A 72,089-nucleotide genomic window follows, 5' to 3' on the forward strand; every position below is an offset into this window, starting at 1 on the left:
TTTGGTTAATTTGAATGCTCGATGGCGTGAAATTTATTGTTGGAAAATGATGGACATGCGGTTAGTTTATTTCATGCATGGACTTTGAGTGTGACACGTATCCTAATACTTGTCGAGTGCTAGTTCTGTATGTTTTTGCCATATTTGAATATATTTAACTAGTTTCCGTTAATTACAATGCTCGGCTCTGTGAAATTTATTGTTGAAAAATGATGGACACGTGGTTAGTATATTTCATACATGGATTTTGAGTGTGACACGTACCCTAATATGTGTCGAGTGCTGGTTCTGCATGTTTATGCCATATTTGAATATATTTAACTATTTTATGTAAATTCAATGCTCGGTGATCATGTATTTATCAACTGAGGATGATGGACACATGTTTAGTCTATTTCATGCATGAAATTTGAACACGACACGTATCTTAATACGTGTCGAGTTTTTGTTCTGTATATTTCTAAAACATTTTGAATATATATAATTAGCTTTAGTTAATTTCAATGCTCAATGTCATGTATTTATCAACAGAGGATGATGGGCACATGTTTTGTCTATTTCATGCATGAAATTTAAACGTGACACGTATCTTAATATGAGTTGAGTGTTGGTTCCATATATTTTTACAATATTTGAATATATCTAATTAGCTTTTGTGAATTTCAATGCTCAATGTCATGTATTTCTCAAAAAAGGATGATAGACATGTGTTCAATCTATTTCATGCATGAAATTTAAGTGCGACACATAACCTAGTGCACATGAGGTGTTGGTTATACATTATTTGAATATATTTAATCACCATTCATTAATTTCAATGCCGGGTGGCATGAATTCATCAACAGAGGATGATGGATACGTGTTTAATCTATTTCATGTATAAAATTTGAGTGCAACACATACCACAATACTTCTCGAGTGTTGGTTCTACATAGTACATATTGTTCCAAATTTGAATGTATTTAACCAAATTTCGTCAATTAGAATGCTCGTGTGGTATTTATCGAAATAGGATGATGGACATATGGTTAATCTATATCATGCATGAATATTGAGTGCGACATGTATTTTAATACATGTCAAGTATTAGATCTGGATGTTTATGCCATATTTGAATATATTTAATTAGCTTTCGTATTACAATATAATGTCAAATTCTCCATGATTCACCCATAATCCCCACCCTGCGCTCCTAGGAGTCTTCTTAAGTCACCAGCATTGTTCAATTGCAAGTTTTCGAAAATCTTAAAAACACAAAGAACTAAGAAGTGTTCAAGATTTTTAGACTAACTATAGAACAATTTAAACTTGTATTGCTTCACTTATTTGAAAAAATAAATTTAATGTGTTCAAATTTTCTAATGTATCCATTTGAGGATGAGCAAAAAATATTGCCAAACTATTGAAGACTGTTAACATATGAAGCCTGATTATATCCTAAAGTCTAGGAATATGATTTAGATATTATATTCTAGATTTTAGAGATATGATTTAGATATTATTGGCGTAGATATAGCCTATAAATATCCATGTATTCTCACTTTAACATGTGTCTGCGTACTTTATAGTAAAATTCCTGGCTTGGCAGCGCTCCCAGACGTGGATCATTATGATCGAACTGGGTTACCAAATTCTTGTGTTCTTGTGTCCTTGTTTGCCTCATCTTGATTTCCTGAAATTTCTGTAACAAGTGGTATCAGAGCCTGGTTCGTTGGTAAGGTGGATTGGGAGGTATCGGATATTGATTGTGGCTGTGGGAATCCCTTGTGACCTGCGGGAGGTGCCTTGTGTCGAAAGTCTCCTGACAGTGTTGGGTCGGTCCCGACTGGTAGGTCAGACAGCGGGTCCCTTTTTGATAGGCGGTGCAAGGTTGGCAGGGAAGGATAAGGTAGGTTTCGGCAAAGGCAGCGGAGGAGATATCCGATGTGCTCTCATATCAAGTGAACTTTAGGTTTGTATGTGGGAGTCAAGATGGATGAAGTCGAGTAAAAGAAGATCGACAAGAAGATGATGAACGCGGTTCGACTAACCCTTTGGGATAATGTCTCGACTGAATTTAGATCTGAGACAAAAGTAAAGGGTGAAGATCAAGAATGGTCAAAGTTGAAGCTGAAGAATAAGGATAAGGAAGATGCAAGTCAGGTGATATGTAGAACTGCAAGGGGTACTTAAAATGAGAGTGCCGGGCGCCGGGGAAGGATCAGGGTTCGGCAAACACAGCGGAGGAGATATCCGATGTGCTGATTCTGAGCGTCAGCAATCCAATGGAGTCATGGATCTTGGTCTCAGGAGCGTCATTCCACTCATGCTGTGATTCGAGAATCATGAAATCCTATATCACAGGTAATTTTGGTGTTGTCTATTTTGCATATGATGAGACATTGAAAATTGTAGGTAAAGGAATGATTCGAATTAGAACACTGAATGGTGGGGGTGGAGATTGAATGACGTGAGCCATGTTTTGGGTCTGAAACGAAATCTGATTTCCGTTGAACAATTGGATGAGGCAGGTTACTCGACAGTTTTTTGAACCTAAGTCGTGGAAGGTAACCTAAAGATCCATTGTGGTGACCCAAAAGAGAAGAGATGGAACTCTCTACATGACAAAAACCATGCAAGAAGGAATCAGTTCCGTGGCAATAAATAATGACACAAATTTATGGCATTCTCGTCTCGGACACATGAGCGAGAAGGGGATAGGGAAGAAACGAAATGTGGCGTTCTCAAAGGGTAGGAGAGACCTGGAAAAGGAAAAGTTGGAGTTGGTTTATACGGACCTGCGGGAACCAACTTTTGTATCGACCATTGGAGGCTCACAGTACTACCCCATGGTCATTGACGACGTTACAAGAGAGGTATGAGTATATTTCCTTAAGTGTAATTATGATGCTTTTGATACCTTTAGGAGGTGGAAAGCACGTGTAGTAGGAGTAGTGAGCCGATTTATGAGCAATCCTGAAAGACAAGGTAAGGTGGTGACCTTAGATGAATTGAGGTTGTGTTCAACCTCAATGGGCCTCGATGAGTGAAGAAGGAGGCTTGGCGTTGTCATTGCGGATGAAATAAAATATTGAAGTGGAAGATGAAATCAGTCTTCAAGTGGGAGATTATTGTGAGATGAAGTCTGATTATATCCTAAACTCCAGGGATATGATTTAGATATTATATTCTAGATTTTAGAGATATGATTTAGATATTATTGGCATAGGTTTAGCCTATAAATATCCATGTATTCTCAATTTAACAGGTGCCTGCGTACTTTATAGTAAAATTCTTGGCTTGACAGCGCCCCCAGATGTAGATCATTGTGATCGAACTGGGTTACCAAATTCTTGTGTTCTTGTGTTGATCGTTTCATTTTGATTTCCTGGAATTTTCGCAACAAAGACATTAAAATGATTAGTGTGTTATATCAAACGCCTGTAGCCTACAAAGTTTTACAACTGGTAAACCACACTATTTTGGCGTGTTATTTTGAAAAACATCACTAAAAACTAAAATAAACTCTAAAAGAATATACAATTCTTTTAATTACAAAAAGTACAATGCTAGTCCTCATTTTTACACCATCTTAATAGATAAAATCTTCATGACAGAATTGGATTTCTAGAAGACGCTACCTTGAGGCATCGGTAAGGGGACGGAGCTAGAAGGTTGCATTTTGGCGCCGGCATACTTTTCTATGCCACATTAAAAAGTTGGATAGTCTCCACCACCACCTTGTCGTAATGGTTCGATAGCCTCCATCTACACTACCAGAAACTTACATTTGTTGCGTGGATCTGTGCATTTGTTATGCTTTCATCATCGCCTATTGAAATTCTTTCCGTGCTTGCAGTTATAAGCCTTTGCTATTTTGGATTCGAAATATTTATCAAAAGGAACTTCATCTTGAACTGTTGATGTCTTGAATCTAGTTTGCCATCTGAGTTTTCACTGGGTCTCGTTGAGTGGCCCCCGGCCGACGGTATGCAGTATTGGGCTTTGGAGTTGGTATTGAGTTGAGCCCATCTGGTGTATTCTCTTGGTTTATTTAAAGAGACTTATGGATACAAAAACTTTAATCTATAACCTAGCCGTCGTGAATGAAATCTATTATCCGTTCCTACCCGTGGATGTGGCCAACACATTGTTGGTGAACCGCGCAAATTTGTGTCTTCTTTACGTTTCTATTTGTTATTCGATCATCAATCCTAATCCGTCACAACATGAACATATGGTTGAAACATTGTTTGATTGTCCTATTAAATGAAAGATATTGGTGAAAACAATAATATACAATTGTTAGATTTATTGGGATAATTAATTTTATTTTGATAACAATGAAATAATCCCTGTCTCAATCGGAAGGAGTCATTTGGAGTTTTTAGTAGATTATAAAATAATACTCTCCTTATCATCCAAATTTATTTTCACTTTTTTTTTTTGTTATCTAAATTTATTTGTATTTTCTTTTTAGTAAAAAAATACCACTATTTTTATTTTTTCTTTACCATGAAAAGAAAATATATCTATTTTTACCTACTTTTTAAAATGTGTGCCGAGTCAAATGGACATGCATTTTGATGATGGAGGGAGTAGCATTATTGGTTAATGAAAAATATAAAATAATCAACGGGTTACTACTACCTACTCTACATAAAAAGACCACTCCATCAAATTCGTAGAGCTAGGGTTTGGAAAAAAAAAAAAAAAAAAACGCACACCATTCTGCATAGAACTGAAAAACTCTTTCTCATTCAGATTATATGATTTATGCTTCCATTACATTTATATGTTTTAATGAATATATTCTAACAGCATTACACCAAATATACCCAAAAGATCCATATGTAATTAAGATCAGTGTCAAGAACACCAAATATCAATTCTCCACACTATATAGTCTCCTCAAACCACTTAACCACCATTCTCCTATACTTTTCATGTTCATCTTTATATCCTTCCAATTAATCCGCCAATGCCCTACTAAAAAAACAAAAAAAATAAATTGAATATCATCATCAATAACAACAGTGATGCACAAATTAAATTAATTCATTGCTTAAAACAACAGACAAATAGAGAAACCTGAAATGGCAATTCTCGTCGGCAGTAACTTGGATTATCGATCTTCAATCCCAAAAGATCGAGCTGGCTCCGTAATTCGCATACATAACTTTTCTTCCCTCCACGCAGTGTGAATCCATCGAAGAATATAGGGCAAACATAGTTGATCAGAGCTCTGAGTGTGAGTAAGTGTGTGGAGTGTCAGTGTGATTGTGTGTATGTGGAACAACAAAATCACACCGAAGTTTCTAGAGGAATTAAGCTTCAAGAAAGCAATATCCTCGATAGTCATCGCACTTCCACAACCACCATATCGTAATGATTCGATAGCATCCATGACGCATAAAATCTACTGTGATAAGGTTACTAGGAAAAAAGAGAGAGATCAAATAACTTACTAGAACGAAAAATATAGAAAATTAATAATAACTAGTGAAATTAATTACTAGAATGAAACATAAAACAATAAAGAAAATTGCTAATAACTCACTTGCAGAAGTTGTCGACAAATATCATCAAAGGCTCTGCAAAACTTTCTTTTCGTTATCTAGAAGAAAGCAAGACCAACGTGGTATTTATTTACTAACGATGTTGAACATATGGTTACATGTATTGAGATACGACGTGTCGGGTCCTTATTTTATATAATTTTATTATTATTATTATTATTAGTAAGAGTTTTCAAATTTGACTCTTAATTGAATATACATTTATTTTGTTAGAGAATCTTCAAATTTAATTTAGTGAATAAATTCAGTATCTACTAAAATAAGATTTTTTCTTGGTAGTTCGTACTTGCTTATGTCTTTTATTTTGGATTTTAAATTTTAATAATATTTTCACGAGATAGATAATTATGTTTTTTTTATTTTTTATTTTTTATGAAGCATTGTAAGAACTACTAACAAAAAAATTGACATAAAATACCAAGTGACAAAACCTCAACTATTTAAAATTAATAAATATATATTTTGGATGTTATAAGAATAATACTTAGATAATATCACTACACATTATTCATTAACACAGAGCACGAGAAAATAAGTATACTAACTACAGAACAAGCTTATTTTTTGCATAATATATATCTTTTAAATCTAAAAAAAATTATATTTTATTCCAAAGTCGTTCTTTTTCTTTTTCTTCTTGTTTTGCTTTTAGCAAGACTTTTTAAATGCAATTAGTATGTTTATGTAAAAGTAAATATATTTTGCATGTAAAAATAAAATAATTAGATAATATTGCCCGATACTATTTATCAACACAATGTACAAGAATATGAATGTACCAACTACAAACATACCTATTTTATGCCTAAGGTGTATATATATATATACAAACCTATAAGGTAAATACATTTTACGTGTAAAAACAAAATTGCTTGGATAATATTGCCACAATCTATTTATCAACATAGGACAGATACGATATATGGGTGTGTTTGGTTTTATTTTCAAATCGAAACTACAATCATTCAACTCATACAATTTTTCATAAAAATATATTTTTCTCACAAAATATTACATTAAACTATTATTTAAACTAAATTAAACAAACCATATATATGTATATATATATATTTAACCTAGAAAGACATTTTATTCTAGCTCTATAAATTTTCTTTTATTTTTTCTTAACCTGACACAGACCAACCCGGGATGTAACCCGGGACTTAGCTTCCAAGCAGAGGATGCCTCGGCACTTGATCTTTTACTTTTTCTTTTAGCACCTTTGTTTAAGTGATATAATCTTAATATATATTTTTTGTTTTACTATTTTAACCCTGGTTTTATTCAAATTAGACATTGTATTAAGAAAAACGGTAAAATCTCTATGTATATAATTCAAGAAGAAAATTGAAACTTTGAGGGCTTCCAAATTTAAAATAATAAGCAAATATCAAAATATTTGGGATGAAGGGTGTGGTACGTATTATATATAACTCATTATTTAATGATCCATGTTGAATTTGATGGTCATATATATTTAAAAGACCATCATTTTTGTTTTGATGATACCTATAAAAGCTTGCATTGATATCATAATACATAGGGTTGTAATGTTGAAGTCGAGTGTTTAATTTGTTCATAATTCACAAAAGTATTTTATGGATAGACAAAGATATAGTTGGGAGTTCTGTTTCTATATCATCATATCCCATTGTGCTCTACCAATATACATCGATATCTTTGTGTCAAGGTGAGATGATATTATCTCATTCATACATTTCAATTATACATCCAAGATATATATGATCATTTAAAGTTAAAAAATCTATGGATAAAAACAATCCAAGAATGCGATTAGAAATGTTCCAAGCTATAAATTAACATAAACAAAATAAGAGAGAACTTGCTGTAATTCAAATTTATTTTCACATAATTCAGTGTACAAGTTGTATCCAAATTTTATATTTTATTCAAAACATCACATCGAATACATATTTTCGATTCAAAATTTTCGAAAAATTTATCGCCTCGGCCACCAAAAACCTTCATACCGGATGGAGTTAAGGCAATTTTCGAGATAAGTTCAATTAAACAGTCTGGTTCGGGAGTGAACTGATGGAGTAACGCATTAATCCTAGCTCGTGCCTCCTCTTTAAGCCCTTCAGACTATTTCACATCATACTAGTTCAATGGAAGCAAACTTTCGTCTACAAACATCGACAATATAGTTATAGCATTCGATGGCATCCACCTACAGTGTGGTTAAAGCAATAATGGTGAGTAATGGTGCGAAGGAAAACAACAAAGTTGTCAAAAAATGCATTCATTTTTTTTTTTTTCAAATTTGTTATATTCCCTCCGTCAACCAACCTTATTCCCATATCCTTTGTAGTTCATTTCCTTTGTAACTACAAAGGAAACGGGAATAAAATTGGCCAGACGGAGGGAGTATTCAATTTCCAGAGGTTATGCAAACTTAGGGGGGCAGGGTAAAGAGAAATTAATTTACAATAACTCACAGGCTGCCATCAAATGCAGGAATCTTCATTAGAAAAGCTTGCCAAAGACAGACGGATCGAAGCTGTGGTTCTTGCTCAACTTCCATTTATGTAACTCAATATTCTGTTCATAATACGATTCACTATGCTGAATCCACGCACTCTCGCCCGCCAATTTTCTGGAAACAGGAAGATCTAATGGCTTAGTATCGGAAAGGATCACACAAATTATAAATAAACAAAAAGGAAAGTTGTAAATAACTTAGATACCAAACCTGAAAAAGCTGTTGCCAAACATCATCAATAACCGAGAAAGTTGCTCATGCAAAAAAAGAAAAACATAAATCTTCGCACTGCTGCCGAATACAATTTTTTTTTGTGACACAAGAAAGGCAGGATGAGGGTCTATTTATTGAGAGCAAATGCTGGACAAATGGTCGATCCATTTCATGCACGAAACCAAAGCACGAAAGGTACCCCAATCATGTGTCAAGCGCTGCTTCGGCGTGAATTTGATTAACGGTAAACCTAACAACCAGTCTTTCTGTTTAATCCAGAATTCAATTATTAGTCTACATTTAATTTTTAAACTGATCCAAGCAATGCAACAATTATATTGTCACGTAGAGGTTTTAGCCCAAAATCGCAGCTAAAACTGAACACACTATGTATTATATCAGTCAAAAAAAGACAACATATATAGTCATTATTAAGTGAAATTTTGTGTGTGCGCTACCAATAATGGCCATGGATTTTAACTTAGACAACCACATCTCTAACCTGACTCTTAATTTGAATCACATCAATTTAATATGAAGGTAGTTAAACCCAGCAGCGGATCTAGAAAACGTTTTCACAGATGTCCAAAATATATTATCAAACTTATTATATTTTTATAATAATATAAAATAATAATGTTAACATTATTTTTGTATATTTATATTATTAAAATATAAAATATTCATTTTAATTGAATTTAAATTTAATTATTTGGGTATTGGTGACATTTTAAATTTTAAGTAATCTACCTAAATTTTTGTAATAACAATGCAATTTCAAATTTTAAGTGGGGACACCACAGTTTTCTAGAGATAACGCAATTATGAAATCATAAAGATATTCTTTTGGTGAAATAAAATTACTGGTGTCATATGCCACAAGTCATTATAAGGTGAATCAGCCATTGGTTAAACCTCAAATGTACCAACTTGTAATTTTTTTGGAGAGTTCTACCAATCTTATCAGGGCGTAAACTCTCTTAATTTTTATTTTTTATTTTTATTATAAATTGCTTCATTTCTTTTTTCTTTTACCTTTCTTTTTTTTAAAAAAAAAAAAAATCGGAACTCGCTTCATTTCTAGATATCATGCTAGGGGTGCATAGAAATGTAAAAGAACAGAGCAATTAATTGGTTCTCAATATTAGACAAAAGTTGTTCTAATGAATAAGCTAGCCCCTGGCTCACATTCTACCATTTCTTGAATCCCAAACTAGAATGAAACACAATTTTGACGGACTTCAAAATGATTTGCAAGTTACATCTATTTATAGGGCTTAGAACCTAGCTACCAATGCCAAAAATATAAATTCTACATAGAAATTGTTCAATGCATCAATATTTAATATATGGTAGACCATGCACCAATTCTTGGGAACAAGAAAGTAGTAGGTGATCATAAATCAAGTTTATTTTTCAACGCTCCCACTTAAATTTGATTTATTACTTTTTATTAATTTTTAATTAAAGAAATATTCAATTATTGGGGCCCTAATTAATTTTGCCCCGGATTCTGTAAATATAAGGACCAGCCCTCGTTATTGCCAAATCATCAATAGCAAAGAACATCGCCGATTAAACAAGAGAATGCCATAATTTATAACTGAAGCTCTAAGCTACAATTTTATTTTGGTGTGAGAAAAAGAGGTGTGATGGTGTGGTATTTATCAATGAAGGATGGTAGACAGATGATTAATCTATTTCATGCATGGAATTTGAGTGTGGGACATACCCTAATACGTGTTGAGTGCTGGTTATGTATGTTTCTGTCACATTGGAATTAATATATTTAACTAGCTTTCGTTAATTACTATGTTTGATGCCATGGAGTTTAGTCAAGGGATGATGGACATGTGGTTAGTCTATTTCATCCATGAAATTTGAGTGTAACATTTACCTTAATACGTGTTGAGTGTTCTTCTGCACGTTTCTGCCATACTTGAATACATTTAACTAGCTTTTATTAATTACAATGCTTGTTGGCATGGAATTTATCGCCGGAGGATGATGGACATGTGTTAAGTCTATTTCATACATGAAATTTGAACACGACACGTATCTTAATATGTGTCGAGTGTTGGTTCTATATGTTTCTATAACATTTGTATTTAATTAGCTGTCGTTAATTTCAATTCTTGATGGCGTGAAATTTATTGTTGGAAAATGATGGACACATGGTTAGTCTATTTCATGCATGGACTTTGAGTGTGACATGTACCCTAATACGTGTCGAGTACTGCTTCAGCTTGTTTTCGCCATATTTGAATATATTCAACTAGTTTCTATTAATTAAAATGCTCGATGGCATGAAATTTATTGTTGGAAAATTATGGACATGTGGTTAGTATATTTCATGCATGGACTTTGAATGTGACACTTACCCCAATACGTGTCGAGTGTTGGTTCGGCATGTTTCTGCCATACTTGAATATATTTAACTAGTTTCTGGTAATTACTATGCTCAATGTCATGTATTTATCAATAGAGGATGATGTACACGTGTTTACTCTATTTTATGCATGAAATTTGAACTAGCCACGTATCTTAATTCGTGTCAAGTGTTGGTTCGGTATATTTCTACAATATTTTAATATATTTAATTAGCTTTCTATAATTTTGAATGCTCGATGGCGTGAAATTTATTGATGGAAAATGATGGTGACGTGGTTAGTCTCTTTCATGCATGGACTTTGAGTGTGACATGTACCCTAATACGTGTCGAGTGCTGGTTCTGCATGTTTCTGCCATATTTGAATATATTTAACTAGTTACCGTTAATTACAATGCTCGATGGCATGAAATTTATTGTTGGAAAATGATGGACACATGGTTAGTATATTTCATGCATGGGCTTTGAGTTTGACACGTACGCTACTACGTGTCGAGTGCTGGTTCTAAATGTTTCTTCCATATTTGAATATATTTAACTAGTTTATGTTAATTACAATGCTCAGTGTAATGTATTTATCAACAGAGGATGATCGAAAAGTGTTTAGTTTATTTCATGCATGAATTTTGAACAAGACACGTATCTTAATGTGTCAAGTGTTGGTTCTGTATATTTCTACAATATATCAATATATATAATTAGCTTTCCTTCATATTGAATACTCGATGGCTTGAAATTTATTGTTAGAAAAATGATGGACACGTGGTTAGTCTTTTTCATGCATGGACTTTGAGTGTGACACGTACCCTAGTACGTGTCGAGTGTTGGTTCTGCATGTTTATGCCATATTTGAATATATTTAACTAGTTACCGTTGATTACAATGCTCGATGGCGTGAAATTTATTGTTAGAAAATGAAGGACACATGGTTAGTATATTTCATGCATGGGCTTTGAGTGTGGCACGTACGCTAATACGTGTCGAGTGCTGGATCTTCATGTTTCTACCATATTTGAATATATTTAACTAGTTTACGTTAATTACAATGCTCAATGTCATGTATTTATCAACAGAGGATGATCGACAAGTGTTTAGTCTATTTCATGCATGAAATTTGAACTAGACACATATCTTAATATGTGTCAAGTGTTGGTTCTGTATATTTCTACAATATATCAATATATATAATTAGCTTTCTTTAATATTGAATACTCGATGGCGTGAAATTTATTGTTAGAAAATGATGGACACATGGTTAGTATATTTAATGCATGGGCTTTAAGTGTGACACGTACGCTAATAGGTATCGAGTGCTGGTTCTTCATGTTTATACCATATATGAATATATTTAACTAGTTTCTGTTAATTACAATGCTCAATATCATGTATTTATCAACAGAGGATGATGGAAAAGTATTTAGTCTATTTCATGCATGAAATTTGAACTAGACACGTATCTTAATACGCGTCAAGTGTTGGTTCTGTATATTTCTACAATATATCAATATATTTAATTAGCTTTCTTTAATTTCAATGCTCGATGGCGTGAAATTTATTGTTGAAAAATGGCAGACACATGGTTAGTCTATTTCATGTATGGACTTTGAGTGTGATAGGTACTCTAATACGTGTCAGAGTGCTTATTCTGTATGTTTCTACCATATTTGAATATATTTAACTAGTTTCTGTTAATTACTGTGCTCCATAGCGTGAAACTTATTGTTGGAAAATGATGGACACATGGTTACTATATTTTGTGCATGGGCTTTGAGTGTGAAACATACCCTAATACGCGTTTAGTGCGTGTTCTGCATGTTTCTGCCATATTTGAATATATTTAACAAGTTTATGTAAATTACAATGCTCAATGACTCAATGTCATGTATTTATCAACAGATGATGGACAAGTGTTTAGTCTATTTCATGTATGAAATTTTAACTAGACACGTATCTTTATATGTGTGGAGTGTTAGTTCTGTATATTTATATAATATTTGAATATATTTAATTAGCTTTCCTAAATTTCAATGCTCGATGTTATGTATTTATCAACAGAGGATGATAGACATGTGTTATGATTTATTTCATGCATGAAATTTTAGTGCGATACATACCCTGGTACGCGGCCAGTGTTGGTTCTACATTATCTGAATATATTTAATCACCATTCATTAATTTGAATGCCAGGTGGCATGACATTCATCAATTGATGATGATGGACATGTAGTTAATCTATTTCATGCATTAAATTTGAGTTCAACACATACCATAGTACGTGTTGAGTGCTGGTTCTACAAAATACATATTTTTCCAAATTTGAATATATTTAACCAAATTTCGTTAATTACAATGCTCATATGGTATTTATCGACAGAGGATAACACATGGTTAGTCCATATCCATGCATGACTGCGGTATGTATTTTAATACTTGTCTAGTGTTGGTTCTGGATGTTTCTGTCACATTTGAATATATTTAATTAGGTTTCATTAATTACCATGTCAGATTCTCCATGACTCACCCATAAACCCCACGGGCTGCGCTCCTAGGAATCCGCAAAAATCACCAGCGTTTTTCATTTGCAAGTTTTTGACACTCTAAGCACAAAGAACTAAGAAATGTTCAAGTAATTTTTAGAATAACTCTAAAAACAATTTAAATTTGTATAGCTTCACCTATTTGACATTTTAAATTTAATGTCTTCAATTTTCTAATGTATCCATTTGAGGATGTGCATGAGCACATCATATTGCCAAACTATTGAAGAAATCATTTTAAGTGTTATAGGGTGTGTTGGGATATTAGTTTCGGGCCAAGCTTTCACTATGTAATCATTTTTTTTATATATATAATAATTATCGAGTTAAATATTTATTTTTATATTATATATTCATTAAAATATTATATCAACGCTAAGTAGCCTACAAATTTGAAACTTGATTTCCATTTTTTTTACCATACAGAAAATACAATATTTAGTCTTACAAAACATCACTAAAAACTACAATAAACTCTAAAAGAATATAAAATTATTTTAAGTACAAAAAGTACAATGCTTGTCCTCAATTTTACATCATCTTAATAGCTAAAATCTTCATGACATAATTGGACTTCTAGAAGGCGGCCGGGGTTAGACAGCGCGCCTTACATATATATATTGTACTATGCCATGAGGCATCTGTAAGGGGACAAAGCTAAATGGTTGCATTCCGGCGCCAGCATACTTTTCCATGCCACATTAAAAAGGCAGATAGTCTCCACCACCACCTTGTCGTAATGGTTTGATAGCATCCATTGACACTACCAGAAACTTACATTTGTTGCGTGGATCAGTGCATTTGTTGTGCTTTCATCATCGCCCATAGCAATTCTTTCAGTGCTCACAGTATAAGCCGTTGCCGTTTTGGATTCGCTATATTTATCTAAAGGAACTTAGCTTATCTTCAACAAAGGGTTTAAAAATTTGTTTGATTGTCTTATAAAACTGAACATGTTGGTCAAAACAATAATCTACCATTGTTAGATTTATTGGGATAATTAATTTTATTTTGATAACAAGCAAATATAATATAAATATTTTGATTAACAATCTAAATTATTATTAAATATTATTTCTTGATCTGTTGCTAAATCTAAATTATTAAATAGTATTACTTTTTTCATCTGTTTAAGCTAAATGTGTGATTGACAGATTTATTTAATTATAAAAATCCACGAGTTACTATGACCTACTCTACATTAACAAAAATAGAAAAAAACTGCGCCATCAAGTTCGTAGAGCTAGAGTTTTGAAAAAAAAAACAAAAAACAAAAACTTACACCGATCTACATTTTGCGCACAACCGAAAAACTCTTTCTCATTGTCTATTCAGGATTATATGATTTTTATTTCCATTGCATATATATATATTTTTAATGTATATCTGCTAACAACAACATTATACCAAATGTGCCCAAAAATCCATATGTAAGATCAGTGTCAAGAACACAAAATATTAATTTTCCATACTAAATATTCACCTTAAGACACTTAACCACCATTCTCCTATTCTCGTATACTTTTCATGTTCATGTTCATCTCCATGTACTTCGAATTGATCTGCCAATGACCTACCAAAAATAAAAAATAAAAATAAAAATAAAAACTGAATAACACAAACAACAGTGATGCACAAATTAAATTAATTTTTTGCTTAAAACAACAGGCAGAGGAACCTGAAAAGGCAATTCCTGTCGGCGGTAACTTGGATTATCGATCATCAATCCAAAAGATTGAGCTGGCCCGCAATCCGCATACATCACTTTGCTTCCCTCCACACAGGCTGAATCCATCGAAGCATATAGGGCAAACATAGTCGATATTAGTGCGTGACGCGTGGACACGTGGTTGATTTGCTTCATGCACAATATTAGTGCGTGATACGTATGACATGTGTCAGACACTATTATGGTGGACACGTCATGCACAAAATTAGTGTGTGACGCTTATTGAAAAATGTGTCGCACACTGTTATGGTGGACAGATGGTTGATCCGCTTCATGCATGACATTAGTGTATGACGCATATTGAGATACATATCAAATATTATTTTGGTGAACATGTGGTCGATGCGCTTCATGCACAAAATTATGTGTTTGATGCCTATTGAGATACTTGTCGGACACTATTTTGGTGAACATGTGGTTGATCCACTTCATGCACGGAATTGGTGTGACACGCGTATTGAGACATGTGTCAGCCATTATTTTGGTGAACACGTGATTGATCCGCTTCATACACAAAATTAGTGTGTGATGCGTATGAGATATCTGTCAGAGACTATTTTGGTGAACACGTGATTGATTCACGCACGACATTATTTTGGTGAACATGTGATTAATCAGTTTCATGCACGAAATTAATGTGTGACGTGCATTAAGGTGTCAAACATTATTTCAATGTTATCTTTCTTATTTTGATTATTATTATTATTATTATTATTAAGAGTTTCCAAATTTAACTCCACAATTAATATACAAATATTTTGACAATACAAAATTTTCCAAGTTTAATTTAGTGAATAAATTAGTATCTACACATAAAATAAATACCTTTTTAAAAATAAATAACTTTTTAAAAATAAATAAATAAATTTAATGGGTAATAGCAACAATACTTAGATAATACCACCACATACCATTTATCAACATATGGCACAATAAAATGAACCAACTTTAAAAACGACTATTTTTATGCCTACAATATATTTTTTAACTAGAAAAGACTCATTGTATTTAAATGTATTTGAACATATTTAGAGTTATAAATTAGTTTGAAAATAATAAAAAATAGGTATTTTATGTAATTTGTATTGAGTGTAATATTTTTAATCGGAAAACATGGGTTTGCTTGGTTTTTGCTTGAGTTTTAGTTTTTATTTCAATTTGAATTTAAATATTATTTTGATGTCATATTTTGTTAAAAAAAAAATTGTACTCTCTCCGTCACATTTACCTTTTGCCTCATTGTACTTAATATTAAAAAAATCCTTATATTTGTATAAATTTTTTGTACAAACTAATGGAAATATTTTTGCGAAGGATTGGAATTTCAATCCACTATTCATCCAATTCCCCCAATAAATATCAAATCAAACACCTATTTTTTATTTTTTATATTATACTAAAAATCAATTTTGCATTCAAAATATCACATCAACACCTATTTATATCACATCATATAACTATTCAAATTCAAAATTTTTACTATTCAAATCCCAATTAAAAATCCAAACCCCCAAACAAACACACCCTAATTTGTACTATTTTTGATTTAATAATTAATGTTCAAAGATCAACACGCAAAAAGGTAAATGAAACCTTTACAATCGGACGGAGGTAGTGTAATTTATTGAAAGTTATCCGAAACAAATACTGATAATTTTACTTTGAAAGAAAATACAAACAAAACCCATGTCCTCGGTGAACCATCTCTCTGAAAGATATTTTTTTAGTATAATATGCCTTCATTTAATTAGAGTACAGTTTCACTCTCTATTTAACATAAAAATATTTTGTCAATATAGGATTTTCTTATTCAATATAGTGAATAAATTAATATCAATGCAATGGCGTAAACAAAAGTGCCAGTTTCATTTTCTTTCTTTCTTTTTCTTTTTCTTTTTTATTTTAGGGTTGAATTGTAATTTTAATAATATTTTGATGTAATTTTTTTGTAATAAATAATAATGTATTTTTATGAAAAATTGTGAGAGCTAAATAGTGAAATTAAAATAAAATGAAATGAAATGCAAAGTAAACAAACCTCAAATTTTAAAAAATTAAACTAAATGAATTTTAAGTGCAAAAACAAAAATACTTCGATAATATCACCACAAACTACTGTATATCAACATTGGGCAAAGAATTAATATGAGTATGTCAACTACAAAAAATGCCTATTTTATGTGTAATATATATTTTTTTTGTTTTTGTTTTTATTGTTCTGCTTGTTCAGATTTTAGCATGACTTCTAAAATGCATTTTCCGTATAAAAGTATATGTATTTGTGTGTATAAAAACAAAATTGCTTTAGATTATATCACCACACACTATATATCAACATAGGGCATGATAAAATATACTGTACCAACTACAAAAAAGACCTATTAATTTTATGCCCATCGTATTTTTTCAACCTAAAAAGACTTATATCTTTTTCAAACTCTATACTTTTTCTTTTTCTTGTTTTTCTTTTAGCATGAATATTTCAATATATTTTGCGTGTAATTTTTTTTTATTCTTTTTTGCGTCTAAAAGTAAATGTATTTTGCATGTAACAATATATATATATATATCTTAGATAGTCTCACCACACACTACTTATTATGGCGCTGGAACAATAAAAGAGTATATCAGCTTAAAAAGAAAAATACCTATTTTACAACAAATATATATTTAACCTAAAAGGATATTTTATTCCAACTTTGTCCTTTTCTTTTGCCTTTGTTTTTAGCATGATTTAGTGTTCACTTTGTGGTTTTAGATGGATGTGTTTTTAATGTTAGGTATGAGAAATTAAGTCGGTAATATAAAAAATATTATTTTGTATTGAATTGTTTACCCTTATGAGTTGATAAAATGTATATATCATACATATTGTATTAATGTGTATATATATTATATTTTTTATACTATTTATGAGAAATTGTGCCACTAAAAATTATAAAATGAACAAACCCATAGAATGGAAAAACAATATCTGATTTTATAAAGAAAAAAATGCTGAAATTTTGAGATATTCTAAATTATAAAAAATAAGCTAATATCAAAATCATTGGATGGAATAAGTAATAGATATTATAAGAAAAAGCTCATTATTTAATGATTTATGGTTAATATGATAGTAATGTATATTTAAAAGACATTCATTTTTTTGAAGAATTATGAGACTCAAATAACAAAAAAATGAAATGAATAGAAATGCAAACGGAAAATGAGTCTACGGAAAATGAGTCTACCAATTACAAAAAAGACCTATTTATGCCTAATGTATATCTTTTTAACCTAAAAGAATCATATTTTAATATAATTCCATTTTTTTTTGTTTTGCTTGTTTTGCTCTCAATGCGTCTTTTAAAATATTATATTTTGCGTGTAAAAAAAAATGCTTAGATAATATCGTCACACGACTTATTAACACAAGGCACGAGAAAATAAATGTGCCAACTACAAAAAAACGACCTATTTTATGCATAGCATATATCTTGTTACAACTTTTGGGAGAAAATAATGAAATTGAGTTATCACTACAAAAAAATAATCTATTTGTAACAGAATTCCGTCCCTAAAGTTCACGTAGCTAACGTAATTTCATTCATAATTTCGTCTCTAATGTCATTAGTAACGGAAAAAGTAGATTTAGAGACAAAAAAATTTTGTTACAAAAATGATTTTTTCTTGTAGTGTATTCATCTTCAAAATAAGGGTCTATATATATATAGGCAATATAAAACAAACTCGATACACTCAGTCGGACTTTCTACTGGAGCCGACTCACTACCGGAGCCGGACTCTCTACTGGAGTCGAAAATGATATGACTCGTTGTTGGAGCCGAAAAGGACAGGAGTACTTTCCACAAAGTAGGAAATAACGGGACTCTCGTTGCAATAAGAAACATGGTTCTGGAGAAACGCAACAGACGGATCCCAGAATCGGACATATGCACAGACATGACAGATATTTTACAGAAAAATTATAGATACGCAGACATATAAGATAGTAAACAGATCATCGATACGCATATAGATCACTGATAGCAGACATATCACCTATATACAGACAAATAGATCACTGATAAGCATATAAGCTCAAACAGATTTCAGATGGCAAACAGGCAACAGATAAACATCGGACAGATGGAAGATAGCAGATAGATTTCAAATAGAACGCAGGCAACTGACATAGATAGCAGACATATTTCAGAGACAAATTTGTAGAAAGACAGACATGATCTCAAAATCACAAGACCTCTGGGTACAATCCAGGTTGAATATACCCAGAGAAATGAGGGTTGGTAAGCAAGCTATATCTAGCCCAAGATAAAAAATAGACTCTGATACCATGTTAGAATTTTTGAAAAAAAATAATGAAATTGTCTTATTGATCGTCAAAATGCCACAATACAAAACAGGCTGAATAAACTCAAATCTAAGTACAAATTTATTTTCACATTATTCATATTATACATGCCGCACCCAAAATTCAAAATTACATTCAAAATATCACATCAACATACATATTCTAAATTCAAAATATTCCAAAAATTAATACATTGATCTTGAACCACCAAAACAATCCTAGTGGATGGAGTTTAGGTAATCTTCAAGATACATTCGATTAGAAAGTCTGGTTTGGGTTTATACTGATGGAGTAACATCTTTAAGCCTCATGCCTCCTCGTTTTGCCCTTCAGACTATTCCACATTGTAATAGTTCGATAGCATCCACCTACAACGTGATTATAACGTAGATTGCGAGTAACAGTGCAAATGAAAACAACAAAGCTGTCAAAAAATGCATTCAATTCTTTTTTAAGTTTGTAATATTCTATTTTCAGAGGTTATGCAAATTAGGGGCAGACTAAAGAGAAATATATTTACAAAAACTCACAGGCTGCCATCGAGCACTAGAATCTCAATTAGAAAAGCTCGCCAAAGATAGATAGATCAAATCCATAGTGCTCAACATCCATTTATGTAACTCCATGTTCGGTTCATAATAGGATTCACTATGTTGAATCCACACTCTCCCGCCCTCCAATGTTCTGCGAACACGAAGATCTAATGGCTTAGTATCCAAAAAGATCGAACAAATAAATAATGTTTTCAATGGCCATAATAACTAGAGGGAAGCATAGACAAAAAGAAAAGTTGTAAATAACTTAGATGCCGAACCAGAAAAGGCTGTTGTGAAACATCATCAATAACCGAGAAAGTTGCTCGTGAAAAAAGAAAACATAAATCTTCTCGCTGCTCCCGAATACAATTTTTTTTTTTTGTTGTTGTTGTGTGTGTGTGTGTGTGTGTGAGCAAGAAAGGCAGGATGGGGGTGTTTTTATTGAGAGCCAACGTAACATTGGACACATGGTCGATCTGTTTCATGCAAGAAACCAGAGCGATGCGTGCTCCAACTACGTGTTGAGTATTGGTTGATCTGTTTCATGCATAACATGAGAGGACGACACGTACCCATTTTAAGTTTCGAGCACTGTTTTAGCACAAATTTGATCAACTTTAAACCTAACGACAGGTCTTCCTTTTTAATCTAGTATGATTCCTAAAAATAAATTGGCCATGGGAGAAGAGAATGAAGTCCCGTAAATTAACCCTACAGGTCAATACAAATTCTTCTAACCACCTTTGCCCATGAGCACTCAGGGTCACCCATCATAAAATTACCCTAAAGCGCACGCATTGTGCACCATCAATTGAATAAAACTATGTAACATAAATATTCATGGCATCAACCAGACCTTTCTTACTTGATTTAGTAGTAAATTACAAGAAATTATGTCAACACACATATATAATCTTTATTAGGTTAAATTTTGTGGGTGCACATCTTAACAATAATGAGCATGGATTTTCAACTTAGACAACCAAATGTCTAACTCATCATAAGTTGAATAACATCAAACATGAATATAGTTAAACCTCAACTGTACCAACCAAAAATTTTTGGGGAGGGTTTAACCAACCATACGAGGTCGCAAACACACTTCATTGATCAATATCACGCTACGGAAGCATAGAAATGCAAAAGAACAGAGCAATTGATTGGTTTTCAATTTTTTACTAGAGTTGTTCTAATGAATAAGCCCCTGGCTCACATTCTACCATTTCTATTGATTGACTTCGAAATGATATGCAAATTAATTACATCTATTTATAGGACTTAGAATATACCTACCAACACCACACACATAAATTCTACATACCAACATAGAAAGTATAAACTACAAATTGTTCAATGTGAATATAAGAACCGGCCTTGGCCATTTCCAGACATCATAAATAAGGAAGAACATTACTGATGAAACAAGAGAATGACATAATTTCTAACCGAAGCTCTAAGCTACAATTTCATTTTGGTGTGAAAAAGAGAGGTGTGATGGCGTGGTATTTATCCACGAAGGATGGTGGACACATGGTTAATCTATTTCATGCTTGGAATTTGACTGTGAGATGTACCTAATACGTGTTGAGTGCTGGTTATGTATGTTTCTACCACATTTGAATATATTTAACTAGCTTTCGTTAATTACAGGGTCTGTGCGGGGAGATGATGGACATGTGGTTAGTCTATTTCATCCATGAAATTTGACTGCAACACATACCACAATATGTGTCGGAGTGCTAGTTCTATATATTTGTCCAATTTTGAATATATTTAATCAGTGCTCAGGTGGTATTTATCCATACAGGATTATGGACACATGGTTAATCTATATCATGCATAAAACTTGAGTGGCGACACAAAGTGTTGGTTCTGGATATTTCTGCCATATTTGAATATAATTAATTAATTAGCTTTTGTTAATTACAATGTTAGATTCTCCATGATTCACCTAAAAATCACTAGGGTTGATCAGTTACAAGTTTTCGACAATCCTATAAACACAAAAACTAAGAAGTGTTCAAGTAATTTTCAGAATAACTGTAGAAACAATTTTCACTATTTAATCGTTTTTTTTTTATATATAAAAATTATCGGGTTAAATATTTATTATTATACTATATTTTCATTATAATATTATATCAAACTGAGTAGCCTATAAATTTAAAACTTGATTTCTATTTTTTTTTTTTTACTATAAAAAATATAATATTTATTCTTATAAAACTTCAGTGAAAACAAAAATAAACTCTAAAAGAATGTTAAAATTCATTTAATTACAAAAAAGTACAATAATCGTTCCTCATTTTCACATCATGTCAAGAGCTAAAACCTTAATGAAAATTTTTTATTTTTGTAAGGCGGGGCCGTGTTAGATGGCGCGCCTGACATAACTATACTCTGCCATGATCCATCGGACCTAGAAGGTTGCATTCGGGCGCTGGTATACTTTTCCATGCCACATTAAAAAGGTGGAAGTCGATCTCCACCACCACCTTGTCGTAATGGGTCGATAGCATCAATCTACGCTACGAAAAACTTACATTTGCTGCATGGATCTATGCATTTGTTTTGCTTTTCATCATTGCCATAGCAATTCCTTCAATTCTTCCAGTTATAAGTTGTTGCTGTTTTGGATTTGCAATATTTGTCAAAAACGAACTTCATCTTGAACAAAGGGTTCAAACATTGTTTTATTGTCCTATCAATCGAAACATGTTGGTCAAACATAAAAGCTCAACCTAAAACAACCGAAATGATTAGCAATGACTGGATGTTTGAGATCTATGATTCTATTGCATTTATATGTTTTAATGGATATATTCTAACAACAACATTATACCAAATATGCCCGAAAATCATAATGTGTAAAATCAGTGTCAAGAACACCATATATTAATTTCTTCATACTATATATTCACCTTAAGACACTTAACCACCATGCTCGGATACTTCTCATGTTCGTCTTCATCTCCTTCTATTTGATCTGCGAGTACCCTACCAAAAACACAAAACAAATAAATTATCACCAACAGCAGTGATGCGCAGGTTAAATTAATTCATTGCTTAAAATAGCAGACAGAGGAACCTGAAAAGGCAATTCGCATCAGCAGTAACTTGCATTTCTTTGTTTTCCTCCACGCAGACTGTATCCATCGAAGCATATAGGGCAAACATAGTCAATCAGAGCTCTGAGTGTGCGTGTGAGTGTGTGGAGTGTTGCCGTTGCTGTTAGTGTGATTGTGTGTACGTGGAACAACAAAACCACACGGAACTTTTTAGAGGAATTAAGCTTCAAGAAAGCCATATCCTCAATAGTCATCGCGTCTCCACAACCACCATATCGTAATTGTTCGATAGAATCCATGACGCATGAAAGCTACTCTGATAATGTTAAAAAACAGTGCTATTGATTTACAAAGAGATCAAATGACTTACTAGAGCGAAAAATAAAGAACATTAATATTAACTTGCTTGTGAAATTAATTACTCCCGAGTACAATTTTTTTCTGTGTGTGAGCAAGAAAGGCAGAATGAGGGTCTACTTATTGAGAGCCAACACTGGACATGGACACATGGTGGATCTGTTTCATGCAAGAAACCAGTGCATGACGCGTGCCCCAACTACGTGTTGAGTATTGATGATCTGTTTCATGCATAAAACCAGAGGACGACACATACCCCAATTAAATGTCGAGCGCTACTTCGGCATGAATTTGACTAACTTAAAACTTGAACAACCGGTCTTTCTTTTTAATCTAGTATGATTCTGAAAAAGTGGTTATTATGTATGTTTCGGGTATATTTGAATATATTCTTATCTGACTTTTTTTAATATTTATAAGAAATCATACCACCCAAAAATACAAAACGAATAAACTCATTAATTTTAAAAACTATATATAATACTATTGTAAAAAAATGCTGAACTTTTGAGATATTAAAAATTATAAGCTAATATCAAATTTTTTGGGATGGAGTAAGTTATACATATTGTAAGAAAATACTCATTATTTAATGATTTGTGTTTAATCTTGTATATCTAAAACACATTCATTTTTTAAGAATTATGAGAGTCGAATAACAAAAATTGAAATGAAATGGAAAGGGACCGGCAAATCTCAACCTTTTAAAAATAAAAGAAAAATATATTTTGTATGTAAAGACAAAAAATGTTTTGATAATAAATACGGCCACATACTAATTCCCAAAATAGAGCACAAGAAAATGAGTGTAGGACTACAAAGAAAGACATATTCTATGCTTAATTTATATCTTTTTAACCAAACAACAATCATATTTTAGTCTAATACATATTTTTTCTTTTGCTTGTTTTTGCTCTTAATGCAACTTTATAAATGCATTTTACGTGTGAAAGTAAATATATTTTCCATGTAAACAAAAATGCTTAGATAATATCGCCACACGCTATTTATCACAATAAGGCACGGGAAAGTACATACCAGCTACAAAAAGGGCCTATATTATGCAAAATATGTATCTTTTTAACCTACAAAGACCTATATTTTACTACTTTTTTGTTTTCTTTTCCGCTTTTAGCAAAACTTTTTAAAATATATACATATCGTTTTTTTTAATTAAAAAAAATATTGAAATTTCTAGACATTCCAAATTAAAAATGATAAACTAATCAAAATATTTGGATGGAGGGAGCAATACATATTAGAAGTGAAAAAAAATAAAAATAAAAAAATCACTATTTAAGATCTCTCTTTAATTTTATGCTAATATAAAGTTAAAAGACATATTATTCTTTCGGTACCTATAATTTATAAATTCTACCTACTAACACCAAAAACACAAATTCTACATACTAACATAGAAAATATAAACTAGAAATTGTTCAATGCATTAATATCTAATATATGATAGACCACTAATTCTCCTTGGGAATAACAAAGTAGTAGGTGATCAAAAATCAAGTTTCTTTTTCAACACTCCTACTTAAACTTGACATAGTACTTTTTATTTACTTTTAATACAAGAAATATTTAATTATTGGGACCCTAATTTATTTTTGCCCTGGGTTCTGTCAATATAAGGACCGGCCCTAGCCCTAGCTAATGCCAAACATCATCAATAGCAAAGAACATTCCTGATGAAACGAGAGAACGACATAATTTCTAACTGAAGTTCTAAGCTACAATTTCATTTTTGTGTGAAAAAGAGAGGTGTGATGGCGTGGTATTTATCGACAAAGGATGGCGTACACGTGGTTAATCTATTTCATCATGGAATTTGAGTGTGAGATGTACCCTAATACATGTTGAGTGCCGATTATGTATGTCTCTATCACATCTGAATATATTTAACCAGTTTTCGTAAATTACAATGTTTGATCCAAGGGATGATTTACATGTAATTAGTATATTTCATCCATGAAATTTGAGTGCAACATGTACCATAATACATGTCGAGTGTTGGTTCTTCAAGTTTTTGGCATATTCAAATATATTTAACTAGATTTTGTAAGTGTTAATGCTTGTTGGCGTGGAATTTATCGCCGGAGGATGATGGACACATGTTTAGTCTGTTTCATGCATGAAATTTGAACGCGTAATGTATCTTAATATATGCATAGTGTTGGTTCTGTATATTTCTTTAACATTTGAATATATATCTAATTAACTTTCTTTAATTTCAATGCTTGAGATCATGTATTTATCTACAGAGGATTATGGAAATGTGTTCAATCTATTTCAGTATGAAATTTCAGTATGAGACATTCCCTAGTAGGTGTCAAGTGTTGGTTCTGCATGATTTGAATATATTTAATCCCCATTCATTAAGTTCAATATTAATTTACAAAGAGTTCAAATGCCTTACTAGAACGAAAAATAAAGAACATTAATATTAAGTTGCTTGTGAAATTAATTACTCTTGAATACAATTTGTTTTGTGTGTGTGTGCAAGAAAGGCAGGATGGGGGTCTATTTTTTGAGAGCCAACACTAGACACGTGGTTGATCTGTTTCATGCAAGAAATTAGAGAATGTCGAGTGCCCCAACTACTTGTTGAGTATTAATTGATTTGTTTCATGCATAAAACAAGAGGATGACACGTACCCCAATTGAGTGTCAAGTGTTGCTTCCACTATTTTGGTGAACACGTGGTTGATACGCTTTATGCACAAAATTAATGTATAATGTGTATTGAGATACATGTCAGACACTATTTTGGTGGAAACATGGCTGATCCGTTTCATGTACGAAATTAGTGTGTGACGCGTATTAAGATTCGTACGCGTCAGACACTATTTTGTTGGAGACTAGGTTGATCCGCTTCATGCACAAAATTAGTGTGTGATGCGTATTGAGATATATATGTGTCAGACATTATTTTGGTGAACACGTGGTCGATCCGTGATGTGTATTGAGATACGTGTTCGCCGATATTTTGGTGAATATGTGGTGGATTCACTTCATGCACGAAATTAGTGTGTGATGCGTATTAAGATGCGTGTCAGACATTAGTTTGGTAAACACGTGGTAGATCCCCTTCATGCACGAAATTAGAATGCGATGTGCATTGAGATACGTGTTAGACACTATTTTGGTGAACAAGTGGTCGATTTGTTTCGTTCATGAAATAAGTGTGTAATTCATATTGAGATGAGTGTCAGACATTATTTTAGTGAACATGTGATTAACATGTTTCATACACGAAATTAGTGTGTGACGCGTATTAAGTTGTTAGACATTATTTCGATATTATCTTTCTTATTTTTCTTCTTCTTCTTATTATTATTATTATTTAACTCCACAGTTCAAATGCAAATATGTCAGTACATAAATTTTCTATTTTAATTTAGTGAATAAATTAGTATCCATACATAAAGTAGATAACTTTTTAAAAATAAATTTAATGGGTAACTCAAATTTAGTTCGAAACTATAAATTGACATAAACGAAATAACTTGACGATTGCGATTGCCATTCGACAAATGTTGGCGAGAAAATAAGAATGTGTCTGTAACTCAAATTTATTTTCATATTATTCATATTATACAGAAGCATAAAAAATTCATAGTTATATTCAAAATGTCACATCAACATAAATATTCTAAATTGAAAATATTCCAAAAATTAATACAACGATCTTGAACCACCAAAACAATCCTAGTGGATGGAGGTTAGGCAATCTTCGAGATACATTCGATTAGAAAGTCTGGTTCGGGTTTATACTGATGGAGTAACATCTTTAAGCCTCGTGCCTCCTCATTAAACCCTTCAGACTATTCCACATCGTAATAATTCAATAGCATCCACCTGCAACGTGATTATAGCATCGATTGTGAGTAACAGCGCAAATGAAAAAAAAAAAGTTGGTCACAAATTGCATTCAATTTTTTTCAAGTTTTTAATATTCTATCTCCAGAGGTTATGCAAATTAGGGGCAAAGTAAAGAGAAATAGATTTACAAAAACTCACAGGCTGCCATCGAATACTAGAATCTTAATTAGAAAAGCTTGCCAAAGACCGATAGATGAAATCTATAGTTCTTGCTCAACTTCCACTTATGTAACTCCATGTTCGGTTCATAATAGGATTCACTACGTTGAATCCACGCTCTCTCGCCCTGCAATGTTCTGCGAACAGGAAGATCTAATGGCTTAGTATCCAAAAAAGATCGAACAAATGAATAATGTTTTCAATGGCGATAATAACTACAGGGGAGCATAGACAAAAAGGAAAGTCGTAAATAACTTAGATGCCAAAACTGAAAAGGCTGTTTCAAAACATCATCAATAACCGAGAAACTTGCTCATGAAAAAAGAGAACATAAATCTTCTTTCTGCTTCCGAATACAATTTTTTTTTTGTGTGTTTATGAGCAAGAAAGGCAGGATGGGCGTCTATTTATTGAGAGCCAACATTGGACACGTGGTCGTTCTCTTTCATGCAAGAAACCAGAGCACGACGTGTGCCCCAACTATGTGTCAAGTATTGGTTAATCTGTTTTATGCATAAAACGAGAGAACAACACGTACCCCATTTAAGTGTCATGCTGCTTTGGCATGAATTTCATTAACTTTAAACTTAACAACAGATCTTCCTATTTAATCTAGTATGATTCCTAAAAACAAATTGGCCATGGGAGAAGAGAATGAAGTTCCGTAGATTGACCCTACAGGTCAATACAAATCCTTCTAATTAACTACCTTTTTGCGAGCACTCTAGAAACATTACAGGGTCACCCATCATAAAATTACCCTAAAGCGCACACTTTGTGCACCCTCAATTGAATGAAACTATGTAACATAAATATTCATGGCATCAAATGGACCTTTCTTACTTACTAAGTCGTAGTAAATAACAAGTAATTATATTAAAAGACATATATAATTTGTATTAGGGGAAATTCTGTGGGTGCACATCTTATCAATAATGAGAATGGATTTTGACTTAGACAACCAAATGACTAACTTGACTCATCATAAGTTGAATAACATCAAACATGAATGTAGTTAAACCTCACTGTACCATCCCATAATTTTTTTGGAGACTTTTACCAACCATATGAGGGCGGGGCGCAAACTCGCTTCATTGATCAATATCACGCTAGGGGAGCAAACTTTGGATTTGATGTCTTCTTTGGACGATCCGAGGCTTTGATCTTTGTTTTGGCTTGGACATACGACGAAGAACGTTAACTCCATCGATTCGCCAACCAATATTAGATCATTTGTCCAAATCGGTGACTTTTCGACGAAGAACGCTTCGAAGGACACGAAAAACAATGAAGAACATTGCAGAGAGTCTAGAGAGACTTACCCCTTTGCTTGAATCCTCGATGCAACTTCGGTGTATCAAATGAACTAACCATGGCTCCTATTTATAGGGGATGGGTGGTCTTGGCTTCCTTTTCGGATGGTGCCACGTGTATGGAAAGATTTTATAATCTTTCCTTTTCCATCAGATGCTGTTTTCCATTCTTGACAGATTTGATTGTGCACCTTCCTTTCTCGCCAAAATCTTTATATCATTGCCTTTTTTGGAAGATACTAATTTATATACTTCCTTTATTGACAAGATCTTTATATCATTGCCTTGTTTGGAAGATATTAATTTATATACTTCCTTTATTGACAAGATTAATTTATTTTGCTGCCAAATGTATTATGGCTCTATTTATGCACGTAATATTTGTACGATATCTTCCATTTTAAGCATATTTTGCATTAATGGTTGATATTTATTGTACAAAAATTAACATATGTGCATAATTAAATACCATATATTTATTTTATTGGAATTTTATTTTCTTCCAAAATATATGATATCTAATTGATTTTAGACATATATTTTTAGTGTCTACAAAATGTCCCCTCGAGACTTGTTTAAGCCGACGCAAAGCGTTTATGGCGTGAACGAGTCTCGAAACAGAAGTCAATTTATTTTTTGACTGATTTTTTTTTATGGCTATCATTTTTTTATTTTTTTTAGCCAATATTTTTTTTCAAAGGGTTTTTTCTTTTTTCCCTTTTTTTTGAACGAGATTTTTTTTTTCCAATTGGTTTTTTTTTAAGCCCGATTATTTGGACTTTTTTTTTGCCCAATTTATTATTTTTTTTGACTGAACTCGGAGTTATATTCCAAGTTGCCTACGTATCCGGTTAAGGAATCAAGTCATAACATAGTTCAAAACAAATTGAATTTGTTTGTTTTTGTTAAACAGTTTATTCTCGTGTTAAGGAGTCTTGCTAGAAAGTTTATCCTCATTTCCAGGAGATTGAAGAAAGTTTATCCTCGTTTCCAGGAGATTGCAGAAAGTTTATTCTCGTTTCCAAGAGATTGCAGAAAGTTTATCCTCATTTCCAGGAGATTGCAGAAAGTTTATCCTCATTTCCAGGAGTGTTGTAGGTATGATTGCCCTCACTGTTTGAAGTGTTGTATTTCTCGTCATCTGAGAAATCTTCAATAGGCGGTCCATACATTCCACTAGACATCATGCTCAATTCCATATCATGAGTGCGAGTGGCGAGTTCTTCAAAAGTATGGGATCGGATCCCTTGCAGGATGTATTTCAAGCCCCATTGCATCCCTTGAATGCACATTTCTATGCCGGAAGCCTCGGACAAACGGTCTTTGCAGTTGAGGCTTAGACTTCTCCAGCGGTTGATGTAGTCAATTACTGGTTCATCTTTCCATTGGTGGTTGTTGGTGAGTTCAGTCATGCTGACGGTTCTCTTTATGCTGTAGAACCGATTCAAGAACTCGTACTTTAGTTGTTCCCAATTGTCGATGGAACCAGCCTCTAAGTCGATCTACCAGTCGAAGGCGTTGCCGTTTAGTGACCGCACAAATTGTTTGACTAGGAGGTATCCATATGTTCCAGCATCGTTGCATGTCTCGACAAAGTGCGCTATATGTTGCTTTGGGTTGCCTTTGCCGTCAAATTGTTGAAACTTTGGTGGTTGATAGCTCGTAGGCATTTTGAGGGCATCAATCCTTGCCGTGTAAGGCTTGGTGTAAGTGTGCGTTGGCCTTGAACTCCCTTTGAATTCTCTTTTGATTGCCCCCTTGATGTATTTGTCAAGTTGGGATACATGGATGAATGAGTTGGATGATCCTTGAAATGGATTTGGTTCCGCCACCTTTTCTTTGTCATGACGTTGCTCCACATATGTTGCCGTTTTATTTCGGGCTGCTGGGGAAGATGGTTGTTTTTCAATGGCATGACTGGATTCTTCAGGCTTGTCCAACTTTGTGATAAGTTTTTTTATGAGGGCGTCTTGTTGTTGCATGTGCTGAGACATCCCTTCAACGACTTTGGCCAATGCTGCAAGTTGTTCTTTATATTTGAAGCATTGATAGTCATCACCAGAGCAGAGCTTGATGCGGTCGAATGACTTGCAGTTGTTGAGGAGTGAACAATACGGCAATACTCTTGAAGTTGTCGTCTTCTTCATAGAGTGGACTTTGCTTTGTGATTTTTGGAGAAGTGTCTTCAGATAACGACAATGCTCTTTTGGTCATGCTTCATGTTGTCATTCCAGTATTTGTCGAAGCGCTTAAGGTTTTGGAGGCGATGGGTGCGCCAACTTCTTTGGCGGCGACGGCGGCTTGAGCAGCAACTTTTGACACAACGTTGGAAGTCTTGATCTTGTAGGAAGCCATTGGTTGTTGAAAGTTCGTCGGAAAGAGAGATGAAAGGTGGAGAGGTCCCACTGGGCGTGCCAAGAATCTGTGGACAAAACATTGTGTTAGTTTTTAATAAACACAAAATTTGTACAAATTATATTTGATTTGAATTTAAAGCGGGTCCTATTCTCTAAATGGGTCTTTGATTTTCCTTCCGGGTCGATTTATTTTCCAACTTGGTTTTCGATGGCTTCTTTGATCCGAAGAGGTTTGATCTTCAGTTTGACTTTGCCGGCTTTTGGAGAGCTTTGATCTCCGTGCGGGTGATTTGATCGTCGGCTTTGGATTTGATGTCTTTTTTAGACGATCCGAGGCTTTGATCTTTGATTTCGCTTTGCCGCCTTTTGGAGAACTTTGGTCTCCGCGTTGGCGATTTGATCATCGCCTTTGGATTTGATGTCTTTTTTAGACGATCCGAGGCTTTGATCTTTGATTTGGCTTTACCGCCTTCTAGAGGACTTTGGTCTCCGCATTGGCGATTTGATCATCGTCTTTGGATTTGTTGTTTTCTTTGGATGATCTGCGACTTTGACATTTGTTTTGGCTTTGCCGCTTTTGGAGGACTTCGGTCTCCGTGCGAGCGATTTGATCGTCGGCTTTGGATTTGATGTCTTTTTTAGAGGATCCGAGGCTTTGATCTTTGCTTTAGCTTTGCCGCCTTTTGGAGGACTTTGGTCTCCGTATGGGTGATTTTATCCTCAACTTTGGATTTGATGTCCTCTTTGGACGATCCGAGGCTTTGATCTTTGTTTTGGCTTGGACATACGACGAAGAACGTTAACTCCATCGATTCGCCAACCAATATTGGATCATTTGTCCAAATCGGTGACTTTTCGACGAAGAACGCTTCGAAGGACACGAAGAACAATGAAGAACATTGCAGAGAGTCTAGAGAGACTTACCCCTTTGCTTGAATCCTCGATGCAACTTCGGTGTGTCAAATGAACTGACCATGGCTCCTATTTATAGGGGATGGGTGGTCTTGGCTTCCTTTTCGGATGGTGCCACGTTTATGGAAAGATTTTATAATCTTTCCTTTTCCATCAGATGTTGTTTTCCATTCTTGACGGATTTGATTGTGCACCTTCCTTTCTCGCCAAAATCTTTATATCATTGCCTTTTTTGGAAGATATTAATTTATATGGCTCTATTTATGCACGTAATATTTGTACGATATCTTCCATTTTAAGCATATTTTGCATTAATGGTTGATATTTATTGTACAAAAATTAACATATGTGCATAATTAAATACCATATATTTATTTTATTGAAATTTTATTTTCTTCCAAAATATATGATATCTAATTGATTTTAGACATATATTTTTAGTGTCTACAAATGTATTTTACGTGTAAAAGCAAATATATTTTCCGTGTAAAAAAGAAATGCTTAGATATATAGTCACACACTATTTATCAACACAAGGCACGAGAAAGTAAATACCATCTACTAAAAAAGTCTATTTTATGCATAATATATATCTTTTTAACCTACAAACACCCATATTTTATTACTTTTTTGTTTTCTTTTTCGCTTTTAGAAAAACTTTTTAAATATACTTTACATGTAATTGTATTAAGAAAGATACATTTTTTTTTTTTTTAAATTTCTAAACATTCCAAAGTAAAAATGATAAATTAATCAAAATGTTTTGGATGGAGGGCGCAATACATACTATAACTGAAAAAAAATATTCATTATTTAATGATCTCTGTTTAATTTCACGGTAATATAAATTTATAAGACTATTTTTTCTTTCGATACCTATAAAATATAAATTCTACCTACCAACACCAAAAACACAAATTCTACATACTAACATAGAAAATATATACTAGAAATTGTTCAATGCTTTAATATTTAATATATGATAGACCACCAGTAATTATCCAATGTGTTAATATTTATTATATGATAGACCACCAGTTCTCCTTGGCAATAACAAAGTAGTAAGTGATCGAAAATCAAGTTTATTTTTCAACAGTCCTACTTTAACTTCATTTAGTACTTTTTATTTACTTTTAATACAAGAAATATTTAATTATTGGGGCCGTACTTTATTTTTGCCCCGGGTTCTGTAAATATAAGGACCGGCCCTAGCTATTGCCAAACATCATCAATAGCGAAGAACATTGCTGATGAAACGAGAGAACCACATAATTTCTAACTGAAGCTCTAAGATACAATTTCATTGTGTGAAAAAAAGAGGAGTGATGGCGTGGTATTTATAGCCAAAGGATGGTGTACACGTGGTTAATCTAATTCATGCATGGAATTTGAGTGTGAGATGTACCCTAATACATGTTGAGTGCCGATTATGTATGTTTATATCATATTTGAATATATTTAACTAGTTTTTGTAAATTACAATGTTTGATCCAGGGGATGATGGACATGTGATTCGTCTATTTCATCCATGAAATTTGAGTGCAACATGTACCTTAATACGTGTCGAGTGTTGGTTCTTCAAGTTTTTGGCAAACTAGATTTTGTAAGTGTTAATGCTTGTTGGCGTGGAATTTATGGGCGGGGGATGATGGGCACATGTTTAGTTTGATTCATGCATGAAATTTGAACGCATAATGTATCTTAATACATGCTGAGTGTTTGTTCTGTATATTTCTATACAATTTGAATATATCTAGTTAACTTTCGTTAATTTTAATGTTCGAGGTCATGTATTTATCTACAGAGGATTATGGAAATTTCAGTACGACACATTCCCTAGTACGTGTCAAGTGTTGGTTATGCATGATTAGAATATATTTAATCCCCATTCATTAAGTTCATTAATAATTTACAAAAGATCAAATGACTTACTAGAACGAAAAATAAAGAACATTAATATTAACTTGCTTGTGAAATTAATTACTCTTGAATACAATTTTTTTTTGTGTGTGTGAGCAAGAAAAGCAGGATGGGGGTCTATTTATGAGAGCCAACACTGGACACGTGGTTGATTTGTTTCATGCAAGAAATTAGAGAATGACGAGTGCCCCAACTACTTGTTGAGTATTAATTGATTTGTTTCATGCATAAAACAAGACGATGACATGTAGCCAAATTGAGTGTCAAGTGTTGCTTCCACTGTTTTGGTGAACACGTGGTTGATCCGCTTCATGCACAAAGTTAGTGTAAGATGCGTATTGAGATACATGTGAGACACTATTTTGGTTAAAACGTGGCTGATCCCTTTCATGTACGAAATTAGTGTGTGACGCGTATTGAGATACGTGTCAGGCACTATTTTGGTGGAGACATGGTTGATCCGCTTTTTGCACGAAATTAGTGTGTGATGCGTATTGAGATATGTGTCAGACATGATTTTGGTGAACACGCAGTGGATCCGCTTTATGCACGAAATTAGTGTGTGGCGGCGTGTATTGAGATTCGTGTTCGTCAATATTTTGGTGAATATGTGGTGGATAAACTTCATGCACGAAATTAGTGTGCGATGCGTATTGAGATGCGTGTTAGACATTGGTTTGGTAAACATGAGGTAGATCCCCTTCATGCACGAAATTAGTGTGTGACGCGCATTGAGTTATGTGTTAGACACTGTTTTTGTAAACAAGTGGTCGATCTGTTTCATGCACGAAATAAGTGTGTAATGCATATTGAGATGCATGTCAAGACATTATTTTCGTGAACATGTCATTAATACATTTCATGCACGAAATTAGTGTGTGACGCGTATTAAGGTATTAGACATTATTTCGATGTTATCTTTCTTATTCTTCTTCTTCTTCTTCTTATTATTATTATTATTATTATTATTATTATTATTATTATTATTATTATTATTATTATTATCAAGAGTTTTCAAATTTAACTCCAACGTTCATATGCAAAAGTTTTGTTACTACAGAATTTTCAAGTTTAATTTAGTGAATAATTAGTATCTATACATAAAATATATAACTTTTAAAATAAATAAATAAATAAATCTAATGGGTAATCACAAAAATACATAGATAATACCATCAGATACCATTTATCAACATATCGCACAACAAAATGAGCACACCAACTACAAAAATGCCTATTTTATGCCTACAATATATATTTTTTAACTAGAAAAGAATCATATTGTATTTAAATATATTTGAACATATTTTGAGTTAATTAGTTTGAAAATAAGAAAAAAAATAAATAGGTATTTGATGTAATTTGTATTTGATATAATTGTACTTAAATAGCCTCAAAATTTCTGAAACAAAATCCGAAACTGCGGTTTGATATTCCTACTTGTTTAGAAATGTTTTAGACCAATTATTTTATTTTATTTTTTTTCGGATTTTCTGAAGCAAGTATCTCACTCATACATTTCAATTATATATCAGGAAATATTCATTTAATGTTAAATCTATGGATAAATTTGATTATTCAAGAAAGCACTTAAAAATTATCCGAAACTATAAATTAACATAAACAAAATAACTTGACGATTGTGATTGCCATTCGACAAATGTTGGCGAGAAAATAAGAATGTGTTTGTAGCTCAAATTTATTTTCATATTATTCATATTATACAGCAGCATCCAAAAATCATAGTTATATTCAAAATGTCACATCAACTTACATATTCTAAATTGAAAATATTTCAAAAATTAATACAACAATCTTGAACCACCAAAACAATCCTAGTGGATGGAGGTTAGGCAATCTTCGAGATACATTCTATTAGAAAGTCTGGTTCGGGTTTAAACTGATGGAGTAACATCTTTAAGCCTCATGCCTCCTCCTTAAGCCCTTCAGACTATTCCACATCGTAACAGTTCAATAGCATCCACCTGCAACGTGATTATAGCGTCTCGATTGTGAGTAACAGCGCAAATTAAAACAAAATGTTGTCCCAAAATGCATTCAATTTTGTTCAAGTTTTTAATATTCTATTTCCAGAGGTTATGCAAATTAGGGGCAGAGTAAAGAGAAACAGATTTACAAAAACTCACAGGCTGCCATCGAACCCTAGAATCTCAATTAGAAAAGCTTGCCCAAGACCGATAGATCAAATCCGTTGTTCTTGCTCAACTTCCACTTATGTAACTCCATGTTCGGTTCATAATAGGATTCACTACGTTGAATCCACGCTCTCTCGCCCTGCAATGTTCTGCGAACAGGAAGATCTAATGGCTTGGTATCCAAAAAGATCAAACAAATGAATAATGTTTTTAATGGCGATAATAACTAGAGGGAAGCATAGACAAAAAGGAAAGTCATAAATTACTTAGATGCCAAACCTGAAAAGGCTGTTTCGAAACATCATCAATAACCGAGAAACTTGCTCACGAAAAAAAGAGAACATAAATCTTCTCACTGCTCCCGAATACAATATTTTTTGTGCGTGTGAGCAAGAAAGGCAGGATGGGCGTCTATTTATTGAGAGCCAACATTGGACACGTAGTCGATCTATTTCATGCAAGAAACCAGAGCACGACGCGTGCCCCAACTACGTGTCAAGTATTGGTTGATCTGTTTTATGCATAAAACGAGAGAACGACACGTTCCGCATTTAAGCGTCGAGCGCTGCTTTGGTATAAATTTGATTAACTGTAAACTTAACAACAGGTCTTCCTATTTAATCTAGTATGATTCCTAAAAACAAATTGGCCATGGGAGAAGAGAATGAAGTTCCGTAGATTGACCCTACAGGTCAATACAAATCCTTCTAACCAACTTTGCCCTCTCTAGCACTCAGAGAAACTGTACAGGGTCACCCATCATAAAATTACCCTAAGGCGCACGATTTGTGCACCCTCAATTGAATAAGACTATGTAACATAAATATTCATGTCATCAACTAGACCTTTCTTACTTTTTAAGTCGTTGTAAATAACAAGTAATTATATTAACACACATATATAGTTTTTATTAGGTGAACTTCTGTGGGTGCACATCTTATCCATAATGAGCATGCATTTTGACTTAGATGACCAAATGACTAACTTGACTCATCACAAGTTGAATAACATCAAACACGAATGTAGTTAAACCTCACTGTACAATCCCATAATTTTTTGGGAGACTTTTACCAACCATATGAGGGCGGGGCGCAAACTCGCTTCATTGATCAATATCACGCTAGGGGAGCATATAAATGTAAAAGAACGGAGCAATTAGTTGGTTTTCAATTTTTTACTCGAGTTGTTCTAATGAATAAGCCCCTGGCTCACATTCTACCATTTCTATTGATTGACTTCGAAATGATATGCAAATTAATTACATCTATTTATAGGACTTTGAATCTACCTACCAACACCAAAAACATAAATTCTACATGCCAACATGGAAAATATAAACTAGAAATATTCAATGTGCATAAAAGAACCGGCCTTCGCCATTTCCAAATATCATCAATAGGGAAGAACATGGCTGATTAAACAAGAGAACAACATAATTTCTAACCAAAACTCTAAGCTACAATTTCATTTTGGAGTGAGAAAGAGAGGTGTGATGGCATGGTATTTATCCACGACGGATGTTGAACACGTGATTAATCTATTTCATGCATGGAATTTAAGTGTGAGATGTACCCTTATATGTGTTGAGTGCTGGTTATGTATGTTTCTACCACATTTCAATATATTTAACTAGATTTTTTTAATTACAATGCTTGTTGGCGTGGAATTTATCGCCGGAGGTTGATGGAGATATCTTTAGTATATTTCATGAATGAAATTTGAACGCGACATATATGTACGTGCCGAGTGTTAGTTCTGTATATTTCTATAACATTTGAATATATACAATTAGCTTTCCTTAATTTCAATGCTCGATGTCATGTGTTTATCAACAGAGGATGATGGACATGTGTTCAATCTATTTCATGTATGAAAGTTTAGGGCGACACATACCACAATACGTGTCGAGTGCTAGTTCTACGTATTTTTCCAATTTTGAATCTATTTAATGTACTTTCGTTAATTAAAATGCTCTTGTGGTATTTATCGACAAAGGATTCTGGACACCTGGTTAATCTATTTCACGCATGAAATTTGAGTGCAACACATACCAAAATACGCGTCGACTGCTAGTTCTACATCTTTTTCCAATTTTGAATCTATTTAACCTACTTTCGTTAATTACAATGCTCGTGTGGTATTTATCAACAGAGGAATATGGAAACCAGAGCACGACGTGTGCCCCAACTACGTGTTGAGTATTGGTGATCTGTTTCATGCATAAAACCAGAGGACGACACATACCCCAATTAAGTGTCGAGCACTACTTCGGCATGAATTTGACTAACTTAAAACTTGAACAACCGGTCTTGCTTTTTAATCTACTAGTATGATTCCGAAAAATTGATTATTATGCATGTTTATGGCATATTTGAATATATTTTTAGCCAACTTTTTGTAATATTTATAGGAAATCATACCACCCAAAAATACAAAATGAATAAACTCATTAATTTAAGAAACTATATATAATATTTTTTTTAAAAAAATGCTGAAATTTTGAGACATAAAAAATGATAAGCTAATATCAAAATATTTCGGATGGAGTAAGTCATACATATTTTAAGAAAATACTCATTATTTAATGATTTGTGTTTAATTTGATAGTAATGTATATCTAAAACACATTCATTTTCTAAGAATTATGAGAGTCGAATAACAAAAATTGAAATGAAATGGAAAGGGACTTGCAAATCTCAACCTTTTAAAAATAAAAATAAAATGTATTTTGTATGTAAAGATATTTCTCAACATAGAGCACAAGAAACTGAGTGTACGACTACCCAGAAAGACATTTTCTATGCTTAATCTATATCTTTTTAACCAAAAAAATCATATTTTAGTCTAATACATATTTTTTCTTTTGCTTGTTTTGCCCTCAGTGCTACTTTTTAAATGCATTTTACTTGTAAAAGTAAATATATTTTTCGTGTAAAAAAAAATGCTTAGATAATATCGCCACACAGTTTTTATCAACACAAGCCACGGAAAAGTAACTACCAGCTACAGAAAAGGCATATTTGATGCATAATATATATCTTTTATTACTTTTTTGTTTTCTTTTTCCCTTTCAGCAAAACTTTTTAAATATACTTTACATGTAATTGTATTAAGAAAGATACATATAGTTTTTAAAAAAATATGTTGAAATTTCTAGACATTCCAAATTAAAAATGATAAACTAATCAAAAGATTTTTGATGGAGAGAGCCGTACATATTATAAGTGAAAAAATAAAAATAAAAAAAATAAAAAAATAAAAAATATTAATAAATGATATCTGTTTAATTTTATGGTAGTATAAATTTAAAAGATTTTTTTTTTTTTCTTTTGATACCTATAAAATAAAAATTCTACCTACCAACACCAAAAACACAAATTCTTCGTACTAACATAGAAAATAAAAACTAGAAATTGTTCAATGCATTAATATTTAATATATGATAGACCACTCCTTGGGAATAACAAAGTAGTAAGTGATCGAAAATCAAGTTTATTTTTCAACACTCCTATTGAAACTTGATTTATTACTTCTTATTTACTTCTAATACAAGAAATATTTAATTGTTGGGGCCCTAATTTATTTTTGCCCCGAGTTCTGTAAATATAAGGACGGGCCCTAGATTGCCAAACATCATCAATAGCGAAGAACATTGATGATGAAACGAGAGAACTACATAATTTCTAACTGAAGCTCTAAGCTACAATTTCATTTTTGTGTGAAAAAAGAGAGGTGTGATGGCGTGGTATTTATCGACAAAGGATGGCGTACACGTGGTTAATATATTTCATGCATAGAATTTGAGTGTGAGAAGTACCCTAATACATGTTGAGCGCCGATTATGTATGTTTCTATCACATTTGAATATATTTAACTAGTTTTTGTAAATTACAATGTTAGATCCAGGGGATGATGGAGATGTGATTAGTCTATTTCGTCCATGAAATTTGAGTGCAATATGTACCTTAATACGATTCGAGTGTTGGTTCTTCAAGTTTTTCGTATATTTGAATATATTTAACTAGATTTTGTAAGTGTTAATGCTTCTTGGCGTGGAATTTATCACCGGGCGATGATGGTCACGTGTTTAGTCTGTTTCATGCATGAAATTTGAACGCGTAATGTATCTTAATACATGCCGAGTGTTGGTACTGTATATTTCTATAACATTTGAATATATCTAATTAATTTTCGTTAATTTCAATGCTCGAGTTCAAGTATTTATCTACAGAGGATTATGGATATGTGTTCAATCTATTTCATACATGAAATTTCAGTACGACACATTCCCTAGTAAGTGTCAAGTGTTGGTTCTGCATGATTTGAATATATTTAATCCCCATTCATCAAGTTCATTATTAATTTACAAAGAGATCAGATTGCTTACTAGAACGAAAAAGTAAGAACATTATATTAACTTGCTTGTGAAATTAATTACTCTTTAATACAATTTTTTTTTTTGTGTGAGCAAGAAAGGCAGGATGTGGTCTATTTATTGAGAGCCAACGCTAGACACGTGGTTGATCTGTTTCATGCAAGAAATTAGAGAATGTCGAGTGCCCCAACTACGTGTTGAGTATTTATTGATTTGTTTCATGCATAAAACAAGAGGATGACACGAACCCCAATTGAGTGTCAAGTGCCGCTTCCACTGTTTTGGTGAACACGTGGTTGATCCGCTTCATGCACAAAATTAGTGTATGATGCATATTGAGATATATGTCAGACACTATTTTGGTTGAAACGTGGCTGATCCCTTTCATGTATGAAATTAGTGTGTGACGCATATTGAGATACGTGTCAGGCACTATTTTGGCGGAGACATGGTTGATCCGCTTCTTGCACGAAATTAGTGTGTGATGCGTATTGAGATATGTGTCAGATATTATTTTGGTGAACACGCAGTGGATCCGCTTTATGCACGAAATTAGTGTGTGGCGTATATTGAGATATGTGTTCGCCAATATTTTGCTGAATATGTGGTGGATCAACTTAATGCACGAAATTAGGGTGCGATGCATATTACGATGCGAGTTAGACATTAGTTTGGTAAACAAGTGGTAGATCCCCTTCATGCACGAAATTAGTGTGTGACGCGCATTAAGTTACACGTGTTAGACACTATTTTGGTGAACAAGTGGTCGATCTATTTCATGCACGAAATAAGTGTGTAATGCATATTGAGATGCTTGTGAGGCATTATTTTCGTGAACATGTGATTAATATGTTTCATGGAAATTAGTGTGTGAAGCATATTAAGTTGTTAGACATTATTTCGATATTATCTTTCTTATTTTTCTTTTTCTTATTTTTATAATTATTATTATTAGTAGTAGTAGTAGTATTATTATTAAAAGTTTTCAAATTTAACTCCAACGTTCATATGCAAATATTTTGTTAGTACAGAATTTTCAAGTTTAATTTAGTGAATAAATTAGTATCTATACATAAAATATATAACTTTTAAAATAAATAAATCTAATGGGTAATCGCAAAAATACTTAGATAATACCGTGAGATACCATTTATGGCACAACAAAATGAGCACACCAACTAAAAAACGCCTATTTTATGCCTACAATATATATTTTTTAACTAGAAAAGAATCATATTGTATTTAAATATATTTGAACATATTTTAGAGTTAATTAGTTTGAAAATAAGAAAAAATTAAGTAGGTATTTGATGTAATTTGTATTTGATATAATTGTACTTAAATAGCCTCAGAATTTCTGAAACCAAATCCGAAACTGCACGCATCACGGTTTAATATTCCTACTTGTTTAGAAATTTTTTAGAACAATTATTTTTTTTTTTCGGATTTTCCGAAGCTAGTATCTCACTCATACATTTCAATTATATATCAGAAAATATTCATTTAATGTTAAATCTATGGATAAATTTGATTATTCAAGGAAGCTCTTAAAAATTATTCGAAACTATAAATTAACATAAACGAAATAACTTGACGATTGCGATTGCCATTCAACAAATGTTGGCGAGAAAATAAGAATGTATCTGTAACTCAAATTTATTTTCAGATTATTCATATTATACAACAGCATGCAAAAATCATAGTTATTTACAAAACGTCACATCAACATACATATTCTAAATTGAAAATATTCCAAAAATTAATACAACGATCTTGAACCACCAAAACAATCCTAGTGGATGGAGGTTAGGCAATCTTCGAGATACATTCAATTAGAAAGTCTGGTTCGGGTTAATACTGATGGAGTAACATCTTTAAGCCTCATGCCTCCTCGTTAAGCCCTTCAGACTATTCCACATCGTAATAGTTCGATAGCATCCACCTGCAATGTGTTTATAGAATCGATTATGAGTAACAGCGCAAATGAAAACAAAATGTTGTCCCAAAATGCATTCAATTTTGTTCAAGTTTTTAATATTCTATTTCCAGAGGTTATGCAAATTAGGGGCAGAGTAAAGAGAAACAGATTTACAAAAACTCACAGGCTGCCATCGAACTCTAGAATCTCAATTAGAAAAGCTTGCCAAAGACCGATAGATCAAATCCGTTGTTCTTGCTCAACTTCCACTTATGTAACTCCATGTTCGGTTCATAATAGGATTCACTACGTTGAATCCACGCTCTCTCGCCCTGCAATGTTCTGCGAACAGGAAGATCTAATGGCTTAGTATCCAAAAAGATCGAACAAATGAATAATGTTTTCAATGGCGATAATAACTAGAAGGAAGCATAGACAAAAAGGAAAGTCATAAATAACTTAGATGCCAAACCTGAAAAGGCTGTTTCGAAAAATCATCAATAACCGAATAAACTTGCTCATGAAAAAAGAGAACATAAATCTTCTCACCGCTCCCGAATACAATATTTCTTTTGTGTGTGTGTGAGCAAGAAAGGCAGGATGGGCGTCTATTTATTGAGAGCCAACATTGGACACGTGGACGATCTATTTCATGCAAGAAACCAGAGCACGACGCGTGCCCCAACTACGTGTCAAGTATTGGTTGATCTGTTTTATGCATAAAACGAGAGAACGACACGTTCCCCATTTAAGCGTCGAGCGCTGCTTTGGCATGAATTTGATTAACTTTAAACTTAACAACAGGTCTTCCTATTTAATCTAGTATGATTCCTGAAAACAAATTGGCCATGGGAGAAGAGAATGAAGTTCCGTAGATTTACCCTACAGGTCAATACAAATCCTTCTAACCAACTTTGCCCTCACGAGCACTCCTTGAAACTTTACAGGGTCACCCATCATAAAATTACCCTAAAGCGCACGATCTGTGCACCCTCAATTGAATAAAACTATGTAACATAAATATTCATGGCATCAACTAGACCTTTCTTACTTTTTAAGTCGTAGTAAATAACAAGTAATTATATTAACACACATATATAGTTTTTATTAGGTGAACTTCTGTGGGTGCACATCTTATCAATAATGAGCATGGATTTTGACTTAGACGACCAAATGACTAACTTGACTCATCATAAGTTGAATAACATCAAACATGAATGTAGTTAAACCTCACTGTACCAAGCCATAATTTTTTTGGTGACTTTTACCAACCATACGAGGTCGCAAACTCACTTCATTGATCAATATTAATTGGATTTCAATTTTTTACTCGAGTTGTTTTAATGAATAAGCCCCTGCCTCACATTCTACCATTTCTTGAATCCCAAAGTAGAATGAAACACACTTATTAATGTGGTATGTATGACATGGTAATATCATGAATTCGTTACACTGTGCATACCTCCTATTAATTTTTATAATTTATGAAATTTTATGTGATCAGACATGCATATATTTTGTTATATGTATATATATCTGTTCAACTATCTGTGCTGGATGATTATATCATGTGTGTTGTTTGCACCGATTTAATATATATTTAGATTAATTAATTGTTTAATTTAATAATTTATTGGTATATAATTGAAAGTTCTGTCTTCCATCTTGAAATTGGATATTAAAACCACCTTTTATGCCCTGATTAGACTGATTAATTGTTTAATTGAAACCCTCCAGTAAATTATTTCAATTAGTAAACTACAGTTTTATAATTTCATGCATTCAGCATCTGCATGCAATCATGAGTATATATCTACAATTGGAGGATAATTGCATATGTGCAAATCTGTTTGTTTATATATTTATTTTATTTATTTTATATCTCAATTATTTCAACACGATAAATCATGAGTTTAGGGTTTAATGTTGGATTTGGGATCAAATATGTGTATCGAATATATTGTTAAAGTCATTATTTTATTCAGTCTTATTAGTTAAGTGATCTAATTAATATAATTAATTATTAACTGATAGGTTTGATTGTTATGGAATGAAAGTGCAGCTACCCGTATAATATTATTATTTTGGTGACGTGACAAATTAATAATATTAATTAAGGGCATAATTGTAATTGCAATTATGTTTGCCCTATTATAAATAGGCTAGGGTTAGGTCCCCATGATCAGCACGCCGTAAAAGAGATCTGATTCTCCCTGCAGTTTCTGCTCCTCACCCGTCAAGGACAGAATAGAAGCCGGCTCTCTGATCTTGGAAGACCAAACCTTTAATCACCCAAAGATTTGTATATGGCTTCATCAGGTACGCTTCCGCTTTAAGGATCGGGCATCTAATATTCAACAATTGGTATCAGAGCCATGTTGCCCGTATTTGGTATTGATTCTGTATGGATTTTCGAGATTACTATCTCGAGGGGGGTGTCAAGTATTCCACGTTGGATGTAATGTTAGGATTCCCCTACTTTATAAGGGGTGAAGGGCTACTCCACTTACAACAAATTGGTTTTAATTGTTGGAAGTACATAAAAGGCATGCTGTGTGTGCAGACGTGTTTATGTCTATATATTTACATGGTTATGAGTCTTGAAAGTACACATATTTATTTAATTATTAATTTTCATATTTAGCATGTTATAAAGACTTGCAATTTGGCAACATGTGTATATATAATATGATGTATGTGTGCATACGTGTTCAAACACAATTAATCATGCAATCTTGATTAGACATCTCGGTTATTTATTTAATTTTATTTTGTGGAATAGAATATATTGAAAGCATGTATGTATATATATATTGTAATGTTTCCTCAGAATATGCCTCTGTACATGCATGTCTGGAAATTCATTAATTCATTTATTTATTGATTTATTTATGCATTGAATACATGTCTTGAATTCATGTTTATTTGTTTATAAATATATCATCAATATTTTGGAATATATTGATTATGAAATTGATGTATGCATCTTCAGAAATTAATTTTGCCTATATTGCAAATATTTCAACCTTCATAATTGGAAACTCATTAATAATGTTTGCTGCGTTTTGACGGTGAAAATCTAGTATTTGAAGTTGCCAAAGTAACCTCTCTTATATGAAATTTTTTCTTGATAACGTAAGTGTTTATATGTTTATTTTAATTCATGTGATTATTCTTCGGCCCAAAGGCAGTCGATAATTGACAGAATGAAATATACATCTGCGATAATATGTATGGGACAATTATATAGATTTAACTTATGTGAATAGTAAATCAGTCCAAAGATTGGTTACTGTTTGACATTACCTTATTGTCCGTATATGATTATTGCAACAAGATGACTGCTTGCAGTTAATGGCATTGATCCAAAGATTAAACATTAATGTTGCGTTTAGTGTCTTGAGATGGGATTGCATTATTTTATTTTGAGTTTCATTATGCTACTTGAGTACTTATGTGTATATTAATTCCTTGTTATCTTCAGGATCGAATCTTTTGGTATCTTCTAACTATTCAGTCCCAATACTGTCTGGGGACAACTATCAGCACTGGAAAGAATCAATATTGATTCATTTGGGCTGTATGGATCTAGACTTGGCATTAAGGATAGACCAACCCCCTTCTCCTACGGAAGAAAGCACTGCAGATGAAAAGCAGTTGTTTGAGAAGTGGGATAGGTCTAATCGCCTTAGTCTAATGATCATAAAGAAAAGCATTCCAGAAATCTTTAGGGGCACGATATCTGATGATATCATTACTGCCAATGATTTCCTTGTCGAAATTGAGAAACGCTTTACCAAAAGCGATAAGGCGGAAATGAGTACTCTTCTCAAGAGTCTCATTACCATGAAGTATAACGGCAAAGGAAATATAAGGGAATACATCCTGAACATGTCTAATACTGCTTCTAAGTTGAGAGCACTTAAGTTAGACCTTTCAGAGGACATGTTAGTCCTATTGGTTTTGCTCTCACTTCCTACTCAATACGATCAGTTTAAAGTCAGTTACAACTGTCAAAAGGAGAAGTGGACTCTTAATGAGCTCATCTCTCACTGTGTTGAGGAAGAAGAAAGGATGAAGCGTAATAAGACTGAAGAGGTACATGTGGTGGATACCTCAAAGGATGCAGGCGGCAAGAAGAGAAAATATAAGGCCGTTAAGATTGAGACTGCTAAGGCTCATGTTCCAGCTCCAGCTCCTCGGGCTCGTCCTGAAAAGACTTGCTTCTTTTGCAAGAAACCTGGACATGAGAAGAAGAATTGTACTAAGTTTCACGATTGGCGCGTGAAGAAGGGTACGTTTCTTACTTTGGTTTGTTCTGAGGTTAATTTAGCTTCAGTACCTCGAAATACTTGGTGGTTAGACTCTGGATCAACTACTAACATCAGTGTTTCAATGCAGGGTTGCCTGAGCTACCGAAACCCAACTGATGCTGAAAGACGCATTTACTTTGGAAATGGGGACTCAGTAGAGGTGGAAGCCGTGGGCATTTTCAAGCTGTTATTGAGTACTGGACATTTTCTTGAATTGCAAGACACTTTTATTATACCGTCATTTAGACGGAATTTGGTTTCTGTTTCTTATTTGGACAAATTCGGTTATCATTGTTCTTTTGGAAACAATAAAGTTGAGTTGTCTTTTAATTCATGTTTGGTTGGTTTTGGTACTTTTATGGTGAATGACAGTTTATATATGCTCGATATTTTGGTTTCCTATAATAAGGCACTTAATATGGAATCAAAAGGTACTAAGCGAAAATTTCATGACTCTAGTTTATTGTGGCACAAACGTTTAGGTCATATTTCAAGAAATAGAGTTGAAAGACTCATTAAGGATGGAATCCTTAATTCCATAAATTTTTCAGACTTTGACGTTTGTGTCGATTGCATTAAGGGTAAACAAACCAAGGTTAAAAGGATAGGTGCTTATCGAGCTACGGATGTCTTAGAATTGATACATACAGACATTTGTGGGCCTTTTCCCACTCCTTCGTGGAACGGTCAACAATATTTTGTGTCATTCATAGACGATTATTCTCGATATGGTCATCTGTACCTTATTAAGGAAAAATCTGAGGCACTGGACATGTTCAAAGCATTTAAGGCTGAAGTTGAAAATCAACTAAGCAAACGCATTAAGACTGTCAGATCTGACCGTGGAGGAGAATATTACGGCAGAAATGATGGCTCGGGTGAACAACGTCCAGGTCCTTTTGCTGACTTCCTCAAGGAGTGTGGAATCGTCCCTCAATACACCATGCCCGGTTCACCTAGCATGAACGGTGTTGCTGAGAGACGAAACCGCACATTAAAGGATATGGTTCGAAGTATGATTAGTCAATCTACTTTGCCACCATCATTATGGGGAGAAGCATTAAAGACAGCAGTCTACATCCTTAATCGAGTGCCAAGGCGACTGCCAAAACACCCTATGAACTCTGGATTGGGCGCAAGCCTAGCTTAAATCATCTTAGGGTGTGGGGTTGTCCAGCTGAGGCGAAGGCCTATAGGCCAAATGAACCAAAGCTAGCACCTCGTACAGTAAGCAGTTATTTTATTGGCTACTCGGAACGGTGACGGCTACTGCCAAGTTCTTTGAGGATGTTGAGTTTAGGGGGAGAAATACAGTTTTAGACTTTACTTTTGAGGATCAAGAAATCACTGATGTGATTGATAAAACACCTCATGAGTTAGCAGTCATTCCAGCTCCCATAGAGTTTCAAAGTGCGACTGAGGAACCCGTTCGTATAGAACAGGAACCTATGCCTATGGAACAAACTCAACAAACTCAAGAACATACAGTTCAAGAGCCAACGCAATTGCGTAGATCCACTAGAGAACGGAGAAATGCCATTCCGGATGATTATGTGACATTTCTTCAAGAAAGTGAGGATAATGATGGCATGACTGAGGATGATCCAATTAATATTTATCATGCCATGAAGGGTCCTTATTCAGATAAATGGATTGATGCGATGCGTGATGAGTACAAGTCAATGCAAGACAATAAAGTTTGGGAACTTGTCCCATTGCCAGAAGGTGCAAAACCCGTAGGCTGCAAATGGATTTTTAAAACCAAACGGGATGCAAATGGTAATGTGGAGAGGTATAAGGCACGTCTTGTAGCTAAAGGCTATACTCAAAAAAAGGGGATTGATTATAAAGAGACTTTCTCTCCGGTTTCTTCGAAGGACTCTTTTAGGACAATCATGGCTCTTGTGGCATACTTTGATTTAGAGCTCCATCAAATGGATGTTAAGACGGCGTTTCTGAATGGTGACATTAATGAAACGATCTATATGGTACAACCAGAAACTTTTGAGGTCGGTGACCCAAAGCAAATGGTTTGTAAATTAAGAAAATCCATCTATGGGCTCAAACAAGCGTCTCGACAGTGGTATCACAAGTTTCATCAAGTAATTCTCTCATATGGTTTTGAGATGAATGTGGTTGATGATTTTGTTTATCATAAGTTCAGTGGGAGCAAGTTTATTTTCTTGGTTTTGTATGTGGATGACATTTTGCTTGCCACAAATAATGTGAGCATGTTGCACGAAACTAAGAAATTTCTCTCGAGTAACTTTGAAATGAAAGATCTTGGTGAAGCATCTTTTGTATTAGGGATCCAAATATATCGTGATAGATCTCGGTGTATTCTCGGATTATCTCAAAAGAGCTATATTGATAAAATACTCGAGCGATTCAGCATGCAGAAATGCAAGCCGGGAGATACCCCTATAGCTAAAGGAGAGAAATTAAGTCTCAGCCAATGCCCTAAAGCAAATCTGGAAATTGAGGAGATGGAAAAAATCCCCTATGCCTCGGCAGTTGGGAGCCTCATGTATGCACAAGTATGTACGCGTCCAGATATCGCGTACATAGTCGGTGTGTTAGGCAGATACCTTAGTAATCCTGGATTGGATCACTGGAAGGCAGCCAAGAGGGTGATGAGATACCTGAAGAGAACCAGTAATCACATGCTCACATATAGGAGGTCAGACCAATTGGAGATCGTTGGATACTCTGACTCCGACTTTGCAGGATGCCAAGATAGTAGGAAATCTACATCTGGCTATGTTTATATGTTGGCTGGTGGGGCCATCGCTTGGCGCAGTGCCAAACAGACACTCGTTACCAGTTCCACGATGGAAGCTGAGTTCGTGGCGTGTTTTGAGGCATCACAGCAAGCGATTTGGCTAAAGAACTTTGTCGCTGGGCTGCGAATCATTCCGATGGTTGAAAAACCCATCAAGATTTTCTGTGACAACAATTCAGCCGTTGAATACTCCAACAACAATAGGAGTTCATCCAGGTCAAAACATATTGACATTAAGTTCCTAGTTGTGAAGGAGAGAGTGAAAGATCATCATATCTCGATCGAGCACTTAGGAACGAAATCTATGTTAGCAGACCCCCTAACTAAAGGTGTAACGCCTAAGGTCTTCCATGAGCATACTGCTCATATGGGTGTGTTACAATTTGAGGAAGCTTCACTGTAGTGGGAGTATGCATTTACATTCTTTTGTCCTTCACTTGATATTTGTTTTATACTCTTTTGATCATTATTTCGGTTATGATGTTTTGGATATTATGATTAAGTAATTTACGATCTCATTCAATTTGGACCAGTAGAAAATTGACATATTTAGATCACACTTATGTAATTTTCTCTCTGCACGTTCCATGATTGATCTATGTCATTTGATTACACTGATATTTGTGATTACTGTGAGTTTAGCTGTTGATACGGCGAATGCTTCTTTAGTCCTATATTGCTGTGATTGATGGACCAGATTGTTGCAAACCTTGTTTTATAATGACTGAAAATTGAGCTCATAAGGAACAATATGTTCATTCAGACACATACTAGATCCAGTGAGAGATTGTTGGATTTGGGATCAAATATGTGTATCGAATATATTGTTAAAGTCATTATTTTATTCAGTCTTATTAGTTAAGTGATCTAATTAATATAATTAATTATTAACTGATAGGTTTGATTGTTATGGAATGAAAGTGCAGCTACCCGTATAATATTATTATTTTGGTGACGTGACAAATTAATAATATTAATTAAGGGCATAATTGTAATTGCAATTATGTTTGCCCTATTATAAATAGGCTAGGGTTAGGTCCCCATGATCAGCACGCCGTAAAAGAGATCTGATTCTCCCTGCAGTTTCTGCTCCTCACCCGTCAAGGACAGAATAGAAGCCGGCTCTCTGATCTTGGAAGACCAAACCTTTAATCACCCAAAGATTTGTATATGGCTTCATCAGGTACGCTTCCGCTTTAAGGATCGGGCATCTAATATTCAACATTTAATTCATGATAAGTTCTAACAACAATTTCATTTTGGTGTGAGAAAGAGAGGTGTGATGGCATGGTATTTATCCCTGAAGGATGTTGGATACGTCATGCATGGAATTTAATTGTGAGATGTACCCTTATATGTGTTGACTGCTGGTTATGTATGTTTCTACCACATTTGAATTATATATTTAACTAGATTTTGTTAATTACCATACTTGTTGGCATGGAATTTAGCGCGGAGGATGATGGAGACGTGTTTAGTATTTCATGAATAAAATTTGAACGCGACATGTATATTAATATGTGCCGAGTGTTGGTTCCGTATGTTTCTATAACAATTGAATATATTTAATTAGCTTTCATTAATTTCAATGCTTGATGTCATGTGTTTATCAATAGAGGATGATGGACATGTGTTCAATCTATTTCATGTATGAAAGTTTAGTGCAAAACATACAACAACACGTGTAGAGTGCTAGTTCTACATATTTTTCCAATTCTGAATGTATTCAATCTATATTCGTCAATTAAAATGCTCTTGTGGTATTTATGACAGAGGATTATGCACACGTGGTTAATCTATTTCTCGCATGAAATTTGAGTGCAACACATACCACAATACGTGTCGAGTGCTAGTTCTACATATTTTTCCAATTTTGAATATGTTTAATCTACTTTCGTTAATTAAAATTCTCTTGTAGTATTAATCGATCGAGGATTATGGACACGCGGTTAATCTATTTCACGCATGAAATTTAAGTGCAACACATACCACAATACGCGTCGACTGCTAGTTCTACATCTTTTTCCAATTTTGAATCTATTTAAACTACTTTCGTTAATTACAATGCTCGTGTGGTATTTATCGACAGAGGATTATGGAAACCAGAGCACGACGCGTGCCCCAAATACGTGTAAGTATAGGTGATCTGTTTCATGCATAAAACCAGAGGATGATACATACCCCACTTAAGTGTCAAGCGATGAATTTGACTAACTTAAAACTTGAACAACCGATCTTTCTCTTTAATGTAGTATGATTCCGAAAAAGTGGTTATTATGTATGTTTTAGGTATATCTGAATATATTTTTAGCCAACTTTTTGTAATATTTATAGAAAATTATACCACCCAAAAATACAAAATGAATAAACTCATTACTTTAAAATACTATATATAATATTTTTTTTAAAATCTTGAGACCTTGAAAATAATAAGCTAATATCAAAATATTTGGGATGGAGTAAGTCATACATATTTTAAGAAAATACTCATTATTTAATCAATTGTAATATATATCTAAAACAAATTCATTTTTTTAAGAATTATGAGAGTGGACTAACAAAAATTGAAATGAAATGGAAAGGGACTGCAAATCTCAACCTCTTTAAAAAAATAAAAATAAAATATATTTTGTATGTAAAGACAAGCAATGTTTTGATAATTAATTTCGCCACGTACTATTTCTCAACATAGAGCACAAGAAAATGAATGTACGACTACAAAGAAAGACATAATGTATGTTTAATGTATATCTTTTTAACCAGGTGTCGGTAACCTGGCGGGACATCTAGCAGACACGTGGCTTCCGGCGAGCCACGCAGGCGTCTCCGGCGCCGGAGGACTAAAACAACGAAAATTATTCACTTATGGGACTAGTTCGTGACAGGCTCCACTAGAGACTAAAATGATAAGGTGATCCAATTACCGGACTAAAAAAACAGTTTACTCAGCTTTTTATTTTGCTTGCTTTGCTCTCGGTGCGACTTTTTAAATGCATTTTACGTGTAAAAGCAAATATATTTTTCGTGTAAAAAAGAAATGCTTAGATAATATCGTCACACACTATTTATCAACACAAGGCACGAGAAAGTAAATACCATTTACAAAAAAGGTCTATTTTATGCATAATATATATCTTTTTAACCTACAAAGACCCATATTTTATTACCTTTATGTTTTCTTTTTTTGCTTTTAGCAAAAAATTTAAATATACTTAACACGTAATTGTATTAAGAAAGATACAATTTTTTTAAAAAAAAATGTTGAAATTTCTAGACATTCCAAATTAAAAATGTAAATTAATCAAAATATTTTGGATGGAGGGAGCAATACATATTATAACTGAAAAAAATATTCATTATTTAATGATCTCTGTTTAATTTCATGGTAATATAAATTTATAAGACTATTTTTTCTTTCGATACCTATAAAATATAAATTCTACATATAAAACACAAATTCTACGTACTAACATAGAAAATATATACTAGAAATAGTTCAATGCTTTAATATTTAATATATGATAGACCACCGGTAATTGTTCAATGCGTTAATATTTAATATATGATAGACCACCAGTTCTCCTTGGCAATAACAAAGTAGTAAGTGATCGAAAATCAAGTTTATTTTTCAACACTCCTACTTTAACTTCATTTAGTACTTTTTATTTACTTTTAATACAAGAAATATTTAATTATCGGGGCCGTAATTTATTTTTGCCCCGGGTTCTGTAAATATAAGGACCGGCCCTAGCTATTGCCAAACATCATCAATAGCGAAGAACATTGCTGATGAAACGAGAGAACCACATAATTTCTAACTGAAGCTCTAAGATACAATTTCATTGTGTGAAAAAGAGAGGAGTGATGGCGTGGTATTTATCGCCAAAGGATGGCGTACACGTGGTTAATCTAATTCATGCATGGAATTTGAGTGTGAGATGTACCTTAATACATATTGAGTGCCCATTATGTATGTTTCTATCATATGTGAATATATTTAACTAGTTTTCGTAAATTACAATGTTTGATCCAGGGGATATAGGACATGTGATTAGTCTATTTCATCCATGAAATTTGAGTGCAATATGTACCTTAATACGTGTCTGAGTGTTGGTTCTTCAAGTTTTTGGCATATTCGAATATATTTAACTAGATTTTGTAAGTTTTAGTGCTTGTTGGCGTGGAATTTATGGGCGGGGGATGATGGACACGTGTTTAGTCTGTTTCATGCATGAAATTTGAACGCGTAATGTATCTTAATACATGGATAGTGTTGGTTCTGTATATTTCTATAATATTTGAATGTATCTAATTAACTTTCATTAATTTCAATGCTCGAGGTCATGTATTTATCTACAGAGGATTATGCAAATTTCAGTACGACACATTCCCTAGTACGTGTCAAGTGTTTGTTATGCATGATTAGAATATGTTTAATCCCCATTCATTAAGTTCATTATTAATTTACAAAGAGATCAAATGACATACTAGAATGAAAAATAAATAACATTAATATTAACTTGCTTGTGAAATTAATTACTCGAATACAATTTTTTTTTTTGTGTGTGAGCAAGAAAGGCAGGATGGGGGTCTATTTATTGAGGCCAACACTGGACACGTGGTTGATCTATTTCATGCAAGAAATTAGAGAATGGCGAGTGCCCCAACTACGTGTTGAGTATTAATTGATTTGTTTCATGCATAAAACAAGAGGATGACACGTAGCCGAATTGAGTGTCAAGTGTTGCTTCCACTCTTTTGGTGAACATGTGGTTGATCCGCTTCATGCACAAAATTAGTGTATGATGCGTATTGAGATACATGTCAGACACTATTTTAGTTGAAACGTGGCTGATCTCTTTCATGTACGAAATTAGTGTCTGACGCGTATTGAGATACGTGTCAGGCACTATTTTGGTCGAGACATGGTTGATCCGCTTCTTGCACGAAATTAGTGTGTGATGCGTATTGAGATATGTGTCAGACATTATTTTGGTGAACACGCAGTGGATCCGCTTTATGCACGAAATTAGTGTGTGGTATGTATTGAGATACGTGTTCGCCAATATTTTGGTGAATATGTGGTGGGTCAACTTCATGCACGAAATTAGTGTACGATTCGTATTAAGATGCGTGTTAGACATTAGTTTGGTAAACACGTGGTAGATCCCCTTTATGCACGAAATTAGTGTGTGACTCGCATTGAGTTACGTGTTACACACTATTTTGGTGAACAAGTGGTCGATCTGCTTTATGCACGAAATAAGTGTGTAATGCATATTGAGATGCGTGTCAGGCATTATTTTCGTGAACATGTGATTAATACGTTTCATGCATGAAATTAGTGTGTGACGCGTATTAAGGTATTAGACATTATTTCGAGGTTATCTTTCTTATTCTTATTATTATTATTATTATTATTATTATTATTGAGAGTTTTCAAATTTAATTTAGTGTGTGTGTAAGCAAGAAAGGCAGGATGGGTCTATTTATTGAAAGCCAACATTGGACACGTGGTCGATCTATTTCATGCAAGAAACCAGAGCACGATGCGTGCCCCAACTACGTGTCAAGTATTGGTTGATGTATTTTAATCATAAAACGAGAGAACGACATGTGCCCCATTTAAGTGTCGAGCGCTGCTTTAGCATGAATTTGATTAACTTTAAACTTAACAACAGGTTTTCCTATTTAATCTAGTATGATTCCTAAAAAGAAATTGGCCATGGGAGAAGAGAATGAAGTTCCGGTAGATTGACCCTAAGGTCAATACAAATCCTTCTAACCAACTTTGCCCTCGTGAGCACTCGGAGAAACTTTACAAGGTCACCCATCATAAAATTACCCTAAAGCGCACGATTTGTGCACCCTCAATTGAATAAGACTATGTAACATAAATATTCATGGCATCAACTAGACCTTTCTTACTTTTTAAGTCGTACTAAATAACAAGTAATTATATTAACACACATATATAGTTTTTATTAGGTGAACTTCTGTGGGTGCACATCTTATCAATAATGAGCATGGATTTTGACTTAGACGACCAAATGACTAACTTGACTCATCATAAGTTGAATAACATCAAACATGAATGTAGTTAAACCTCACTGTACCATCCCATAATTTTTTGGGAGACTTTTACCAACCATACGAGGGCAGGGCACAAACTCGCTTCATTGATCAATATCACGCTAGGGGAGCATAGAAATGTAAAAGAACGGAGCAATTAATTGGTTTTCAATTGTTTACTCGAGTTGTTCTAATTATAACATTCTACCATTTCTTGAATCCCAAAGTAGAATGAAACACACTTATTGATTGACTTCAAAATGATATGCAAATTAATTACAGCTATTTATAGGACTTTGAATCTACCGACCAACACCAAAAACATAAATTCTACATGCCAACATAGATAATATAAAGTAGAAATTATTCAATGTGCATATAAGAACCGGCCTTCGCCATTTCCAAACATTATCAATAGGGAAGAACATGACTGATGAAACAAGAGAACGACATAATTACTAACCAAAACTCTAAGCTACAATTTCATTTTGGTGTGAAAAAAAGAGTTTGATGGCATGGTATTTATCCACGAAAGATGTTGGATACGTGGTTAATCTATTTCATGCATGGAATTTAAGTGTGAGATGTACCCTTATATGTGTTGAGTGCTGGCTATGTATGTTTCTACCACATTTGAATATATTTAACTAGATTTTGTTAATTACAATGCTTGTTGACGTGGAATTTATCGCCGGAGGATGATGGAGACGTGTTGAGTACGTTTCCTGAATGAAATTTGAACGGACATGTATAGATTCTTGGTTCTGTATATGTCTATAACATTTAAATATATTTAATTAGCTTTCGTCAATTTCAATGCTCGATGTCATGTGTTTATCAACACAGGATGATGGACATGTGTTCAATCTACTTCATAAATGAAAGTTTAGTGCGACACATACCACAATACATGTCGAGTGCTAGTTCTACATATTTTTACAATTTTGAATCTATTTAATGTATTTTCGTTAATTAAAATGTTGTTGTGGTATTTATCGACAGAGGATTATGGACACATGGTTAATCTATTTCACGCATGAAATTTGAGTGCAACACATACCACAATACGCGTCAACTGCTAATTCTACATATTTTACCAATTTTGAATCTATTTAATCTACTTTCATTAATTACAATGCTCGTATGGTATTTATCGACAGAGGATGATGGACACGTGGTTAATCTATTTCATGCATGAAATTTGAGTGCAAAACATACCACAATACGTGTGGAATGCTAGTTCTGCATATTTTTCCAATTTTGAATCTATTTTATCTACTTTCGTTAATTACAATGCTCGTGTGGTATTTATCAATAGAGGATGATGGACTCGTGGTTAATCTATTTCACGCATGAAATTTGTGTGCAACACATACCACAATACGCGTCGACTGCTAGTTCTACATCTTTTTCCAATTTTGAATCTATTTAAACTACTTTCGTTAATTACAATGCTCGTGTGGTATTTATCAACAGAGGATGATGGAAACCAGAGCACGACACGTGCCCCAACTACGTGTTGAGTATTGGTGATCTGTTTCATGCATAAAACCAGAGGATGACACATACCCCAATTAAGTGTCGAGCGCTACTTCGCCATGAATTTGAGTAACTTAAAACTTGAACAACCGGTCTTTCTTTTTAATCTAGTATGATTCCGAAAAAGTGGTTATTATACATGTTTCTGGTATATTCGAATATATTTTTAGCCAAATTTTTGGAATATTTATAGGAAATCATACCACCCAAAAATACAAAATGAATAAACTCGTTAATTTAGAAAACTATATATAATATTTTTTTAAAAAAAATGCTGAAATTTTGAGACATGAAAAATAATAAGCTAATATCAAAATATTTGGGATGGAGAAAGTCATACATATTTTAAGAAAATACTCATTATTTAATGATTTATGTTTAATTTGATTGTAATGTATATCTAAAACACATTCATTTTTTTAAGGAATTATGAGAGTCGAATAACAAAAATTCAAAACAAAATATGTTTTGAAAATTAATATGGCCACGTTCTATTTCTCAACGTAGAGCACAAGAAAATGAGTGTACTACTACAGAGAAAGACATATTCTATGCTTAATGTATATCTTTTTAACCAAAAAAGAATCATATTTTAGTCTAATATATGTTTTTTCTTTTGCTTGTTTTGCTCTCAGTGTGACTTTTTAAATGCGTTTTACGCATAAAACTAAATATATTTTTCTTGTAAAAAAAAATACCTAGATAATATCGCTACAAATTATTTATCAACACAAAGCACGAGAAAGTAAATACCAGCTACAAAAAGGGTCTATTTTATGTGTAATATATATATTTTTAACATACAAAGACCCATATTTTATTACTTTTTTGTTTTCTTTTTCGCTTTTAGCAAAAAATTTTAAATATACTTTACATGTAATTGTATTAAGAAAGATACATATAGGTTTTTTTTTAAGAAAAAAAATATTGAAATTTCTAGAAATTCCAAATTAAAAATGATAAACTAATCAAAATATTTTGGATGGAGGGAGCAATACAAATTAAATTAATCTATTTCATGCATGGAATTTGAGTGTGAGATGTACCCTAATACATGTTGTGTGCCGATTATGTATGTTTCTAGCACATTTGAATATATTTAACTAGTTTTCGTAAATTACAATGTTTGATCCAAGGGATGATGGACATGTGATTAGTCTATTTCATCCATGAAATTTGACTGCAACATGTACCTTAATACGTGTCGAGTGTTGCTATATAGTTTTTTTTAAAAAAAAAAAAAAAAAAACTAGATTTTGTAAGTGTTAATGCTTGTTGGCATGGAATTTATCGCCGGAGGACGATGGACACGTGTTTAATATGTTTCATGCATGAAATTCGAACGCGTAATGTATCTTAATATATGCCTAGTGTTGGTTATGTATATTTCTATAACATTTGAATATATCTAATTAACTTTAGTTAATTTCAATGCTCGAGGTCATGTATTTATCTACGGAGGATTATGGAAATGTGTTCAATCTATTTCATAATTGGAATTTCAGTACGACACATTCCCCAGTACGTGTTAAGTGTTGGTTCTGCATGATTTGAATGTATTTAATCCTCATTCATTAAGTTCATTATTTATTTTCAAAGAGATCAAATGCCTTACTAGAACGAAAAATAAAGAACATTAATATTAACTTGCTTGTGAAATTAATTACTCTTGAATACAATTTTTTTTTGTGTGTGTGAGCAAGAAAGGCAGAATGGGGTCTATTTATTGAGAGCCAACGCTAGACACGTGGTTGATCTGTTTCATGCAAGAACTTTAAGAATGTCGAGTGCCCCAACTACGTGTTGAGTATTAATTGATTTGTTTCATGCATAAAACAAGAGGATGGCACGTACCCCAATTGAGTGTCAAGTGCCGCTTCCACTGTTTTGGTGAACACGTGGTTTTGCTTCATGAACAAAATTAGTGTATGATGCGTATTGATATACATGTCAGATGTTATTTTGGTGGACACGTGGCTGATCCATTTCATGTACGAAGTTAGTGTGTGACGTGTATTGAGATACGTGTCAGACACTATTTAGGTGGAGATGTGGTTGATCCGCTTCATGCACAAAATTAGTGTGTGATGCGTATTGAGATATGTATCAGACATTATTTTGGTGAACATGTTGTGGATCCGCTTCATGCATGAAATTAGTGTGTGGCGTGTATTGAGATACGTATTCGCCATTATTTTGGAGAATATGTGGTGGATCCACTTCATTCACGAAATTAGTGTGTGATGCGCATTGAGAAACATGTTAGACACTATTTTGGTGAACAAGTGGTCGATTTGTTTCATGCACGAAATAAGTGTGTAATGCATGTTGAGATGCGTGTTAGGCATTATTTTGGTGAACATGTGATTAATACGTTTCATATACGAAATTAGTGTGTGACGCGTATTAAGGTGTTAGACATTATTTCTATGTTATCTTTCTTATTTTTCTTCTTATTATTATTATTAAGAGTTTACAAATCTAACTTCACACTTTATATGCAAATATTTTGTCAGTACAGAATTTTCAAGTTTAATTTAGTGAATAATTTAGTATCTATACATAAAATAGATAACTTTTTAAAATAAATAAGTAAATTTAGTAATAGCAAAAATACTTAGATTATACAGTCACGTACCATTTATCAACATATGGCACAATAAAATGTGCACACCAACTGCAAAAACACCTATTTTATGCCTACAATATATATTTTTTAACTAGAAAAGACTCATATTGTATTTAAATATATTTGAACATATTTTAGAGTTAATTAGTTTGAAAATAAGAAAAAATTAAATAGGTATTTGATGTAATTTGTATTTGATATAATTGCATTTAAATAGCTTCAGAATTTCTAAAACCAAAATAGTGAACTGCGGGCATCATGGTTTGATATTCCCACTTGTTTAGAAATTTTTTAGACCAATTTTGTTTTTGCTTCGGAATTTCCGAAGCAAGTATCTCATTCATACATTTCAATTATATATCAGGAAATATTCATTTAATGTTAAATCTATGGATAAATTTGATTATTCAAGGAAGCACTTAAAAATTATTCAAAACCATAAATTAACATTAAAAAAAAAGATCACTTGGCGATTGCGATTGCCGTTCAACAAATGTTGGCGACATGTATATCAATACATGCCGAGTGCCGGTTCTGTATGTTTCTACAATATTTGAATATATTTAATTAGCTTTCGTTAATTTCAATTCTCGATGTCATGTGTTTATGAACAGAGTATGATGGACATGTGTTCAATCTATTTCATGCATGAGATTTTAGTGCAGCACATACTGTCGGTTCTGCATGATTTGAATGAATTGTACGAGACATTGCTCCCCCAATGGAGAAAATATAGGGAGCAAATATATTAAGCTCTGGTGATTCAGTAAGAGCAAGTTTGTCCCAAATATTGCTCATAAGGCAGTAAAACTCTTGAATACTTATATCATTTTGCTGAAGCGTCTGAGTATCCATATCCAATTTATACTATTTGGTAAAATTTAACTATATGTACAATCGTTTCTAAGTGTTCTCAAACTTCCTTTTTTGTTTCATATTTCACCAATTGTATTCTAATTGATCTCGCAACAAAATTGTAGATACAAGTTATAAATTTTGAATTATTAACCTGCCAAACCTCAAGTTCTTCGACATAGTTCACATTATTTTCCTGCACAGGTTTAACTTGAATTCCATTCACATAAACCCACATCCTTTTTCTTAAAAAAATTCTGCATCACATAACTCCAATAAGAATTTTTTTTTTTCTGTCCAAATGAACACCAATACATTGTAATGAATCATCCTTTTCACTAGCCATAACAAAGAATCAAATATCCAGCAATTTCTAAATGCAATAGGCTAATAACACGGATGGTTAACGAAATATGAAGATCCAATGCCAAACAAACAAATGAATTGTTTCAGAACCTCGAAGGGGTCGAGCAGCAATATTTTCATCAGAAAAACCCCATCAAGCAATAAACTTTCCATCGAAGCGAAACCATCAAGCAACAGTATTTTGGTAAAAACAAACTCAACGCAAACTTCGAACTACTATTATTGAAAACAGGATCGAACATCGCTCTGATACCATGAAAAAGTATTAAAATCCATACAAAAATATTGAAGAAAGAATAATTGGAAGAAGAGGACGAACAGCAGAGCTGTCGCATGTTATATTATTTGATAAAGAAAAAAAAAATTAGATAAAAAACAATACAAAGGGTAACATTGTTTTAATCTAAAATATAAGTACAAAAATACTCTTACAAAACTAGTTTATGAGACTAAACTAATTTATGTTATTCTTCTCACAAGCTCCATATACACAAGTTCAAATTTAGTTTTACATTAAGAATAACTTTTATTAAAAGGCAATCCAGACTTTTTTGCTTTGTAGTATACATCATATATAATATTTTTGAGAAAAATAGAATATAAACGTTCTAAGGTGGCATCAGAAGGATGAGCAAGCTTTTCATGCTCGAGGAGAGCTTCATCCGAGGATTTGAGTTTGGAGGCTATAATATCATAATATTGTTGTTGACATGTTAGGATATAAAGATTATATTCTTGCCTCCCAATGACCATAATAAGGTTAATACTTAAATCTTGAATGACACAAATAGCAGATGTAAAGATAAATTAGCAAGTAGAGGTGGTTAGTAAAGTACTTACATATAATAAGTTGAACCTATAACTAGACAAGTAATAAACATGTTATAACACAATGTGAGGATTTATGGTGATAGTTCTGCTGAGAAACCAGCAAGAATAAATACATCTATAAAAAAGATGTTTGTTTGATGTTTAGATTGTTTTAGGTAATTGATCATCTTATTATTATATATACATATATATATCAAAAAACAAAAATCACCAATATCAATAAACCAAGAAAAAATGGCACTTTATACAAAAATCAATCAAGATGGTCTCATCTAAGAACTAAATGACTGAGTTAGTTAAGCAAATATGAGATTTACATATGTTTTTAATCAATCATTTATCCACCTGAGCTTTCACAAAGGTATTGAAGTTCATATTTTTCTTTACCACCTCTTTAAAGTTGCAATTTGTAACATTCATTTCTGCAACATTATATAGGTATCCTCTCTTACCCATCATGTTTTTATACCAAGAAGAGACTCCATGCATTTTGAGGCATGTACCCTTAGCATCGCCTTTTATTTTTTTTTTTTCTACAATATTCATAGATCAAATTTCTTTTATCTATATTTTGCTTCTTCCTTTCAAAATATTTTTTTACTCTCAAGTTTTTTGTTGACCATCATTAATATATTATGCTCAACTGCAATGTGAATCTTCTTTTATTTTTACACTTAACTGGGCATTTCATAAGCCTTACTTATGCCTAGACAAAGGATCTATCACAAGAATTAGTCCTCTTGACACTTAATAGTTGTATTTAAGCCAGGAATTGGCACAAGGTTAGACTATAAATATCTATATATTTTTACTTTAACATGTGTTTTGTGTATTCTAAAATAAAATTCCTGACTTGACAGCGCCCCAGACGTAGATCATCAAACTGGGTAATCAAATTCTTGTATTCTCGTATTCTTGTTTGTCTCTTCTTGATTTCTTGGAATTTTCGCAACAAAGATGAAGACAAGTTGCAACTCTGGTGTGATGAAATTGATTATCCAAGCCCTTACTGTTAACAACTAAAAAACAATTTAACACACAAGTCTGTTAGCAAGAGTGAGGAACACTTGCACTCCAATCTCTATTATTAGAGAAAAATCACATTGGTGTACACAGGCAGCGATAATGAACGAGTAATCGCTAAGGTCACACAGGACCATAAACTAAGTAAATCAACACATAAATCAACAAGGAAAGCAACGTGTTCTCACAGGAACATATCCACCGGTTCACAGTTAGTCATAAACCAGCAGAAATCAAGGAAATAAGGAATGATACAACCAGATCTGCAGTGAACCAGAGGTATGTATCACACCAGTTGCTTTCCATAAGCCTTGTACACCAGAACTTCAAGGTACATCACATCAACTCACTGGATCAGATTAGTATCCTGCGAAGAGAAGAGAAGTGACAGAAAATCTAACAATAATATGTATAAGTGATGTATTAGCAAAGATGAAGTGAAGGAAGATCGATACGGAGATCGATTAGAGTACGAACGAATGATGGATACGTAATGAAGCGATTCGAGTAATCGCGTGTAGATTGTGCACAAGTGAAAACAGTGTATAGATTAGAAGTGAAGAGCGATGAATGTAAGGTGCTTTGTGTGTGATGGCGAGTGTATGAAAGAGGATGATGGCGACTGCGATAAGTGCACTGTGAAGCAATGTATAGAATAAGAGGGCAGCGGGTGTGCGTTAAGTGAGAATGAAGAAGATGAACTCTATTTGCCCTAAAGGGCTGGTATATATATATATGTATATATTCTCACAATGGGTTGGCCCAAAAAGTGTATGGCCCAAGTATCAATTTTAACACCCTCCCTCAGTTGAAGGGCCATCCTTAGCAACCTGAAACAAGTCAAGTAGATTGTTAAGTTTGCATAGATGAGTAATTGAATGACTTCCTAAACTCTTAGTTAACATATCCGCACATTGATTCCCAGAGGGAACAAACTTTGTAGATATTACTTCTTTACTATATAATCCCTAACCAAATGACAATCAACCTCAATGTGTTTTGTACGTTCGTGAAAAATAGGATTTGCAGCAATTTGTAGTGCAGTTGTATTGTCACAAAATAACTCAGCAGGTTTATCAAGAGAAACATGTAAGTCCGTTAAAAATACCAAGGATCCAAACAATTTCAGAACAAGTAGTAGCCATGGAACGATATTCAGCTTCAGCTGACGAGTGACTCACAGTCGACTGCTTCTTGCTTTTGAAAGAGATCAAAGAATCTCCAAGATATATGCAGAAATCTGTTACAGACTTTCTTGAAATGGGACATGAAGCCCAATCAGAATCGCAGTAGGCACAGACATGCAATTTTTGAGAATTTGAAAAAAGTAAACCTTGACCTGGGGAACCTTTTAAGTATTTCAGAACTTTAAGAGGAGCAGCAAGGTGGGTTCGTTTAGGTTTATGCATGAACTGACTTAAAACTTGAACAGAAAATGCTATGTCAGGACGAGTCATAGTGAGATATATCAATTTTCCAACAAGTTGTTGATACACAGCAGGGTCAGGCATAAACTTATCGCTTTCAGTCACAGTATTATCAGGTTTCAAATTTTGTTCCATTGGAACAAGGGCTGATTTGCACCCCAAAACACCATATTCTGCAAGCAGCTCCAGGGTGTATTTTCTCTGACTAAACACAAGGCCCCTACTACACTCAATTGCCTCTATTCCCTAAAAAGTATTGAACTAAACCAAGATCCTTAATTTTGAATCTATCATGCAAGAACTGCTTAAAGAGAGAAATAGCACTTATATCATCCCTTGTGATTAAAATATCATCTACATATACAAGCGCAACAGTGATAAGACCATTTTCTGTTTTAATGAACAGAGAATAATCACGAAGAGACAGAATAAACCCAAACTCTATCATTGTTGTTTTCAGTTTTTCATTCCATTGGCGAGGGGCTTGCTTTAATCCATAGAGAGACTTTTTCATGAGACAGACCTTGTTCTTAAACAAGTCAGGATACCCTTCTGGAGGTACCACATAAACTGTCTCATTAAGATCTCCATGTAGAAAAACATTATTAACATCTAGTTGAAAGATTTTCCACCCCCGACAGACAACCAAAGAGACAACACAACGAACTGTAACCATTTTAACTACAGATGAAAATGTTTCATGAAAATCAAGACCCTCTCTCTGACTATAACCTTTGGCAACAAGGCGTGCCTTGTATCGTTCAACACTGCCATCTAAATTATATTTTATTTTGAAAACCCACTTACAGCCAAGTGGTTTTTTATTATTCGGTAAATCTGAAAGAATCCAAGTATTGTTCTCAAGTAAGGCTTGCATTTCAAGATCCATGGCTTTCTTCCATTTTGGATCTTGTAGGGCTTCACTCACATAATGTGGTTCAATCGTTTTATCAAGATTAGCAAGGAAACAGGTGGTTGTTGGAGAGATTAACTTTGGAGTTTGACAAACCATGGTTATTGGATATCTCACACTAGCGTGTCCAAAAGACACTTCATAGTCTCTCAAATAGGTTGGAAGCTTAGAGACTCTATTAGACCTGCACCTGTTTTCTATTGCCTCAGAAGAGAGTGTTTGTGTCTGGTACGTGGAAGTCCTCACCAGAACCATCTGTGTTGTTGTCCAAGGTTGCAGATTGTTGTGAGTCCAAGTGAGAGTCTTGGACATCAACAACAGGTGTCATCAATGGACTACCTTTACAGGGTTGAAGAATATCATCATAGGCACTAGCAGGGGGTGTTGGAGTACAGTTTTGAAACTGCAGAGGTGAAACTAGAGGAGTATCCTTGAAAGGAAAAAAGGACTCATGGAATTTGACATCACAAGATATAAAAACAGTATTTGACTCAAGATCCAGCACCTTGTATCCTTTTCTATTTTCAGCATAACCAACAAAACAGCATCTAGTAGCACGTGCTTGAAACTTATCGGTGGGATTTACTATTATTGCATAACGCAAGCAACCAAACACTTTTAGCCTAGACAAACTAGGCTTGCTCTGATGAATTAACTCAAAAGGTTTTTTACCTCCTAGAAAAGAGGTAGGCGTTCTGTTTATCAAATAAATAACAGTAAGAACAGCATCTCCCCACAGAAACAGAGGACAAATACTGTGGAACATAAGAGCACGAGCAACATTGAGAATGTGACGGTGTTTTCTCTCAAAAATTCCATTTTGTTGAGGAGTACACAAGATTTTTGGTGAATAATTCCTAGAGAGAAGAACAGGGAGGACAGGGAGCTGTTTAAAAACTCAGTCCCATTATCATAGCGAAAACATTTTGCTATTTTTCCAAACTGAGTTTTTATGAGAGACACAAACTCTGTGATACAACCACTCACATCAGATTTAGCAGCAAGTAAATACACCCACACAGCGCGAGAAAAGTCATCCACAAGTGTTAGAAAGTATTTAAAGCCTCCTCTAGACTCAACTCGATACGTCCCCACACATCTCTATGAACAAGATCAAAGGTTAAAGTGGACTTATGATCACTAAGGGGAAATGGTGTCCTAGTTTGTTTGGCTAGGTGATAAACATCACAAACAACACTTTTCTTACAGGAGAACTCGAGATCAGATTCAAGAGGACTTAAATTAGCATCAGAGGGATGCCCTAAACAAAGGTGCAAAAGATCATATTGGTGTAAGGTATTTACACTACAGGATTTATAGGAGGATGACACTTCTACAGGTAGTCTATAGAGACCATTATTGAGATTGGAAAAGAACATACTTGAGCCATCAATGGTACTGTAGATGGTGCAGCCATTCTTAAAGAAAGAAATAGAAAGTGTCCCAAGGGAAACAAGCTTTCTTATTGACAAACAGATTGAGAGTGAACTCTGGAACAACCAAAACATTTTCAAGAACAATGTTATTCCTAAACTGGAATTTCCCACATTCAATAACCCTAACAGTTTTTCCAGTGGGTAAGATAATAAGCAGAGGACCACTTGAAAGCTTTCTAACATCAGAGATGATATTTCTATCAGCTACCATATGATCAGTAGCCCCTGAGTCTAAAATCCACTCACAGCATATAGATGAATTACAAGAAAAAGTTGAGGATATACCTACCATATTGAGCTGTGAGCTATCTTCTCCCTTTTTTTTTTCATGAAGTAACCTAATCAATTGATCACAAATATTTGGAGTTAGAGAAACATTAGCTGATGAATTCTCAGTAACAACAGTCAAAAATTGGCTAGATGAAAAATTTACAGAATTAGCCACATGTTTATTTTGTCTAGGAATTTGTTTTCTATCAGGATAGCGAATTAATTGGTAGCATCTCTCAACTAGGTGACCAGAACGACCACAGTGAAAACATTTCATATTTGAATTTTTTGCATTTGATCTGATTGTTTTCTTAACAACAAAAGCACCTGTTTGTTTAGGTGCTTCTTTGATTGCACATATTTTTTTGTGTGACTCTTCTTGTGAAACTATGTTATAAGCCTCAGACACAGAAGGGGAAGGGTCCATAGCGAGTATTGTGCTCCTAACAACAGTATATTTATCATTTAAACCCATTAGGAACTGCACAAGTCGTTGAGTTTGTTCATATTTATCTAAGGAATACTTGGTAGTACACATGCACATGTCAACAGCCTTAACAGAAGCTACATGATCCCACAAAACTCTCAGATTTGAATAGTATGCACTTACACTGTCATTTCCTTAAACACAAGTACCTAGTTCTTTCAAGAGAGCATATACATTAGCTGCATTACTCTTTCCATATGTTTTCTTAATTTTCGTCCACATATCTGAGGCTTTGGTACAAAAAACAAGAGTTCTATATATAGATTTATCTACAGAATTTAATATCCAAGACATAATCAAAGCATTACACATGCTCCACCTTTTAGACAATTCAAGATCAGTAGGCATAGGCACATTACCTTCAACAAAGTCCAACTTATTCTTTCCTAATAAGGCTATAGTCATTGCTCTATCCTAAATGATATAGTTCTCACAATCGGTAAGTACACATGAAACCAAGGATGTACTAGATGAATCTAAAGCATGAAGGTAAAGAGGATCAAAGTAATTCGGACTCACCGTATGAGGAACATTAGACAAACCTGAAGTTTGAGCAGAATTCTCACCCATAGTGACTAGAGTGAAAGAAGAAACTAAATATACCAGTTACAGTGGTCAGCTACTGGACCTCTTATAGAGACCAGCCAATTACTTGTACACTTGGACTTTCCTATACACTTAGAAAAAAGATAAGACTTACAGAACTCTTGTTGAGATCATACCGTGCCTACGAAGACAACAAGAAGTGTGTTAGACTGCTCTGATACCATGTTAACAACTAAAAACCAATTTAACACACAAGCCTGCTAGCAAGAGTAAGGAACACCTGCACTCCAATCTCTATTATTAGAGAAAAATCACATCGGTGTACACAGGCAGCGATAATGAACGAGTAATCACTAAGGTCACACAGGACCACAAACTAAGTAAATCAACACACGAATCAACAAGGAAAACAACGTGTTCTCACAGGAACACATCCAACAGTTCACAGTCAGTCATAAACCAGCAGAAATCAAGAAAATAAGGAACGATACAACCAGATCTGTAGTGAACCAGATGTATGTATCACACCAGTTGCTTTCGATAAGCATTGTACACCGGAACTTCAAGGTACATCACATCAACTCACTGGATCAGATTATTAGCCTGCGAAGAGAAGAGAAGTGACAGAAACTCTAACAATAATATGTATAAGTGATGTATTAGCAAAGATGAAGTGAAGGAAGATCGATACGGAGATCGATTAGAATACGAACGAATGATGGATGCGTAATGAAGCGATTCGAGTAATCGCGTGTAGATTGTATACAAGTGAGAACAGTGTATGAATTAGAACTGAAGAGTGATGAATGTAAGGTGCTTTGTGTGTGATGGCGACTGCGATAAGTGCACTGTGAAGCAATGTATAAAAGAAGAGGGCAGCGGGTGTACATGAAGTGAGAATGAAGAAGATGAACTTTGTTTGCCCTAAGGGGCTGGTATATATATATATATATTCTCACAATGGGCTGGCCCAAAAAATGTATGGCCCAAGTATCAATTTTAACACTTACCAAGGCATCTACCTCAATCTAGGCATCATATTATAAATATAAACAAGAAATGTATTCCACACTCAATGGCTCCAATAAAATCAAGACTTTAGAAAATACGATAATTTGAATATAAAATGTTTGAGCTGCAATATTGGCATCTATTCGGACTACTTTCTAAGCCAACACGATAGTAAATATTTGTATAAATTGCATCTGATACCAAGAACAAATTAATCACCCTTAATAACTTTTAAATAGGCCTAACAAAAATTTAACAAATTGTACAGGTAATTCTTGATGATCTGGCATATAACAGGGGTGGTCACACCTATATACAAGTGTACACAATGCTATAACACTTTTATGTATTATCGACATTACTTAACAATGTAAATAATTTTGCATTAATATTTAATTTAAAGAATAAAAGTAATCAATATAAATAATTATTTAATTCAGTCTCTTGGCATTTGCTTCTATGTCTTCATTGCTAAGGAAACATGTTTATACATATATATATATATATATCACATATTGATTGAGTAAACGGGTAAATTGAAAAAAGTTAAATTTTAAATATTTTAATTTATTTGAAAATTATTTCTTTTACAGGGAATAGTTTTTTTTTTTAAATATAATATCCAATAAATATTTTATCTAGAAAAATATAAATATATACGGTATTTTACGTAAGCACAACCCAAACCATAAATATATACTCTTTTGAAGAAAAAATTGGTTTCACTTTAGATTGTGGGAAAATAAAGAGAGAAGTGAACACTCTCTTTCCCATGCCTCCTCCACCCAAAGATCTTTTCTCTTTGGAATATTTTACTAATTAATGAATATATGGGTCCACTACTTAATAATTTTTTTTATAAATAAATATTACAAAATATTACTCCCTCAGTCCCACATAATTTGTCCATATTTTCTATTTTCGTCTGTCCCACATAATTTGTCCATATTTTCTATTTTCATCCGTCCCACATAATTTGTCCTTTCTATTTTTGAAAATATAATTATGCACTTTAATCACATTTTAAATTTTAAATTTTATAATTTTTTTAATTTTATTTAAACTATTTACTTATCCTAATCTTAATCTATAATTATTTTTACTGGTACACATTTTAATTATTTACTAATTATATTTTACCTAAATTCTCGTGTCTACCGTAATACACCCATTTTACATGGGACCGAGGGAGTAGTTTAATTTATAACACAAGTATTTCGAGTGAATGTAGATGTTTTGCAAGTGTTTTTTTGTGTTTTGATGGCTTTAAACTCTTTTTTAAAAAAAAATAATAATTTTTAAATTTTTACTATGTAACATTACAATTTTCTAATTTTTTAATAGATAAAATTATTTATAATTTACTTGTATTTTAAAAATTTTGTATGATGTTCCTTGTGGTTTATATACCACACAATCTTTTCTTATGTTTTTCAAAATATTAGACTGAGCACCCAAAATTATAAATTTAATGAATTTATGGAAACTATTGTTGTTCAACAAGTATAATTTGAGAAACTTTATGCAATATTAAAATATTGTACAATTTTTAAATTGTGAGGATGAATAATACAAACTTTTTAAATCATAGGTGGTATAAGTAAATATATATTTCTATTAAAAAATATTATTCTTCTCTAGTCCGGATGACGTGGAAATCTGCAGTCGAACCTAATACCCTGCAAACTAGGCTCGACAGAAAAGTCACACTTGGCAAACCATGTGTGGCAGGTGACCTGGTAGTATAGGGGTTGAATTTGTAACCGTGGGGACTACATATATATTTATTTTTTATTATAGGAAAATGTTGATACAGCTATAAAAATTTATTAATTATATGTCAAAACTGTCACATAATTTGTCACAAAAATATAATAAATAAAAATATATATATTTATCTATAACTATTTTAGTAGCAAAATTTATTATGAATTTTTGTTCATCAATAATATTGAAGCAAATTAGCCTTTTTTTTTTTTTATGGAAAATTTGTGTTACATTTATTCAAAAATATATAAGCAAACAAAACAATAAAAATATTTATATCAAATATTGTGGTCAAATATTTTATAGTAAATTATCTTAACTAACCATTCAAAACCATAATAATTTTGCCTATAAATATACATACAATTTATCTATACATCTGAAATCTTATTTTAAAATAAATTAATATTTTATAATTTATTAAAGTATAATATTTTATCGATAAATTATTTGTAGAATTTAAATTATTTGTAGAATTTATCTACTTTTTATTATATTTTATTTTAAAATAAATTAATATTTTACAATTTATTAAAGTATAATAAATATGGATAAATTATCTGTAGAACTAAAAATAATATGATTGAAATAGTCAAATATCTATCTATATCTATTATATTACTCTCCCCTCCTTTAACAATCTATCAATTTTTCAATTTTCGTTTATTCTCATAACAAAATATCCATTTTATTTTTTTTTAGTAACTGTACTATCTATTAACATTACAAATATTTTTTCAATTTACAATATATTACACTCGTTACTTTTATATCATGCAATACTAATAAGGATAATTTAGTTTTTTTACCTTTATTTCTACGTATTCCAATATAATATTAATATTCCTAAACCTTGCAAAAAGTAAATTAATAGATAAATATGGGACGGTGGGAATATTATATATTAATATAATTATTATATAATAAACTTAAAAGGTATAATATACTCTTTTCATTCCATTATAATTGAACCCTTTGATTAAGATACTATATTTAAGGTAAGAATGTTTAATTAATTAATAATAATGAATTATGATATTATTTTATTATTATTTTTGTTTAGTTAATAATATTGATAGTTTTAAAGTAAATTTACTAGTTATGATTAAAAAAATTAAAATATATATTTAAATATTTTAAAAATTATGTAATATGGATATCATTTTATAGATAAATAAATTTTCTATAATACAAGTAAATAAAAAATACTTTTATTTATTTATAATTAACATAAATTAATTTTAAAAGATGCGAAGTTTTAAATATAGATAAAAATATTTATTTTTTTAAAGAGATAGAAATAAATGGGTTTTGATTGAGTCCTACGGATTTATAATGTTATATGTTATATAGTTAATTAAATTGATTTATATTAGTTATATATGTTTTGGTTTAGTAAAATTTACGAAAATTAGAAATGTGTCAATAGGCAGACAAAAATAGAAATGATGTCAATTGTTATAATATTAATAGAATGACACATGTACAAAAAAATTATATAATATTTTTAATGTTAACTATAATGATGCAGAAAATAAATGTGACTCTTAGAAGCTGACGGAGAATAATATTTATATAAT

The 72,089-nt window shown here is 33.0% G+C and overlaps 2 long non-coding RNA genes across 2 annotated transcripts; both read right to left on the reverse strand.

Moving 5' to 3' along the window:
• Window positions 1-26,812: 26,812 nt before the first annotated feature.
• Window positions 26,813-27,658, reverse strand: LOC127250009 (uncharacterized). The gene is made up of 3 exons (XR_007838510.1): window positions 27,547-27,658; window positions 27,271-27,428; window positions 26,813-27,108 (listed from the first exon to the last, which is right to left on the reverse strand). It is a non-coding gene; the product is annotated as an uncharacterized LOC127250009 (long non-coding RNA).
• A 7,867-nt stretch (window positions 27,659-35,525) lies between these two features.
• Window positions 35,526-36,339, reverse strand: LOC127250004 (uncharacterized). Its single transcript, XR_007838509.1, has 3 exons — window positions 36,229-36,339; window positions 35,941-36,098; window positions 35,526-35,778 (listed from the first exon to the last, which is right to left on the reverse strand). It is a non-coding gene; the product is annotated as an uncharacterized LOC127250004 (long non-coding RNA).
• Window positions 36,340-72,089: the final 35,750 nt, after the last annotated feature.

The sequence above is a fragment of the Andrographis paniculata genome, unplaced genomic scaffold, assembly GCF_009805555.1.
Source record: "Andrographis paniculata isolate CXL003 unplaced genomic scaffold, ASM980555v1 Contig11END, whole genome shotgun sequence".
Classification (NCBI taxonomy): domain Eukaryota; kingdom Viridiplantae; phylum Streptophyta; class Magnoliopsida; order Lamiales; family Acanthaceae; genus Andrographis; species Andrographis paniculata.